At 42.2% G+C, this 72089-nt stretch overlaps 1 protein-coding gene and 1 long non-coding RNA gene across 5 annotated transcripts; one reads left to right on the top strand and one right to left on the bottom strand.

The window, feature by feature from the left end:
* Window positions 1-41854: 41854 nt before the first annotated feature.
* On the bottom strand, window positions 41855-46803 carry SIX3 (SIX homeobox 3). Its single transcript, XM_048842991.2, has 2 exons — window positions 45786-46803; window positions 41855-43244 (listed from the first exon to the last, which is right to left on the bottom strand). The coding sequence occupies exons 1-2, from the start codon at window positions 46535-46537 to the stop codon at window positions 43052-43054; spliced, it is 945 nt and encodes a 314-aa protein (XP_048698948.1). The 5' UTR covers window positions 46538-46803; the 3' UTR covers window positions 41855-43051.
* Window positions 46804-49308: 2505 nt separating this feature from the next.
* LOC125633557 (uncharacterized) lies at window positions 49309-63352 on the top strand. Of its 4 annotated transcripts, none has more exons than XR_007355658.2 (5): window positions 49309-49872; window positions 50202-50261; window positions 53036-53287; window positions 61803-62101; window positions 62339-63352. It is a non-coding gene; the product is annotated as an uncharacterized LOC125633557 (long non-coding RNA). The 4 variants fall into 4 exon arrangements; XR_007355654.2 differs by having other exon boundaries at window positions 49310-49872; window positions 53033-53287; XR_007355657.2 differs by having other exon boundaries at window positions 49312-49872; window positions 53033-53287; window positions 61803-62020.
* Window positions 63353-72089: the final 8737 nt, after the last annotated feature.

Genomic DNA, 72089 nt, shown 5'->3' with positions numbered 1-72089 from the left:
ATAATTATATAGGATATTTCTAGATCACAGTAAAGAAAAGCTCCATTTCTGCAGTTCTTACTGGTGTTGAGCAAAATGGGACTACCCCTGGGTGAAGTTCATCCCTATGCAGAGGCCCATGCACCACTTAAGTCCCCCTTAAGTCCTTACTTAAGTCAAACTAGGTCCATATATTTAAATCACATTATCCACTGAAAATTAAAAGGGAAAGACCACTGAAACAAAGGGCCCTGCTTCTTGAATAAATGGGGACGGAGCTGGGCCCACAGCAGTGTATCTTAGTGGCGCTTAGGACTTGTTCTGGCTCTCTGCAAATTTTGCTCGGTGTAAGTATTACTCAAAGTGAGTGACAGTTGCAGGATATTAGGCCCTAAGGTAAGGGCTGTTATTTTCCTTGCTGAGAGCTCTGGGAATGTCTATAAACAATATGAATAACTAGAGAATGTAGGTGATTACGGTATATAAAATTTCCAAAGCATCTTCCCACATTATACCAGGGATGTACAGCTTTATATATGGAGCATGCACTTCCATTATCCACTTTATCCAGGCAAGGTTCATTATCATTAAAAAGATTCACAAGAAGTAAAATAAAATCAAAGTGTTAATGTTAAGGTTAAGAACTACAAAAGCCAGGAAAATATGCATTAATGCTCATGGATTTCTTCAGACCCTTCAGACTTAGGCATTGCCTCACACACAGTGTGGATTAGCCACTGGACCAATGGTTGCCCATACCCAGAGGCCATGGCCAATTGGGGGCCCCGGAAAAATGGACAGCCCCGACCCTGCTCCCTGTCAGGAGCGCAGTGGGGTGGGAAGGGCCCCCACTTGGTCTGCCCAGGCCCCACAAAAGTTTAATCCACCTCTGCCCACACGTAGTTCCCAGAGCCATCTGGTCAATGTTAGCTACTATTGTGAAATACTGATTTCACCAATATGGGCCAAGCATGTGGGTGGCTATATTTGCTTGACTGTAATGGAGAACTATAAGAAGACACTCTTCTATGTGGAAGATCAGCCCCTCAAGAGTTGCATGCCAAGAGTCCCCTTCATAATGGATCTCCCCTTTTCCAGGCGGAAGCGACAGCCGCAGTACCATTCTCAGTCCTGAATATACCGAGGGCCCCTCCATGTGTCCAGGAATCCATACATGAGGAGGAGGTGGGGATAGGAGCTCTGTGTGCCTCTTCCTTCCCTTGCCCGCTAGCAAGCCGCAATGAATGTGTGGAAAAGTGAACGCATCCAAGGTTCATTAGCTATCACTTGGTTATCCACTGTGCCATTGAAAAAGAAGAGGTCATTGTCAGAGATGGGGATGGGGAATAATTGGCTGACGTTGCACTGCCAGGAAGCCAGAGGGGAGGGGCCTCGGAGCCAGTGTATTATATATTATTATACAATAATAATAATCATGTTTATTACAGGAGGGCCTAAGAGTCAATCAATAATAGGGCTCCACTGTAGAGGTGCAAGGCCTCCCCATCCATGGCTCTGGCCTCCTGTAGATAAACTGAGCTCCATGATGATGATGGGGCAAACTCTTTCCATTGGGGGCAAACTCTTTCTCCCCAGTGGAATGATCTAAGGAAAACTCCATGAAAGGGTTGATTTCCTCTCCCTTGGACTTATTCCCTGGGCTTCCCATGGGAGAGTTGATCTGACCCTATCTAATCTGTCTGTCTAGGTCTTTGTAATGCATTCCTCACAGAAGCCTCTCAGCACCTGCAGGGGGATGTACTAAAGCACTGCGGTGCACTCATGGAATGCTATAATAAATAATTCTGTAAATGCCACAATGCCTTCAACACAAGGAGGCTGAGTTAAAGGAGCTGTAATTGCCTTATGTTACTTTAACATCTGTTCTGTGGGCCCAATTCCATCCTCCCTTACACATTCACTCGAGCTCTCTGTGTTTATTGAGCGCAAACTTTTATTCCATTTTAAAGGACTGCACAGACATGGACCTCATTTGACTCAAGCAATTGCCAGGGTGATTTTTACTTAGCTCCAGCAGGATTTTGTTGTCATCTCTTCATAGTTCTCTCTTCCAAAACAACTGGAAATTAGTAGCTGCAAATTAGGGATGAATGGTAAATGCCCTGGATGGACTCTTTTAATTGACTGAGGTATGGAAAGGAAAGATATGTTTTGCTGGGATCTTAAAATTTTCGTTCAATTATGGCCAAATATTGAGCCAGATTGTGGCCTGGCCATTGTGCTAGTGTGCTCTACTATTGCTTATAGAATGTGGTAAGCAGCAGGTGCTGCCGACCCACTGGGTATGTCTGCTCTGCAAAATGAAGGTGTGATTGTAGCATGGGTAGGCCTACCATGTTAGCCTTAATCTAGCTAATGCTTGAGTACAGGATTGAGTACAGGATTGGGTACATGCTTGTGCATGTGCCCCATACCCAGCCTGAGAGTCCACATATGCTGTGGTGGACACGGGTATAATGCTGTGTACATGTGTATACCTGTCACCGTGCCTCTGTGGGTCACAACTGAGAATACCAGATTCAGGACAAACTGCTGAGAAATAGGGCAGACACACCCCAAAACTGGTGGTTATTCTCCCATAAGATATACCCAACCAGCAACAAAAGTAAACTTCTGTTTTCACCATACTGGCTAACAAGAAGTCAGAAAAATAGTCTCCCTAAGCATTCCAGTCCTGGATTCAACACCCAGACACTAGACTTAAAGATGAGTGGTTCTTTAAAACCAGTTTCATCAAACAAAAGGTTCTTCTGATCCCCAAGGACCAGCCATATACCCAGGTCAATATACAACTCAGATCTTACCCAATAATCATGCTATTTCCAGTCGTTTAGTTTCTAAAATCTAAAGGTTTATTTATAAAAGGAAAGAAAGGTGAGAGTTAAAACTGGTTGAAGGAATCAAATACATACAACAATGGAAAATTTCTTGGATCAGGCTTGTAGCCATGATGGAATAAACTGCTGGCTTGTTAAGTCTCTAGCTGCTTCCAAATCCTTGAAAGGAAACCTCAGCCCCTTGGTTAGAATGCTCCCATTAGAATAAGTTCATAGTCCAGAGGTTTGGGCAGGAAAAAGGCAAAATGGAGGTGTTTCCAGGACCTTTAATTGAAGGGAAACCCATTATTCTCATTGTGGAAAATTACAGGTAACTAGATGGTGTTTGGAGTCACATGGGCAATCACATGTCCGTGCATGATTTTGCTTAATCATAGTAGAGGCCACCACAGGAAAGTCCATTAAGTGTAGATAGGTGTCTCCCATGGTCCATTGTGAGTTAAGTGTTCCTTGATGAGCCATTTAACTTGAATAGTTCCTTCACAATGTGCTGGCTAAATACCTTGTTGGTGTTACCACATGAACAAACATTTGAATACAGATACATAGTTAATATTCATAACTTCAGATACAAAAATGATGCTTGCATACACATAGCATAATCATATTCAGCAAGTCATAACATTTCCATAGACACCTTACTTGACATACTTTGTACAAGATTTGTTGCAATTTTATAACAGTGGTAGCAACAATGATCTATGTGATCATATTTTAATCAGATAATGTCACAGTACCTACATCCACAACTGCTGCTGTTGTTATAAGACTTTAGTGCTTCCTTTTCAGAGATGACATCCCAGGGTTCTTTGAGTCACAGGGAGACACTCTAGGAGCAGCTTTGCTGTGTTTTGCTGGTACTGTCCCCCTCCTTCACACATTTGCTAATGACACTTCCTGATCACATGGTCACTCACTGTTATTCCCTGCAAAACGGGTTGGAAGACACTGAGCAATAGGATGATGATCTGGCTCTGCTCCTGCTCCTGGTTATTCAGTGGAGCAGGCAATTGGAGAGATACTGGATGGAATTTGGGCAGAATGTTCTGACACACTGAAGGTGGTTGACCTTGAGGATCAATGATAATTCATTCAGCTCATGTGATACAGATATGGTGAATGCACTGTTGCTTCTGGTGCAGAAGAACCAGGACAGTGTGGTGGGATTACATTGTTTTGGATACCTGCGTTGACAAGCAGTGGCTTCAGAACTTCTTAATGAGGACGCAGACCTTCATGGATCTTTGTGAAGAACTTGCACCAAACCTCGAGCACTAGAACACTTGATTTAGGGAATCCATATGAGTTCAGAAGCCAGTTGCTATTGCCCTGTGGAAGCTGACTACACTCTCTCTCTCTATATATATATATATAAAGAGAGAGAGAGAGAGGTCCATTGCAAACCACTCTGAGGTTGGAAAGTCTATTGTTGGGGTCATGGTTGTGCAGATTTGAGAGGCAATTAACATTGATTTATCCACAGGTGGTTGCCGTAACAAAAGTTCCAATAATAACAGCTGGATTTCAGAGGATGGGATTTCCAAACTGTCCAGGAGCCATTGATGTACTCATATCCCAGTACTTTGCCCACCACAAGAGGCAAGTGAATGGAAAACTTACTATTCACTCATTCTGCAAGGCTTAATGGATCACAGAGGCAGATTCATGAACACAAAAATGGGAAATACTGGAAAGGTTCATGATATCAGGGTGGTGAGGCAATCATGATATCAGGATTGTACTTGGAGGGAGAAGAAGGGACTTTATGCCCTAGAAATGATATTGTTCTGTATGGTGTGTATGTGCCAACTGTTATTTTCAGGGACCCTACATACCCACTTCTGCCTTGGCTGAAAACCATACCCCAACATCAATGACTCTAAAAAAAGGGAATTCGATTACAAGCTCAGTAGCTGCAAAATGATCTTGGCATGAATGTTTGGTAGGTTGAAAGGTTGTTGGTGCTGCCTGCACACCAATCTGGGTGCCAATGTGGCAAACACTGTTTGTATAATCATCACCTGCTGCATACTCCAGAACGTTTGTGAGGGTAAAACGGAATGCTGTCATCCCAATTAGGCTCAGGAGAAGTCTGGTTTACAAACTCTGCACAGACAGCAGAATTTCATCTACATGTACACTGATCCTGGTTCCCAGCAGGCAAGGGAAATCAGGGATGTCATATGTGCATACATCTTGGCACAGCAGTAGGGCAGAGGATGACATCTGTCTGTGCCAAGGGTCAGCTTCACATCCTGTGCAGCTGCTGAAAATGCGTGAGGGAGCATTGGTACATACTTGTGGGGTGACATAGCTTTGTGAGGCTTTTGTTCCCCTGTAGCTGAAAGTCATTGCACTCATTAAAGATCATTATAATAGGGTATCTCGATTGGGTTATCACCTTGGGGTTGGGTTTATGCACAGCAGCGGACAAGTTGTTTTACAAGCATTGCACTATGTTTTTGGCTTCACTATTCACAGTTGTTTACGCACCTCTGTTATCGAGAGCATTCAATCTTTCTTAACATCCTTATGAAGATTTGCTTGGGAGTGGGTTATACAGCCATTCTGTTTTTTTACCATTCCTTGTCAGTAGTGCTGACTATACTTAGTGGCTGTTATACAGCACTAATTCCTACTAAGACTGAAATTGATTAAGGTTTTGGGGGGTGGGAAGAGGAGTTGTTTATCCACAGGGTAGTGATAGTTGCTGTCATTTGTCTGTATTGTTACTAGAATTGTGTTTTGATTTTCTGCATGTGAACTAAGCTATAAAGATGTTCATCTACCTCCTTTCTGTGTTTTAGATTTATGTTGCATTGAAAACCAGTAGCACATAATACTAACTGCACTATACCAGTCCCTCCTTGGGACACTGGATATTTCTGAACACGGGGGCAAAGAGAACAGCCAGAAAAGTGTTTGCAGTATTGTGACACCAGACAGTTACACACCATTCAATTTCATGAGCTGTGAATTGTGGGTCCCAATCCTGAACCTTAAAGCATCTTCAGTTCCTCATACTTTGGAAGGAAGGGCCACACACAAGTCAAGGAAAGTATAAAATGTATTAAAAATATGAGGTGGAATGTGTAATTGAAATATTTTTAAAAAGACAGGTCAACAGCAAGTCTTTAAAAAATTAAGTGCATGCAACTGAGAACACTGCACAAATGTTAATGTCTCTGCACCCATCTCCTTGCCCTACTCCTGACAAGGGGGGAATGATGGGAAAATGCCTCTGAGGGAAAACTGGGAATGTCTTCTCTAAAAGTTTGGGGGACAGGCATTTGGTGGCATTCTGGGATTCCCACAGGCTCATCATTCCCCTCCTGGTTCCTCGGAGGGGGGTGTCCCCTCGTAAGGGGCTTTAGCTACTGGTGAAGGGTGAGGTCTTGGGCATCCTGTATCCTCCATGTTCTCTTCCCAGTCACTCCGTGAGGTCCTTCAAACAGCAACGTCCTGAGTGGCAGCTGGAAGCGGAGGAAGTAGCAGTGGTTGCTGATGATCAGCTGGTTCTGTAGCCTCAGCATTACAGGGGTGCCATGAACTTGTTTGCCCACCAATTCATTGAGCTTCTCCACTGGGGACTGTTCCCATTTCCTGTGGTGTGCTGCCTGCTCCATGAACCAGTTCCTCAGGGTCTCCTCTTGCTGAAGTAGGGTCGCCAACTTTCTAATTTCTGAAAACTGGATCCTTGCTGCCTTGCCTCTTCCTCCCAAGGTCCTTCCCCTCATGCCACCTCTTCCCTGAGTCTCCGCCCTTGTTCTGCCTCTTCCCTTGAGGCTCCACCCCTGCTCCGCCTCTTCCCCAGGCTTCCCCTTGCTCACTGCTCTCCCCATCCCCCTTCCTTGTCGCTCAATCCTCCCTCTCTCCCCCACCAGCTGGGCTCCATCTGCTCCAGGATTGGGGCAGGAGCTGCAGCCTGACACCAGAGCCTGCCTGCCCACCCACAGGATGCAGGTAGGATGCAGCTCCAGCTGAGCAGGGAGTGGCAAGGGTTGATGACCTGGAGCCTTCCCTGCATCCTGCAGTAACCACATTTTGGTATCCAGTCAGTACATCTGACTAGACACTGTCAGGTCCCCTTTTCAACTGGACTTTCCAGTCAAAAACTGGACACCTGGCAACCCTATGCTGAAGAGCCCACTCCTCCCATGCACTGATGAATTCAAACTGCTCCTGGTTTTTCCTCTCTATCCCTATGAGTAGCTGTTCCAGGGTCCTTCTCTGTCTTTCTCTGCTGTCTCTGAGGTGCTGGTTCTGGGGGAATGGTTTCCTTCCCGGGAATCAAAGATCCTGCCAATTCACAGAGAAGGGTGGTATTATATATATTTTTTCCTTTGGAAGAAGCCAAGAAATCCCCGCATATACCATAACTTTGCTGTAGAAGGCCACAATTTTGATACTTTCAGCATTCCAGAAATTCGACTGTTAGACTATCCTTTGTTCTCAGACAACTTTTGCAGCCCATGAGGAAAGAGCAGAGGATAGTAATGGTAAGAAAATGTTCATACTGTCTCATGAGGGTGAGGTGTGGGGGAGTTCCTTCCAGGGGCTATGTTACCAGTTTAAAACTTCTTCTTTAAAAGCTGGCCAACATTTGGAGAACATAACAGTTTTCAAGGTACCAGAACGGAAAAGAACAGTGGCTTTCCAGTCTTGTGGAGGAGAACCATCAACCTATGCCAGAGAGATGTTTCTGCTAATATTCAGCCCTCTACATTTTGCTGAATGGAGGGGTTTGGTCAGCTATCAAGGTGGACCAAGTAGATTTGCACTGCCTTTGAACCTCAGGACCCAGCTGGAGTTTCTGCTACACCAGAAATTTCCTGAAGACTAAGACTATATTCTTAGCTTGTATACAGAGTTTCTATGCAAAAGGAGATGTAAACCACAAACTCTGCCCACCTCACCCCTTTGGCATTACCAGAAAGTCCTAATCCTGTGCCTGCCTAATAACAATGAAATGGACAGGAAACAAAGAGACACAGTGAAACTTTATTTGGTCCTCTGAAGTTTTAGATCATCACCATAAGCTCCGCACCTCTCCACCACAAAGGGACACTGCACTGTGTTTATCCAACCAGCAGTCTGATCCTTCTCCCTGCCTTGTGCAGCATGGTAAAAATGTTGTAATCTTCCCAGGGGGAAAGGGCTGCTGTGACTAACTTTTCCTTGGACAACTAAAGTGTTCCTTTTCCCTTCCTGATCCTAACTCCCCTCATCCTGCCCACGTTCCACATGCCTTCCTTTTATAAGGGGATGGTAGATCAGGGGTTTGGAGAAGCACTGAAACTAGGGAATCTTGCAAGGGACAAAAGACAGCTCTTGCTAACTTTAGACAACCAGTTAGAAGTTTCTATAACTGTCCCATCCCCAACCGGGACCTTTCCAACCTGCTCACTCCTGACCCCTGGTCCATGGACCCCAGGACCATTGCTGCCCAACTGCTGGCTGAGACATGCACAGAGACAGGGGCAGAATGATTTTTCCTTAATAATCTGTTTTTAAGAAATAGCTTTAACCAAATGCATAATAGTGGTTAATGAGAAACGAATAAAATCATTGATTTATAACTGTGTCTTCCTTGGGACCATTTTGGGGTAGAGTGGAGCTGGGGTTGGATGGAGGTGGGGAAGTTGGAGGAGTTTGGTAAGGGGATGGGCCATGACAATACTGTGGCTTCAGCATTGCAGTTCAAACTCACAGCGACATAGCAATGGCAGCATGTTATTCGGGGTGGGGGGCGGGGTGGAGTCAGTGCATAATACTTCAAATGCCCTTGATCTTAAAATCAGGAATTTAGCACCAGAACAAGAGGGGATATTGGTGGGAAAGTGCTGGTCCATTGTAACTTACAAGCCTTCTGTTCCAGTTCCTGCCACAACTCAGGGGCTTCCTCAACAAGTTCCTCGGGTGCAAAATAACATGCTCCTCTGCCTCCAGTGTCATCCTTCTGGGGCATCCTCCATGGTCCCAGCTGTCTCCTCACCCTGGCTCTCATCAGCATCCCATCAGACAATGAGGTTGGCAGGGTAGAGGAGGGGATTGTGAGCCACATGACAGCACTCAGTCAAGCTCCTCGTAAAAGGGGAATGTACAACAAACCCTCCTGGACTAACTGTTGGAGTCTTTAGCCTTCCTCTATAGGAGCCTCAAGTGCTTGATGCATTCCTGGCACTGGACTGGATTCCACTCAACGCCTGCGTGGTCCAGCCTCCATGAAATTTCCTGGTACAGGTAAATGTTCCTGCCACTTTGGGTGAAGTCGTGGAGGACAGTGTATTCCAACCACATACTGACCAGCACCTGGCTGTGGTTGGCAGGCAAAGCAGCTGCTCTCAGCACCTGTTCCAATGCCATCTGTATTGATCTGCAAAGAGTTCAGCAGAAAACTGTTCTGATGTGGTCAATGCAACGTGCTACTCCTGGTGAAAAAGGGGTGACAGCAACCTTTGTAGATTAGGTGAGGGTCAGGAAGAAAAGGGTTCAATACATTGTGGGGTGGAGTATTGAAACTCGAGCCATGCCCCTTACTCTCATTTACACTGCAAACTGGCATGGATAAAGGGCTGTGACACAGATGAGACATGTATCTATCCACACCCCTCAGGGCGTGCCAGCTTACTCACCCACAGACACATGCTTCTGGGGTTTAAGTGTTGATAACAGGGGGTTATGGCACAGCCATGAGCATGGACATGTGGACATTTCCTAGTCTAGATCAATTGTTCTCAACCAGGAGTACACGGACCCCGTCTTTCAGGGGGTACATCAGCTCATCTAGATATTTATAGGTTTATAACAGGCTACATAAAAAGTACTAGCGAAGTCAGTACAAACTAAAATTTCATACAGACAATGACTTGTGTATAATGCTTTATATGCTATACACTGAAATCTAAGTACTCCTGTTTCAGTCATTGGAAGTTGCAGGTACCATCAGGATTTTACCCAAGTTGTACAGCAATGCTCAGCATAGAGATACAGAGATCTTGAGAGATTCTGGTTTAGTTCTGTCGTGTTACAGTTCAATCTTATTCAGTCTCCATGAATCCGCATGACTAGGCTGCATGACGAGGGTGGAAATGGATGAAAACAGACTTGCTTGTGAGATTTCTGTCTCTTCAACTTCTGGGCTCTCAGAAATACCCTGAGAACGTCCTTTTATGTGAAATGTTGACATTTCTGATTCTGATTACCAGGGAGAAAGCAGAAGTGCATAAATAGTTCTTTCAACACTGCAGAATTTCAGAAAAAAAGTGAGCATGAAACTCGGTTTTAAAGCTGGGCAACAGTTTGGGGTGCCAGGAGCTATTTAAATCAAACAAAATTCGCCCATCCCTTAACTATGTACAGAATTTCTGTTGCAAAGGAATTAGTAGAAATGAAAAATGGGCTTGAACTAACACCCCAGATCTGAACAGCCCATGTCTCAGTCTAGATCTGGATCTGAACTTGATGTCCTTAAATACATTTAGCTCACTTGTAGCAGTAATACATTCACATACCGATGACAACCTAAAGCTATTCTAAGTTGAGTTGTGGAAAGTTGTGGGCTATGGTCATAACCCTATGATATTTTGGAATCAATGGCACTTCAGGGTGGGTGAGTAGCCCATCTCAGAATCAGGCCCTGTCAGCAGAAACAACAGAAACAATGACTTGCTATGGACTAGGTCATATACTTCCTAATAGGCATTATCAGATGCAACCTCAAAAATGCAAATTTGTCATTATTTTCCTGTTAGCAACATTTGGCTTTTGTCTTGGCTGTATTTCTCATTGCTGTAAGCTGTTCTGACAAATGAAAGTCATTCTAAAACTATGTGGCTTTGTAATTATCATCTTTGGTAAATGTTTTGAAAACCCAAGAGTTGCTGTTTGCTCCCCTGTTAAGATGGAAATGCCTGCCAGAAGTTCAATTTAACTGTCAACACCTCTGTTCAAAAACTTAAATGTTTCGGAGTCTGTCTTTATTCTTCCATATATTTGCATGTTCTGTTTTCTGTAGGACAGACAATGGGCTGCTAATAAGAATTTATTCCTGTTTAGTCATGTTCATGTATTTAATAGCTGATGTTGAGCTAGTTTTCATCCCACTGTGATATTATTCTTGTCGGAGACAGGATTATTGAGTTCACCAGAGGGAGCCTGGATAACTTTAAAATGTGACTTAAATATTGCTACCAACCTTTGAAATGTAAATTGGTAATATTTGGAAATATTGACAGATTAATGCTGAGTTAGGCCCCGATTCTGCAAACACTTCCATGAGCACTTGTATTTAAATATGTGAGTAGCTTCATTGAGTTCAGTGGGGGCTTCTCAAGTGCCTGAGTTAAGCATGTGCATAAGCATTTCTAGGATCAGGGCATTGGTGTGGAAATTCCAGAGCTATAGAGCACTCATACTTGTGTCAAATGAGTTCATCATGATGTGTTTTATGACAACAGTTAGCACAACATATTCCTGCCCTGTGGAATTTGGCCTGATTACATTCCTCACATGTTTTAACTCTCACTAGATATTCACTGTAATGTTCTGGTTATATAGCTATTTTTTAGAGCCTTATTCTTCCACAGCAATAAATCTGATTCAAAACTTACAATAAGATTCCTTCTGAGAAATACTGTTGTATTCTGCAATATTTGCCCAGAACACTACAGTACAGCTGTTGCAAGATAGTGTGGTTTGATCCATTGCAGTAAGATATTTATAGTTCTTTTTCACAAGGAAAAGTTTAGAATCGAATTACATGATGTTCCTAGTAAATCTCAGTCACATCAGTAATTAGAAATAAAACCAGGGGAGATGTAGGGACTAGTTCCCATGCATTGTTGTATGTATTCTATAGGGAGAGGGCCAGATTTTATCAGGGACCAAAACACAATAGTCTCCAGAGGACATATATCTGTGTTTTTACAGTGCCTAGCAGAAGGAGGCCCTGGTCCATGAGTGAGATTCCAAGATGCAATGATAATCATAATAATAACGGTGTTTGTGCATAGAATAATTGCTGGGGCCTATAACTATGATGCTCATTCCTTAGAAATGTATGCCTTTCCTTCTAATACCCCACCACAGCTCCTCCTGTGGTGGGCAGACGGAGTAGCCACCTCTCTATTACGATTTGTGGGGCCCAGAATAGCAGTAGACAAGTTCAGTCCCATGTTCTCGCTGCTGTTTTTCTAGTGTGCATCTCGAAGCAGTGCTGGTCAGAATAAGACTCAGAGGCCAAACTTTTCAAACATGGGAGCCTAAAGTTAAGCACAATGGGCAACATTTTAAATATTGAATGCCTAATGTTAGGGGCCTAATTCCATATTTATGCACCTAAACAAACGGCCTGATTTTCAGAGTTGCTGAGTGCCCCACCTACCATTGAATTCCATGGATTTCTGTAGGGGATGCAGGCACTGAGCCCCTCTGAAAATCAGGTCACTTGTGTAGATGCCTAAATATGGACATTGGGGCCTAACTTTAGGACCTCAAATCTGATGATCTTGGCTTCAGTCTTTTTAGGTTTTGAGTGAAAATTCAGTTAAAACATCAACATATTAATTTTTCAAAGATGCTTCACTTGGTTATTTTTCAGGGTTCCACCCACAAATTCTCTAATAAAAGTCACATTGTAGAATTGTATATGCCAATATAGTCCCTGGAATAAGGGGATATTAATTAGGCCACCCATTTAACTGGTTACCACCTAATCTGTAATGCTAAAGCCCTTTACTTTTTCAAATCAAAATATTAGTGATACTGAAATTTGGAAAGCTACTTTGACTTCTTTTTAAAAAATTAAAAAATGGGGGGGATGTGGTGTGGAGGGAGGGATACAGACAACAGTGCATTAATGAGAGCTCTTGTTACAGCATGGTGCATGAGCACAAACTCTGTTTAACATGGAAGGGAAATAATCTCTTATGTAGAACAGAGACATTGAAGCATAAATAGGGCAGATTGCATGATCGTAAGTGCAAGCAGCTGGTCAGAATAGCAACAGCAGATTCATAAACAAAGCAGAGCTATATGGGGATAATAGACAAATTTAGTTGTAAAACTTGTATAATATGCCAACGCAGGCTAAATGATAGGGTTTCCCTATTCACCATGGTGAAATTCATCCTAGTGCTGAGAGCCCACACATGGTCCTATGTTCTATTGAAACCCATGGGCCTAATCCTTGTCCCATTGAAACTGATGGGAATTTGGTTCAAAATGCAATCTTTGTGCAGCCTCTCTTCCCAGGAGTGTATTTCACCCTACATCTGTGTTCATTCCATAATTAATAATGTCTTATTGCAGAAAGGAAAAGGAAGGAAAGAAGGAAAAAGACTTTGAACTTTAGCAAAACGCTTATTTAGGTGCCTAAATATAGGAAAATGGAGTAAATAGTCACACAATTCAGGTGTGTAATAGGACTGATCTTCTGAACATGCACAGGGCTTGACTCATTAGCAATACGTTATGTCTGAGTCGACTTTTTCTCTGAAAGTTTTATAGGACCGTCAAGCAAAATGTCGTGCTGCTGATCCAAAGAGAATATAGCAATGTGCAGCCCTGCAACAGCATGTAGGCTGAGGAAGTGACGTGCAGGCGTGTGTGCTCTGCCAAAATGTAATACAGATGCATCAAGGATCCAGTGATCAGAATATCATTAGATTTGAAATGCCCGTGGGGGAGAGTATTGGAGGAAACAGCAAAGCAGGTTTTGACATTAAGAACAATGATTTGTGAAACACTGTAAGGAATGTTGACTGGAATTTTGCAATGGATGGAAAATCAGCAGTAGATGAACACAAAGTGATTAGGAAATGGTTGGAAAGAGTACAGATAAAATTTTATTTTCATGATGTCCAAATGAATAAAGTGGCAACTGCGGCCAGTGCAGCTGCATGGAGATATGAAAGGCAGTTTAAAAAAACAGTATAAACTATCCTGTAAGGGGAACCAAGCAAGAGGTTTCTGGTGATTAGAATAACTGCCTGGGAATTAGGATCCCTGGGTTCTATTCCTGCCTCTACCACTGATTTACTATATAGTCTGGAGCAACTCACCTAGGGTCAAATGCTGCACCCCTCACCAGCATCGCCCCCAGTCTCACAAACACACACCTTCCTTCCAGTGGGCATGCAAGGCCTGAAATGTGGAGGAACCAGAAGACTTACGGTGCCAGAAATGTGAGCTAGCTTAAGAAAGGGCAGATCATGGGGACTCTACATTGCCTGCACTGTGTGCAGTCATGCTCCATGGTGATTTTCTCTTCAGGTCTGCAGAGGGGACTTGGAAATAGGCCTGGCTAGGGTAGAAGTTGTGACCAACAGTGAATCCATGAATTACATGGATCTACACATGAAAATCCCAGCATAGAGGGCACCCCCAAAGCAGCAGCCACTACTTCAGATCATAGTCAGTAGTTCCTGCCATAGGGCTACTGCACACGTTTCCCACTCCATGCCATGGAGTGTGTATTGTATGTAAGAGAGATGTCTCCTTACATAGGTTCCCCATGCAAAGCCCAGTGACTGAGGCTTTTTGCAGAGGACTTAATAAACTCCACCAACACTTCCCACCAAATAACACAAGGCTCCTTGTTCTAATCTAAAAAATGACTCTGTAAAAATGATTTTGTTTAGCACTAATAGTGTCTCAGTGACTTCATATCAAATGTGCTTATCTCACAAGTTGAAAGACAGTCTTTCTAACTGCCAGCCTGGAAAACTCACTCTGGGAGCTGAGTTTCAAGCTGGGTTCTTTCTTGCTTATGCATCATCACCTGTAATAACGAGTTTGCAGGCCACATTCTGGTCTCAGTTTCACTTGTGCAAACCCCTTGTCTTCAGTGCCTGAAATGTTTTCCAGCTATTCATGGTAGATGAATTTATTGCCTTTTTCACATAATATCGAGCTAGATCCCATAGTGGCACTTCTGCATTAAGGTCTTGACCCTGCCCCCATCATTACTCCAAACAATGGAAGTATTAGACATTAGAGGGGCTAACAGCAAATTCCACACACAACCGTTTTCCACTGGAAAATGCCATCTTCAAAAATATATTTTAGGAAATGCACGTGTGCTCAAGGTAAACGCCAAAGGAGAGTGATCTGACTGAAAGTTGTGCATGAGTATGTGTGTGTTCAGCCCTATACACCAGTTCCTCAACGTATTCCTTTCTGGAATATAATGTTTCAGGAACATGTCTGAGCAGCACTGTACAAGCACCTTATGCTTGTGGTCAGATATCAGCCTCCTCACATGTGTAATCAGTAGGGAGCTGTTTGTTTATACGTGATTTGTCACATTGTTCATCTACCTCTGAGAGCCAAATGTAACAGAAAGCACAGAGAGCCATCACAAATGTTAGTGACTGTTATTGGGAGAGTGGGGGGATGCTTTGGATCCATAAACCAGTAAAACGATTACACTCATCCAGACAAAGCATTTTCCTCTGTGACAGATACCATGCTGATAATATTGTTAATCTCTTTAGAAAACCAAGCATCCTTAAATGTTAGTCAAAAATATACTTTCAAAATACTCTTAATTTTAAATTTAATATTTAACCTTGTTAGAGCTTCCTTGATGCAAGACCACAACAGAATGGAAATTGCCTTACAAAATACTTTCTAAGGAGCTATCTCACAACTTAGGTACAGCATCACAGCTGAAAAGCCAGCTCGAGACATGCCTTTCCAGTTTACTGAGAGGCATACCATGTGCCACATATTGTTGCAACCCTAACTGCAAAATGTTGTAGTACATATTGGTAAGGATATTATTGCTGGGTACATTTAATTATGCTTATAACAATCACGCAAAGGAGATGAAAAAATTGGGGGCAAAGACTTCTTTTATATATTTTACCAACCTATTTGTATATCTATGTAGAGAGCTCTAGATATACAGGGTGATATTTTCAAAAGCAAAAGTCAACCAGACTTGTGCTCCTAAATCACTTGTGTGCTTTGGAAAATCTCACCCACAATGCGTATGTGTGTAGAATAGGTAGGTAGATAGTATTTCCTGTGTGTATATATTGACTGAGTTATTTGTAACCTACAGTTTCAATCAAAGATTGTTTATTTCTCACACAATGATAATCACTGTTATTATGATGATCTTTTATTCCTAGTAAATAAACGGCTAGGAAGCATATGCTGGCCGAGAAACCCCTACTCAGGTACATTGGACCAAATCCTCCAAGACCTCCATGCAGAACTCCACCCAAATTGCTTGAGACCGCCACATGGTAATGTGTGGGTGACCTTCATCCATCCACTTTATTTGTTTTCCTTCTTTAAGTGATACAATAATACCTACCTTACTGAAGTGTTGTGAGGCTTCATGTGTGTAAAATGCTTTGCGACGTCAGTGAAAGTATGCACCCTGTAAGTGCAAAATACTGTTATTAGTATTACTATTAACTCTCGGCTTCTCTTGCTTTGAAATAAGAGTGGAGGATCCCTTTCTATGGCTCTCTCTGTCTCTGTTTCCATTTGTCTCTGTCTAGGATATAGAGGCTGAAATGTCTGCTAACAGATACAGTATACTTACCTATACTGACTCATCTACAGAACTTGTCACTCTCCATTTTTATACACTAGGTGGACTGAGGAACCAGTGAGAGAATACCCGCTGCACTTTGGGTGAGACTTTGTATGCTGGATAAAGGGACCAGAGTGACGTAAAGGGAATCTAAAAGCACCAGATCTGGCCTGGGAAGATTTCTCATCGCCAGAACCGAGGCATACAGCCCTCTCCCCAGAATAGCATATCATCAAGAAGGCACAAAGATTCCTTAAAGCCACATAGGCCCTCCTGGGCTGTGAATTCTATACTGCACCTGTAACAGTTGTTTTTAATACAACTTCATCAACATATCAAAGGATGATACTGCCAGCTATAAACACCTGCCTGGGTTTGCACAACCTTCCCAGCAATAAACTGTTTATTGTACAGTACACTGGGAGCAGCCCACTGCTTGAGCACGATACAGCCAGACAACTAGAAGGATGTGCTCCTTACACAAAGAGCTGCAGGACATATCCTTCTTCTTCTCTTCCTTACTTCCAAATTAAACTTGAAATAGTATCAGGTGGGGCATCTCTCCTTTAATCTCTTCTCAAATCACGCACCCCAAGTTATATTCAAAACCTCAGGTGCCTAATGTTAAGCCACTAAGTCTAGAGGTGCTGGGAAGTGCAGGAATTCTGCTCCCCTGGAAATCATTTTCACTGAGGTGTCTAAATATGGATTTTGGTGCCTAATTTTGTACACCCAAGTTTGAAAATATTGGCTCTAAAGTCCCTGGGCCTCAGTTTCCACATCAGCACCCTGGGGATAATGAGACTTACCTACCTCCTGGGTAGGACTGTGACAGTTATTTAGCTACTGTTTGTAAGTAGGTATATAAGTCTGAAAACTCACCCAAGTGCACTCAAGCCCCTCCAGTTTATTTGGACAAATTGTTCTTTGCCAAACTTTTTCTGAAAGCTGGCAGCTATGCACAGACTCCAGCACAAATGGCCAGTCTGCACTGCAGCTGCCCCATTGCTGGGAAAGGGAGCACAACATTTCCTAAGGCAGACAGGACCATCGATCCCACCTGAAATTAAAATGTCAAAATATGGAAACGATATTAATGGAGTTGAAATGTCTCGGAACCGCTTTCCGAGATGAACAGCTGCCCAAGCCATGTGTTCCAGATGATACTGGTTCCTCATTCTGTATCGATCCAAAGGCGCATCCTTCAGTCAATGTATAGTAATTGAACAGATGATGCATCCAAAATTCAGGGCTGAAAGAAAACATGTGAAGAGTAAAATCAATGCAACAGGACACAGTGTACATGCTGCTTTGAGCTTCTTAACAGTGGGACACGCGAAATGGTAAGAAAAATGTCATCACCTGAAATGACAGTTTCATACCTTTAATATGTCTTCAGACAGCAAGGGGAAGGAGAAAAAGCACCATGGCTGTTTAATAGCAGCCGCGACAGCTATAATGATGCTGACCCTGGCTAGATCTCCTGATATTGTTGCTTCTGCTGGTGATGACACCATGGCGACTTGCCTGTTGACTCCATATCTTTGTCTTGGTGGATATGTTCGGCTGTGCTATTTATAATTGGAAAGTTCTCCCTTCCATCCCAAGTTGAAAGATTAATGCAATGCCTTTATATAATAAATGCACATGATTAAGTTGAACATACATGTTAGCATTTACCACTGAAAGATAATGACGCCTGACATATATGTAGTGCCTTTCACAGCAGAATCTCAAAGGGCTTTCCAATTATTAATTAAATCCCACAACACCCCTCCTCGATAGATGTTCAGGTATTATTATACCCATATTTATGATAGGTACACTGGGAGAAAATTTACGGCCAACAATTTTCAAACCTGGGTGCCTATAATGTCTTGATGTTCAGAGTTGCTAAACACCTGCAGCTCCCATTGACTTCACAGGAGCAGGAATTGCTCAGTACCACTGAAAACCAGACTACTTCTTTGGAGGTGCCTAGATATGGATTTAAATATTTTAGCCTGAGTGACTTGCAGCAGCTTACAGAAAAAGGCAGGAACAGAATTGTCAGTGCCCTCAACTTGTAGCAACTAGACTACGTGATCTGAGGGAAAAGAAAACTTGAAAAATTAAGACAATTTATCGATGTATATTTCTACTTCCTCATGCCTTATGTTTTCTTACATGCACACACAAAAAGTGAGTGGAGGATTGGAGAGGGAAGTGTTCCACTGATAGGAGTGTTCTGCATAGTAGTGCTAATCATGCCTGTTTTTAAGGAAACAGTCACCTTTGGGCTTCCAAGGACCACCCAGATGGAAAGATGAACTCTGTTTAGGGCGGGGGGGGGGGGAGCTTTCAAGCTATTATTTATACATTTGGTTTGTGCATATTGGCCTATCTCCAAAGTAAAGTGTGTGGAAACATATGACCATTATTGAATTCCTGCCTAAATCAAATTCACACTGCGTTTGCTTGCCAAGCACATGCCCTGAATGAGGTCAGATACCATATGGTAGATGGAAACAGGTTGTACTTTTACTAACACCTTTACAGAAGCAGACAGACCTTGCCAAATTAAATGACACCCAACCATAAAGAACTCTGCAGCCTACAGCCTGCTGCTCTTCTCCAGGGCCCAAAGCCAGTCCTGAGACCACTTAACCAAGAGCCCAAAAAGCTTCAATGACCCAAATGACCCAATTCACTGCACCCAACCAAGGCCCTGATCCAAAGCCCATTGAAGATAATGGAAGGACTCCCGTTGACTTCATTGGACATCAGATGGGGCCCAGAGTCTGTCCTTGCACAGACACTGAGTCACCTGCAGGGAAGGCAAATATTTGCCTTAGCTGGTCAAGTTTCTCTTCTGCCAGGTGGACATTACCATCTGGAATTTCTATCCTTTTGGACACCCTACTACCTGCTGCTATTAATCCAGACAATAAATAGGTATATTAACTACAAAATAAAAATAAAAAGGCAACAAAAAGTTGGGACATTCAGGACATTACAGGAAAAGAATAAGGCTGGATTTTCAAAATACAGGAGTTAAAGGAGTTAGGTGTCTAAATCTCCTTGAAAGTCAATGGAAATTGGGTGCCTAATTCCCTTAGCATACTTTGAAAATTCCAGTCTCAATTGTTAGTCAAAGCAGACAATAACTGGAAGGTCAGGGGTGGATGAAAATGAAAGACGCTGGGGAACAAAATAACCTTAATGAAAGCCCTATCCCCCTTCCCCCGCAATCAAAAACCCATCCAGGTTTTGTTCACCTTGGGGGGCAAAGGCTTTGACTTGGTCTTAGTTTATCCTGTTTCACCCCTTGCTATGATTTTGAATATGCTTCCTTTAAAACATGACTGACTTTCCCCTTTGGAAGAGGCCTTTTGATTCTATAGGTATTTTAGGGAAACTCCTCCACAAGATAGCTGGACTTGCAGCTGCCCTCCTCAACCAGGATGTCAGCGGCACAGTCCTGGTTGACAAGGATGAATCAACCCAACAGCATCCATGACTAGGGCTGAGATTGTCAAAGATGCTTAAGGGATTAATTAGAACTGGACAGCCAAATACTTCAGGGAGCTTTGAAAAGCTCAGCCTAAGACATCGAAGTCCTTCTTGCCTCTCCCCAGCCACAGTTCTGGAATCCCAGCGCACAGGAGCTCAGAGGACTGCTGAGTTCCTAGAAAACTACAGCCAGTTCTTTTCACTTGATTGGAGCTGGCTGAAATTTTGGCCCTTTCTAAAAGATGGACATTTTTGAGGAAACTTTTTAATTTTCTCAAAAATGTCAATTTTCAGTAAAATCTTTTCCTTTTGCTTTGTTTTTCAGTTGCTCTTTTACCATTTTCAGTTCTGATTGTTTTGTTTTTTCCTCCCTGCCCACTGGCTCCTTAGAGGGAGCGTATTCAGTGCAGCCCCCCGCAATGGTCCCCACTAATCATGAGAACTGAGCATCCTGATCCCCTTGGCAATTTTACAAATCTCAGCCTTAGTTGCTTACCATAGAAGATAGTCCTGCTCTATTACAGGAAGATGAGCTAATTAAGCCAGGAGAACCTTTCTAGCTCTGTCATCTGTGATGCTCAGAAATCTGAAAGCAAAATCACAAAGGGCAAACCAAGAGAATGCTGGCAGATGACATAAAAGAGAAGAATCAATTATTTCTTTTCTATGATCCACCATGAGTATGAATGCAACTTTCTAATATTTGAGGATGGAAGGAAAATATGTGGTGCACCTAGATCTACTGATTTGTCAGCCTATGAAATACCCCATGCTCCAAAAATTGCAGTAACACTGTCTAAGAAGGAAAGACTTGGTTACTAAAAGCTCATGAATAAAGAAAAATATCCCTTCCACGCCCTCTCCCTGCCAAGATCCACCTGGCTTTTGGTCTCTAGGAGGTAGAGGGGACATTTTGGCTCACAAACACACACAGAGTTGAGAGAGTTAGGCAGCAGTTTGGGGACAGATTGTTCCCAGCTTTGTGCAGGTGAACAAGGGCTCAAGGAACCATGGTCCTGATCGCAGTCCTTGCACTCAAAGGGCACAAGAAATCAATGAGGCTAGTGGTGCCAGTGGGAGGGGAAGTAAGAGGGTAAGGCTATTGTCCTTTCCTCCATCTGCACCCACCAGCTGAACTGGCCCTGTGGTGGTTGCTTCATGCTTCCAGAGGATTACTGCATTGCTCCCAGAGGCACTGTGCACACTAGAAACACAAGGCCTCCTGGAGCTCCTTCTGGGGCAGCAGGACTCTGCCCTGCAGGCTGTGCCTTAATGCCACAGTTCAGCCCTTTGACTTTTGAGCCAACAGCCATATGCACACATAAGTGCAATAACTGCAAGGGCAAACTACACATGCAAATGTAGGCATTTGAGGGCAGCCAAAATTTATTCCCAAAATTAACAGCATGCTAAGGATGTTTTCTGTTGATGTACACCAAGTCAGGCTAAGATTTCTTTAATGCAGTAACCTTGAATTATAAAAGGATATCTTTCACTGGATACCATCAGAATTGATGGAAACAACTACAGAAAATACAGAGGAATCAGGTATCACTTGTAAGAGAGCAGCTAGGGATGCAGTATTCCATTACACAGGATGCATTTGTACCATTTTAGCTTGCACAGATGGAAATATAGTTCAATGTTTCAACATCATTTGACTTTCACATGTTAAAATATTGATAAGTGCTGCACAGGATAATGCCCCTATGGTTTGAAGTAGTAACTGGAGCATGATGTTTATTGAAGTGAGATACAGAAGAGCCTTTAACGAGCATTTAAAATTCTGGGAATAATTCTCAACACTAGCATAGCTTATTTCTTTATTTATCTTCTCCTAATCCTTTTTCTATATTTCACAATTTGCGAGAGCATTAAAATGGATTTTATGCTGGTGATTAGCTCTAGATGTCTGCGATACAAGAACATGATAGAGGAAGATAAATGTTTCTCTTTGAGAACTAGAAATGCTGCAGTGATAGGTGAAATAACAAAGTTCAGTGGAAGGAAAGCGATGTTACATGAAATAGGCATAAATAGGCCGTATAGACTCTGTATTCTAAATATTTATGGGCCTTTTATGCTGAAACAAGAACATTTGGAAACTGGAAAACACTTGATCATCCAGATTGCTCAAAACCATCTGTTTTGCATGATGCCAAAACTCCAGTTCTAAAATGCACAATAGTCTGTATACTACTTATGATTTCTAAAATAAATTAGCCCAAACAGAAGGCAAAGAAGGCCAGAAACAGTGTAACTAATGTTAATGCCACTTGAATATATTTGAAAGCCTGGGATGGGGTGCAGGGAAGGGAGTTTGAATATTTTCTAAAAATGCATATTAGAGTGCTAAGATTGGCAGCCACTCAGAATCCATCTATCCAGATTGAAGCATTCAATTTAGGACAGATGTACTCTGGTCCCTTATGAAACTGTGGATTCATTTTCTGTTTCACTCTATATTTTCGTCCCAAGTGGTACATGCTTTGAAAAATCAGGAGAAATGGGTAGCTTACCAGAAATTATGCAGGTGAACAGTCTGAATATATTAAAAATCTTCAGAAGACAACCCCATGGAGAGAAAGAAACATTTTCAGGAGTGTGGACATCTACATCCTAATATGTAGCCCTACAAGGGGTCTGCTGGCCTGGTTTTCACTTAGGTGCTAGCCCCAGGGAGGTTGGTCCAATGAAAGATATGACCTCACCCACCTTGTCTCACTAATATCCTGGAACCAACAAGGCTACAGCAACACTGCATAGAACACCAGGGAGATTCATTTTAACTACATCTTCTTTGGATTAGTCAGAGATAGATTGTGCAGCCCATTCCCCACGTGGGGAGCACTTACTCACATGAGTAGTCCCATTGATTTAAATGCTCACTATCATGAGTAAGGGTCTGCACAACCTAACCTTCAGGGTGTGCTACAAAGCTTTTCCCTTTTATGTGATTGCATGGTATTAAGATGCAGGTGACGTAATCCCCTTGTAAATTCTCATTACCCAGGGTTAACCGTCTTCCTCCCCTCCCCCCTCCTCCTCCCCCCCCCCACCACAGTAACAATAAATGAATAAACAACCAAAAGCTACTGAGTGAAAAATGATATTGATTAAACAGTGTTTCTATTTGACTACAAGTGCCCTGGACTCAGATTCCAGCTCCCCTTCATTTCTGTATAGTATTTAAATAGATGTTTAAGTTCTCACAGGAATTGTTCTATGTCATCTAGATCTGTGGTGCTCTATACATGATTTTGATACAGAACTCATAATAACAGGACTGAACAATTTAGGTTGGAATGATTATATTGCAGAGCTATCAGTTTCTTTATTCTGCTAGCCACATCTCTTACATTGTAACCAGAGCTGGTCCAAAACATTGTGATTTATTGATCTGCCGATTTTGACAAATTTTTGACATAAAATTATTGAAAAGCTTTGTTTCAATCAAGCTGAAGCACTTCATTTGACTTTTCTTGTTTTGATTAATTAATATAATAGTACATAATATTTGAAATGATAACGCTGAGACCAAGCCCTTGACTTTACGGAAATGAAGCATTTCAACAAGATTGTTTTGAATTTCTGAAATGATTTTTTTTTTTCAGAAATATCGTTGGGTGGGAAGTTTCAACTTTTAGTTCCAGTTCAGGAGAAAAGGACATTTTGAAATGTCAGAATTTCTCGCAAAACAAAATTCCAAGTTTTAACCAGTTCTAATTGTGATGAACCCTGGACTTTTGCTGACTGAAAGGCAGCACTTGTATGTTAGGATCAGAAGTACCATGAACCATCTTGAAAAAAAAATGTATTACTGTGAATTTGTGCTGCAGCAAAATGTTCAAGCTCGTGGTTATCTTTCACAGTGTCACATGCTGAACAGCACCGCTGAGCCTTTCAGGATCCCATAGACCACTCTCATCCTTTCAACATCCTTGAGTTATGGCCTCCCCTACTCCAGGTCCAACTGGGTAGTGTTAGTCATTCTCTTAAGTAAGGAGAGCTGGCTGTGGTTCCCAACACAAAGCTCATCACTACCACTCCTGACTCATCCAGATGTATAATTGGAAAATGACATAAGACACTCACACCCACCTCCTCTAAGACTGGGAGGCTGCCTCAACCGCGCTTCCTGTGCGGAGACCAAGCTTGCATCTCAGGTCCTGATCCCACCCACCCATCCATCCATTGTGTTACCCAGCAGTAACTTTCTCATATGCAGGAAGCCAATGATTCTCTCGCCCTCTGTTCAGCCTGTGAAGCACAGGTATTTTAGATTTCAGAGTAGCAGCTGTGTTAGTCTGTATTTGCAAAAAGAAAAGGAGGACCTGTGGCACCTTAGAGACTAACCAATTTATTTGAGCATCAACTTTTTTTAGAGCTACTCACAGGTTAAATGCACAGAGCAAATATTCCCTGCAGCATATATCTGTATTGTATCATAATGCATTAGTACATTTTGCAAGTCTAAGTGAAAGTGACGATCGGGTTACAAAATGAATGTTTATGTGTCACTGCAGACTTTTATGCATTGTATTGTTAAAGCTATGTGTATAAAACAACAAATACATTCCACTGATTTTTAGACAATGATGTTAAATGCATGTAAATGAATTATACTGTCTTACAATTTGCTGGTTGAAATATGCTGGAGACAGAAGATATTTGACATTCAAATTCAAACTGTTAACAATAAAAATAAGAAGTGAAGACACTGAGATAGTGGGGTGATCAGCACATCTCCGCCTAATCCATGTAGGCCCCAGTTTGCAAACCCTTGCTCATACTGAATAAAATTCACTCCTGTGTATTGGGCCCAGCACAAGGTCTATGCATCACTTAAATTTTAAGTCCTCGAACAAGGGCATAAGTGGCACAGAGGCCTCATGTGGGGTATGTGAATAGAAGGAGAATTTCATGAGATTCCCAGGCAATGTGTCTCAGTGAAGCTACCTGCCACAGTAGGCATGACTCACGTGAGTAAAGTATTGCCACAGGGGTATGTGTTATGACATACTGTGAATAGGTATCGCTTACAGATTTCCTTTAAAAAACAACTAACATTTGTAAAGACATAAATTCAAGCACATTGTTTGTCTTAACACATCTTTAAAGAGAATTGGGGAAGGTATACAGGGGAAAGAAAGGCAGGGTAGGAGTCATCTGTACAATGTAGATTTTACTCACCTTTGTAAAGCACTTTGGAAATGCTAAGTATTACCATATCTATGTTCTCTCTCTATATATATATTCTCTCAGAACATCATATATGGTGCATGTATATACAGTGTCTCTTTCATGTCACAAAATAATTTGTATATATTGGTGTAAATTTCAAAATAGCAGTTTTAAATGAGAGACAATAATATGAGACAATATCCCATGGAAAATGCTTCTGCTATAAATACAGCACATTAAAGAGAAAATATTCATATAACAACAATTTATGCTGCTCTTACAAAAGAAATATGCCATCTCAGGTATTTTGGGGGTGAGGTCCAGATAGATAAAGAGATATAGGGATAGGAAATATCTATAAATATTGACAAATCTGGGGTAGAAATTGGTATTGAACATTAATAACATCTTTTTCGAGGGACCAGTTGGTCCAATTCTTAGGATATTTTGTTGGTATCAGTGGGTAACAAAAGTATAATTATTTCAACATCTACCTATCCCTATTTTGGCATCTTTGCATATTTAGGCCTCAGTTCTTCAACAATTTATGTATGTGCTTAACTTTAAGCATTGTTAGTATTCCAGTGAAGAAAATTAGACTATCTTCACTTCTTACAACTAAACACATGTATTAGTCTTTTCAGGACTGTGACCTTAACGTTCTTTCAATATGATGACCGAGACCATCATATGACATGGGCACCTACTGGCAGGTCAGATACAGCAATCTATAAAACTGTTGGTTCTTACCAGTCTTAAACACTAGCCATTGTATCAGAACAAAAATCTCTAGGGAACAAATGTCGACAGTAAACAAACTGAGATATGAATTTAAATATGAATCAAATATCACAAATGTATGCTTTGTATAGGTCACTTAGGGCATGGACAGGACAGCAGCAGCATCCCAGGAGGAAACAGGCATTCACACTTCTGTAGCCTGTGTTTAGTTCTATCGCTGGTGTTATATAGGAGGTCAGACGAGATGATCACAATGGTCCCTTCTGGCCTTGAATTCTATAAATGGATAATATTGAAGGCTTGAATCTCCGAGAATGTGTGTGTGTAAAAGTAAGATAGCTCACTTGCTCCACAAGCAGACATTTCTAGTTACCTCTTTCACACTACAAGTGAGTACACAATACACTCCCATATAATTAGCTACAGCATATCAAACTAGATCTGTTTATTGTGAAATATATTTTCTCAAAATTTTGCCTATCGTAGAAAAAATATTTCATTCCATCTTGGAGTTTTTCTCTTTGAGAAGATTCTGTGAATCTCACTGTGAAAAAATCTCACTAAAAAAATATAAACTCTTGACAAATGGGAAGCACAAGTTTTAAATTGAAATCTTATCCATCAAAAAGAAACAACTCTTACATTGACTATTCTGAGCCAGTAGCTTGGATAGAGAGAACAGTTATGAAGCAATAGTTATTGGTTAAGGCTAATAGGGACATTACGCTTTATTTAAAAAGTAGATTGATGTCTCTTTGTTCGCATTTTCTGTTTGCAAGGGACGTTTTCTTCTACCCTGTGGGGAAATGGAAAATGTTTCTTTGAAGAAATAACTCAATACTATATGACCAGTAGATGGCAGCATAAACACACTGAAAATGTTTTATTGACCATCCATTTAGTCTGATAAGTGGTCCAACTTTAGATAGGTTCAATATTTGTCTTTCATATTTGGAGAGTGAAAAGTATATGCGGCAATTAGAGGGTAATGCAATATTACAGTGTAAACAAAAGAGTAAAATGACTGTGTAACCACTGAACAGTTCCACGTTTTAATTTGTTTGTCTGTCCAAACTTCTTTTGCAATTGCAAACTCATCTCTGAGGAATTTGAGCAGAGGGATGGAGCTTTGATTCCTTTGACTCCTAATGGATCATTTTTAATTTTCCCCAGTTTCCCTTCGATGTTTGTTTTTTTCACTGCTGCCTTCTATGGTAAATGGAGAAGAACGATTATTCCCCTTAGCCTCAAAACTCACAGCAATTCTCGAATGAAACAAGTGGCATTTACCTGGTCATCAAACTTCCGCAGTGTAAGGGATTCTGCCCGTTGTTATCTGGGCAACTGGAAGCCTGGGCCGATTCAAAGTCATTAAAACAAGACATGCACTCACAAGGATAGAAAAGTCAAAAAGAAGTTTGGATCTGGATTGAGTTGCAATGTGTTTCAATAATTAAGAATGTGAGACACAACAGTTACCGGAAACTGCCAAAAACATATTCACATTCTCAAAATCAGTGACTCAAGGGGGCAGCTGAGTGTCTGTCTACTGGCAAATGTATTGACATAGAAATATTTTGCCAAGCTTGACTTGGAAGAAAAGTTCGTGTGAAGTGACCTTTGCTTTCCTTTGTTTTGTGTCTCTGCACATGTTCATGATAGATAGATAGATAGATAGATAGATAGATAGATAGATAGATAGATAGATAGATAGATAGATAGATGATAACACACAGTCTAGCCAAAACCCAAACGGTCCCTGAATAAAACGGAGATGAATATGAAACGAGACCTGAATGCGGGCACAGATTTCAGAACTGTGAAAATATGTCACCAGAGCATCGTTTTTGGTTCAGACTGATAATCACTCCCTGCTCTCATTATAAGATCAGAAGGGCCATCTGTCCTCTCTGGATAATTTGGAGCTCAGATACAGTGAGCCCCCCTGTTAGAAAATGACCCCTCTAGCCTCTGTAATAACAATCACTTCAAGTGCCGGGCTCCGAAGGCAGCCGGGGAGGAAGGGACTGGCTCCAGATCAGTGTTGAATATATATTTGAAAACATCCAGATTAGCTTCACTTCTCAGGAGTTTTCTCTCCCCCGTCCAAGAAGTGCCTCGTGTACAGTACACGAGCCTAACGGGTGGCTTTCTTTTGCTGTGGGAGAAGTCGGCATCATATGAACAATACAACCCGGGGAGCTGTTCCTAGGAAGGATCCATATTTGCCGCCAATGAGCCATTTTCCTCTGATACACGTTAATTTTCTAAGTGAGTGACTGATTGACTCATACATAATCCGCAGCGGACAGGTGGAAGGTCCAGTGTCTTTGGAACAGGTTCTGGACCTGCAGATAAAATCCAGAGTCTCCTCGACTACAGTGACATAAGGACATAAAAGTCCGTAGCCGAGGGAAAGGCTGCATTTGCCAGGGGAGTGTCGGCTACATGTCTCCTCGAACTTTTCCCAGTGTCACACTTTCGTAGCTAGCCCCCCGTGGAGACAAATCTCGACTATTTTACGGGCAGAAGCAGACTGACTGTGCCCTTGCGAATGGGGGAAGAAGAAGAAGAAGAAGAAGAAGAAGAAGAAGAAGAAGAAGAAGAAATCCTTGTAGAACGAATCCAGAGGGGATGGTTCTACTGCAGATCAATCTGTATTGTATTGCTAACAGGGAAACAATGATTACAAATCGGACCGACACTTCCAGGACATTAGCTGGGGATGGGATACCGAAAATTCACCCAATCCGTCTGCTGCCGGGGGAGGAATCCGATTTGAGCGTTGCTTCTACAGAGCCCTGAGCTTTTTGGAAGGGGGTTTTATCATTCTTTGATGGTAGCGGTTTCTCCTCGTCGGCGCGACAGCGCTGTTTACATTCACTGGAGGGTTCGGTGGCATTTGGAATACATTCTGTACCATACCAGACAGGAATCCTCGTTTGTTAGGGCTAAGGGCTCGCACGCCAGAACGCCCCCGGCCCTGAAGATGCAATCAGCCTGTATCTGGTTTGAATAGCGATCCCCTGAACGCGAGGAATTCGCTGTCTCTCACTCTGCCTGAGCCCCAGAGAAGGCTCTCGTGGCACTCCCAGATGCTGGGCATCGTCCCAACCAGCTGCGAAACCAGCCCATTCATACTGCGGTACAAGAGATCAAACACATTTCCAAACCCCTCTGCCGCCGGCACCTACTCGAGCTGAGCAGGCTGCAAACAGCAAAACAAAACAAACCCCCACTGAACGGGTCATCTCGTTACACTTTTCTGTCCCCTTTCCCCAGCTAGTGACCCAGTGGGCTCAATAACCTCCAGGGCTGAAGTGTGGAAAACACTAGGGATCTTGGTGGTTTAATTAGCAGGAATCCCAAATTGGCTCCGTTTTTATTTTGCCACTAATAAAACATCCCACGTTTACCAAAACAAGCCAGCCACAGTCTGGTAACTGACCGAGGAGTGTAGTTTGCACACATTAAGAACGGTTACCCTTTCGGATGACCACGGTAATGTCGCACTTTATACCAAGCAGGTCTTTTTATTCAGTAGCAAAATCATTCCAAGTGTCGTGTTAAAAAGACAACAAAGCTATCTAATCTGATGCCTTTCTGTAATATCTCTGGATAGATAAATCCTGTGTATTTATGTGTGTGATATCTTGAGAGACAGAGAGAGATTATGTGAGTGAAATATACATAAACTAAAATACACCTAAGACTAATATATATGTATGTGAGAGCGCGCCTTTAAATCGTCTATCTAATCTAATCTATCTATCTATATGGGGGTCTATAGCTAGCTAGGTATTTTGATATATATACATACATATATACATACATATCAAAACAGATAGATAGGTAGATAGATAGATAGATAGATGTCCCCCCCTTTTAAATTGGTATATAGATATATATAGATATAGATAGATAGATATAGATATAATCATTCACATAATTTTCTCTGTATTTTCCTAGCTAGTGATCTATTTTCGTGTGTGCCCGCATGCCTGCCTGCAAACGAATATATATGAATTAGTCGTACATATGTATATGTTTTTGCACTCACATAATCTTCCTGCGTCTATCTAGCTGGGAGGATTAGCTCTCTCTTACCTATTGAGAGTTAGAAAGAGAGAGGGATTGTAAATCTATCTCCAGACAGACAGCTGATCTGAATATGAAAACCTAGGTACCTATGTAAGGCTAATTCAGGCAGCCAGTCGGCTGTAAAGCTCTTCTTTATGGCTGTTTAGTCTCATCAACCCCAAAGTCTTTAGACAGTTTGCTCTGAGTGTCTCCATCAGGGTAAAAGCAGGAGATGACTGTGCCGCACACCCCTGCTTTTCACATCCGAAGTCTACACAGAATGACATATGTCACTGCCATTCCGGTACTTCGCTGGGAATTGGCAGCTTCCCCAACCCCGGCGCGCACACACCTTTTGTTCCAAGCAAAATAAACATTTCAGAGGAGCTGCTGAACAGTGTCATGTAAAGGGGAGCAGAAATGTGAGGCCAGGCCCCCGCCTTGCCCTGCACCTCTACTGCGCTGATAGGTGTCCCAGGGAGCGAATTAGCCCTTCCCTTTGCATCGGATGCGAGGGGACCAGTGAGACAGAGAGGGGTCCCTGGGTGCAGGCGGTAGAGAGGGAGTGGAGGGGAAAGGAGAAGGGGCCCCCAGGTGCAGAAAGTGAAGAATGCCTCCGCTGACAGAGAAGAGGGGAAGAGGCCCCAGAGCGCAGGGGAATGGGAGGTAACCATCGACGCTGGGGAATTGTGGAAGGGCCCCAGGGCTCGGGAGAGTGGAGATGGGCCCCCAGGGTGCAGGGAAGTTGGGGAAGGGCTCGAGGGAGCCCGAGAATGGGGGTTGGCTCCGGGGTGCAGGACAGTGTGACAGGGCCTAGGGGCAGCGAGGAGGCTGTGGACGGATCCCAGGATTGAGGAAAGTCGGGGAGGGGAAGGGGGGAAGGCAGTCCATAGGAGCACAAAAGAAGTGAGGGCCCCAGACGCGAGCAAGGCGCAGAGAAGTGGGGAGAGGCTCTTGGGCGAGAGGAAGTGGAGACGGGCTCCTGGCGGGGGAGAGGAGGCTCCAAGGAGCCGGACAGAAGAGGCAGGGTTCGGGGCGCCGAGAGTAAGGAGAGGAGGCTCCCGGTGCAGACACCTCGGGGGCGTGGGGGTGGAGGAATCCCCCCGAGTGCAGGGAGGACCTGGCCAGGCGCTGGGCTGGGCTCCCAAGGCAAGGCCCCCTGAGCGCAGGGCGAAGGGGCCGAGGAAAAGGCCGCAGCGCTGAGCTGCGGATGGTTCACACATGCCTGCAAGGGACCTTATTTTGTGGCAGAAACTCTCTTGAGCGCAGACAATGGAGCGCGGGGAAGACAATTAGCGATTCATTGGGAGAGATGTGTCACCCAAATGTCACAGGGAAGCTAACATGACATCTGTTTTAATGGCTCCTTGCTAATAAACTCCTCTCGAAGGGCGTCTTTGTGGGGACGTCAAAGATTATTTACAGAATGAGTCAATTTCTAAATGGTTTCCTGATCGCTGGGCTGAGTCGCTGTAGGTGGTGGCGAGGACCAGAGTGGATTTAGGGGGCCAAGTCTCCCTCCTTCCGGCGAGGGGGGGTCGCTAGGGGGAGGGGGAGGAGACAGGAGGAGCCCTCGCTGTGCAGAGCAACAGAGAGAGGGGGATTAGACCTGCTCGCCGCAGAGCAATTCATCATCTCCAGGAGCAAGTGACCTTCTCGCACAGCTCCCAAAATCCTGACCCGAACATGGAGGCAGGCAAGCAAGGCAGCGCAGAACACAGGGGGCTTGGCTTCCTCATGCTCAGTCTCTCACCCTTTCCCCCTCCCCAGCCCCACATTAGAGCTGTGAGTGGTACAGGAGGCGAGTCCCCATGTGCGCAGCTCAGGGGTGCTCGTCCCAGTGCCTCTGTGCCCGTAGGCCGAGCTCTCTGAGCTCCCGACTCTCCGCAGCGATCCGACCGCCCATGGGCCCCCAGCAGCCTCCTCCGGCGGTTCCCCATTTGCTTTTTTGGAGGGCGTCTCGCTGCGGGTTTCTTAATTCCCCCCTTCTCTGTCTGCTTTCTCTCTCCTCCTCCAGCAGACCCGGGGCTCGGACCCTGCTCCTCTCTAACCCGCTCCGAAATGGTTGTGGGGAGCGGCCCAACTGCTCAAGGGGGTTTTCCAAGACCCTGCTGGAGCCCAGGATCACGCTCACTAGTCCCTCCTTTTTCGCCTGTTTGGACCCTGTTTGGCTCACTCCCACCCAGCTCCAATGTTCCCTTTTCATTTCTTCCCCCTCTTCCTTTGCCTAACCGCCTAACCCCTCTGCTCTACTATGTTTGCCAACTGGCATCAGGTTCATTCTCCTGGGCACCTACTAGCCCCCCGCCCCCCAGCCCGTCCGCCCAATTCCCTTCTTCTCCTTATTGGCAGTCACCATTTGGTGGAGCCTCTTGAGGGAATTTTCTTTAACTCTTTAGCTCTGCTCATTCTGCTCCTTTGGCAGCATCTAGTTCTGCTCAGCCCCTTCATCCCCCTCCTCCAGCAGCCCTCAGTCCCATGTCCTGCACTTCAAATACCTCCAATGACGATGCGGCGGGGGAAATTTCCCTTTTTTATTGGCTCACTGAGCCCACTACAGAGGGTCAGGACCTGCAGAGAAGAATCCCCCCCCTCCCTTTTGAATCTAGGCCTTCACAATCTCAACACAAGCTTAATGGGGGACCCAAGCCGGGGACTGATTTTTTTAAGAGGGCTTAAATGGGCTTTTTCAACAGAGTACAAATCACTAGTAAACAGCTCCCTGTAGCTCCAGCGCTGACCTTCCAGATAAATTCCAACTAATATAATCATAGTCAATTTCTAAACACTCAGGGACACACAGGGGGGAAGGAAGTGGGGAACTCGATAAGTAAAGCAAACGGTGAAGACGTCGCTGGATTTTACATCTGTTTAGATACTAATTCCCGTTTTAAACCCTTGTCCATTTTTTTATAGCTAAGTGGGACACAAAAGGGAGGCAGCATCCTCCAAGTGGGGTTAAAAGAAGTTCAAGAACTCTAAGAGATTTCTATGTCTGCATGAAATAAACGACATTTTCTAACCTGTTTTCTAACCAGGAAAGTCAGATCTAGGAACAAGAAGAGCAGATTGCAGAGCTGTAACCGTCGCAGTGGGCCTATGAGAAAATGTTATTCCCTTAATGGAACGATAAGATTTGGATAAACTACACAATTCCTTCTTGTGAGATGACTTGCTTTCCCTGTGAATTTAGTGGAGCGAGTCTCTGCCTGTGAAAGGAACATATAGGAAGAGTCTCTGGTTCATTGTCTATACCGTGTGTATAGAGTAAACACACATCTTTATATTGTGTTGTTTCACTAGGGAATTTTGGGAGCCATAGTCTCAGGCAAACACTCGGTTTACCTAACGCCCAAGTGCTCACTGCCCTAACAGGGAGCGCACTTTCCTTTCCTGCTCCTTCTCTTCACACTGCAAACAGGTTGGTAGCAAACGCAAACACACACTGGCAAGATGAAATGCCATTTTTTAGAAGTAAAAGGCCCCAGAACACCGAGCAGATTTCCACCAAATGCCACATTCCGTGTTATTTGACAAGACATGCTACAGTAAAACACATAAGTAGACAAACCGAGAGAATCCATTTGGAACAGTTAACACAGCCTGACTCGCTCACAAGCACACAGTAGGGGAAGACAATTTAATTTCACTCAAATCCATCAGGAGGATCTAATGTTCAGATTATTGCTTAGTTGGCATTAAGGGTTGCTTTTTTTAAAAAAAAAAAAAAACCCTTGAAGCCCCTGGTCATTGGTCTATATCTTCATACTTATTTGATTTTCCTACTCTGTAATGGATGGATGGAAAATATCACTATAGGTAGCTGGCGCTTGTCAATAAATACATAGTTTAAACAGAATTGAAGCCTAAACTTGAGAGGATAGGTGGACAGATGAATAGAGCCAATCCTGTAGTCTTTACTCCTTCAAAGCTCCCATTGACTTTAATAGCAAGATAAAACAAAACCATTTTCAGGGCTTCTTAATCTTCTTATCGAATCATATCATCCCATAGTATAATTTATAGAGAGAATGAGAATAAGTTACATAAATGCAAGTATCCCAGGTGTCTAATACTTTCATGAACAACGAAACCACATGGTAGTGGTAGGTCTGAAAATAACACTGCCATCATAACTTAAAGAGACAGTGGGAATGGAGGTTGGGAGGGGGGAGTTTGCAGGGAAATTCCCATTGTCCGTAAAAGTAAGTATGAATTCAGGGGACCCACTATATATATATATTGCATTTATGTAACTTATTCTCATATATATTTAACTTCCTTTCCCTTTACAAAAGCTGCGTTCTCTCTTCCCCAACATATTGTGTGAATCTATGTAGCTGGTAATTCTGTTCCGGCCACTGTAGGAAGACAGGATGCGGGGCTAGATGGACCATTGGTCTGACCCAGTATGGCCGTTCTTATGTTCTTATGCCCATGGCTATTGCATTTCAACATAAACGTTCAGGGCAAATGAGTGTCAACTGTGCATGTGCAAAATGACCTAGGGGACAAAGACAGCAAAGACAGGGTAGGCTGCTAGACGTTAGAATTCTGAAGTTGTAACTAACTCTACACTAAGTAACTCCTTAGGTCTCAAGCCAATGTGAAAAAGACAGACACCTCTGTCTTGGCTCCTTGCTTAAAAGAGAATGCGTTACAGAAGGCGATATACACGTCCCTCTCCCACACACCCATCCCATTTTAAAGAACAACTCAGTGGTGAGGATCCACTTCCGTTGGCTTTGACTGAGCATAACAATTTCTCCAGAATGGCTTGAGGAGTAGGCGAAGCTAGCTCACAGAGTGGAAAATGAAATTGGTATTTTTCAGAAGCAAAACATTATCCCCTGCGCCTTTTGACCTTTGGGTGGGCAGGAAAAGTATAAATGACACCCCGTATTTCTATAAATAATATAAGAGTTACTCTCCAGTCTTTAGCGTATGCTGATCAAACACCTTTGCTGTCTGTGTTTTCATATATACCTACACTAGTCAGGTTCAGCCTGGCTGATACACTTTGTAGCAGGGAAGCTAAGGAAGCTAACATCACTAACCTGAGAACAAAGGTGTACTCTGCGGAACAACCACAAATTGTTCAGCTTTCCTGAGCTATAGAGTGAATGTGGACAGATATCACAGCACCGCTAGTGTAGGGCTGTAACAGGTCAAGAGCACAGTGGAAACAAAAAATCCCATTCAGTATTTTATTTCTTTCCACTTGTTGGGAATCTGGTAAACAAAATGCGTGTGTTATCTAAATGCACAGATAAGGCAGGAATGGCTTTCTTTAATGGTATGATTGCAATGTGAGGGGTCTGACGCTCCTCGTTAGTAATATTGGCTTTGCATGCAAAGCACAATCCCATCCCTCTAGACTGCTTAGCCAAAACAGAGCGTAAACTCTGTAATTAGTAACGTGTTCCATCATTAAAGAGCCCTGCTGAGAATTTCTATTTAATAATGGTCTTAAATGAGTTATGATGGTAAATACTCATCTGAAAATTCAACATCTAAAACCATCTACAATCTGGAAGTGCTCCAATACTGCTGTAATCTCCTGTAACACAGAAATGACTATCACATGCAACCATCGCATTAGAAAGTCTCTGTACTCTTTGGTCCACGAATATACGGTATGGATGTGTTAATTAGGTTAACTCATAAATTGTCTGCTTTACAAATATTTAGAACTAAACAATGAGGGGGGTTTACATAGGACACCAACAAGAGGCGGAGAAAACCTGCTAGTGAGATTTGATTCTTGCAACTGGAAAATCTTTTGTTTTCAGATAAGGTGGCACGACACGATCTTGAGGCCTAAGAGTTCACCAACACAATACAATACCCCCCAACACACTACTCCACTGGACCTGTACCGGATAACAGACAACGAAGATTTTACATAGCAACACGCTTGATTTTCATTTAAGAATTTTGTATTTATTTTTACCTTCCGAGTCAGAGAGATCTATTCCTAACGCAGTTTTTAGAAACCAAAAAACAAAAACAAAACCCACACACACACAGTGCATTCCTTTTCTGTAAAGTCCGCAAACATTCAACACTGCTTTGTTTCGCGAGACCTTTGGAGAAGACAATTATATTTAATAAGTAGTGAAACAAGATGCATGTGGCAGATAGCGAAGGAAAAAAGATTTCTGTTTCCTCATGTGAAAGTTATTCCCTCCGTCCTCTTAAAAAAGACCAAACCAGACAAAAATCTTTCAAGCCATTAGCAAACAATGTGGAATGAAAGTTTCAAAGATAAAATGCGATTCCAGGTATAAATAAATAATTCAGAGATAGTTCATCCCCGTTGGGGATATAAACAAAAGTTATTTACAATAACAATAGAAAATCAGTAACTGAGGTAGTTGGGGGGTTAAGGGGAAGGGAAGACGGGGACAGAATATTTCTGTATTTACCTAAACGTCTAAACGTTTATCTTCTCTCGCACTAACCTTTCATGTTTAATGAATGAATCTGCATTGCAGGTTTTTTTCCCCTCCCTGTGCCGGCTAGTTTTAAATCTGCAAGCATCACAAAGAGGCCGTGATCCCATCTGCCTATGATTCCAAATTAAAGTTCAAACGGACGGCTTACACACTGCTGATCCTGTATCATAGCCTCTCGCGACCCTTCAATTACTATTTAATAGAATTACAGTTTTAAATCCCAATAGTCTTAAAGAATGTTTTATCACAGACTGAAGAGAGAATATACAGGCACCTTCAATGTTATTGAACTATATTGCTGACCTATTTAGATATTAAAGGGCATGTTTAATGTTCTACAAGATATTACAAGAGCTATTTTAATCTTCAGATGAGAAAGAATACATACGTGTGTGTGTGCGCGTGCATATATACACACATATATGTATTATATATGCAAATACACACACGTGTGTATACACACGCAGACACACTGAGAGAGAGGTCAGAAATCAATACATCTACTGAACTATTAAACTATTGTATTGTTGACAAATATTGCTAGATAGATTATTCCAGGGGGAAACCATTTTTTCCCCCAGTCATTGAAAGATACACTTTAATGGTCCTTATTAAACGAACTTCTCGTGATGTTTCTGTGCGGAGAAAAGGCAAATATTTGCAGTAGAGCTAAGCCTCCCTCTAATAGCTAAATTTGAAATTAAAGTCAATCGAAATCCGGCTGTGGATATTGTAAATCTTGACTTCCAGTGTAGTTTCCCCCGATCTTCAGACCTGTTCAACCAAGGACCTGCCATCCGGAGGGATGCTGCTGCCACTCCATCTCCATTACAGGATAGCGATTCTAACCACACACTTCCCGATATTTACACCTAACCTTTACTTATTAATTACTCTTTTGCATTCTTCTTCTCCTGCACGTCCCTAGATGCTGGACTGCTTTGGCGCCTGCTGTCTCACAAACGTCTTAAAATAAAACTAAACAACCCCCCCCCCCACACACACACACACATTCACAGCTTCAAAATCCACCTTAGCGTTATTTAATCACCAATGTGAGCCATCGCTCTAGTCGTATGGCTTGTGATTACCTTGCCAGAATGTAATATTTATCCGTATCACTGGTAATATTCCTAATGCCTTTTTCCCACCACCTTCTCTCATCCCCCCCTCCCCCTCCCCCCCCCATCATCTGTCCTGATTTTGCAACTGGGTATTTTGTTCATTTCTTTTACCATTTGCAAACTTCTTTCTAATTGGTCTTTCTATAGGGCTGGGGGACTGCAGCTTCCCACTCCAGGCCGCGTGTCCTTTTACAAACAGGACTCCGTGGCTGTGAGGGGGGGAGGGTGCGCGCGCGCGCTCACAGAGGCAGTGTTTGTCTGTCCTTTCCCTGCACGCCGAATCCGGGCCAGTGCAATGTGGAGCTCAATAAGAAACTGCATGAATAAACACGAATAGAAAGTTGTGCTCAGCTAACCGGAGAAATCAGAGCAATACCAGGGCACCAACGTCCACAATTCTTTTCACGTTGGGCCGGGGCTATAACCTCATCTGGGTATGCTAAAGATTAAGGGCAACGGGCAAGCAGATTCAGCTTCTTCTAAAAGCCAGCTGTAACTGATCAGGGAGGGGGATCTATAGATTATCGAAAACCCGTCGTAGCCGGGAAAGGACTACGGTCAACGATGGTATCGCAGGCACACAAAGGACACGCAACAACGTTACAGGCCCCTGGCAGACATTTAGGTAGCTTTTAAAACAGGGAGGGTTTTCAGGTGACTTTATTGGCTTTTCAGACAAAGACGCTGCAGACAGAGAGAGAGAGAGAGAGAGAGAGAGAGAGAGATTGTGGTCGCCCTCTGATGAACGTGCACACTTTATTTCACAGGACTCTCGGAAAGGTGGAGCTCACCGCAAGTCGAGATCTCTATGTATGGACACAGAAGCACATAAATAACGCGTGGATATGTCTGTCACAAAATCTAAGAATTCTTGTCACAACTAAACTGTAACCTTGTGTCTAACTTAATGCTTTTTTTTAAAAAAAAATCTTGCAATGCAAGACTGCCTGTGTGCGTATAATCTTTGCAAGGCGTGAGACAGAGGATTTCAATGTATAAATCTATGTTTACAAAACTCACTTTCCGTTCCCCTTTTGACTCATCCCAATAAGCTCTGGTTAACGGGAGTTCCGCCTGTCTCTCCTACGGAAGATCATATCCCCTGTGCCATGAACTGAAAGTTCCGATGAGGCACCGGTGGGCTCTGGATCTGTGAGGTCTCTGCCATCTGTCTCCTATCCTATGGCTTGCGCTTAAACGTAGATGAAAATGCACTTCAGCTTCCGAGTAATTTCATTTTAACCAACAGTCAAGCTTGTCACGGATAATAAACTAATACTGTAGAGGGCTTGTCGATAATGATCGTCCAGAGGAAGTGAAGAGGTAAGTTCCCCTCCTCCCCCCACCCCCAGTTTGGAGTTTCCGATAGGCCCTATCTTACCAGGGCAGATGGATTTAGTGGGTGAGAAGGCTTAAATGCAGATTTTCATAGATTTACACCTCAATCAACCATTCAGGTTTTTAATGCAAATCCCAAAACAACATCATTTATCTATTATGGGGGCCAGGTTTGAAACAGGGTATCATAAGTGGTAACATTTTCAGATATAATACAAATAAACACAAATATATGGTTTATGTGCGTGTACGGATGCATACGTTATATAGTATATCACACGCACACACACACACACACACACACTGCCCGAGGGAAATACTGGAGACAAATACTTTACAAATCTGTATATTTGGGCCTGCAGCCCTATTATGAAAACGAGCTGGGTTTCATGGACTCATTCCACATTACCAAGCGTCACTGTTCCCTACATTAAAAGAGGGATATTAACTTTATGGACTGAAAAAATAAAACAAAAGGAAAGAAATTGAAAATCACTCTCAGAAGTTTTAGGGAAGAAAGTTGCTGATGGAGGGAAGAAAAGTTATAAAACGTTAGCTCTGTTTTATAAACGGCCGGGAAAATATTCCTATTTAAAGGAGTAGCTGGGGGTATTCCAGGAAAACAAATGACAAACTATTGTTATGATGTTGAGCATGAAAATGAAGATTAAGACCTAGAGAAATTTGCCAAATTCATGCGTGATATTACTGTGAGTTGACGCCTAAAAATGCAGTTTCTAGGTTCTAAAACGATGAAGAAGAAACTTTCACATCTCTGAATCTTTCCAGGTATTTAATTCTGTTACAAATAGCAGAGGCATAATGAGGCTCATCAAAAAGAGAAATTAAAATATTGCACTTTTAAAAATTCACAAATAATGTCGATAGCTGCCCTGGCAATGATCTTGAGTAACTCCTAGGTGCTGTGATTTTCTCTACAAGGGCCTTTGCTCCTTGTTAACACGTATTGGGGTTGACGAAGAAAACAGTTATAAATGACTCAATTCAAACGCCAGCTGCCTGCGAAGATGCAGAGACTTTGGAGTATGGTTGCCCCATGTTAGTATTTGTCCTGCTCTTTGCATCTACAGGGGGAAGATGAAGGACTAAGAATATAATTTAATTTCCCCATGAGATATAATACGATTCTCTTTTCCCACTTATCTTCAAATCAAGGCTAGTTTTGCATACGTCACGTTATTTAAAAAATCCTTCTATGCTGCTAAATATGCAATGAATTTAGCAAAACTAATTTTCAGCATATTATGGTATGTGCCACGTTAACAGAACGCTGGTATTATTTTATGTATGCCTGAATATTAAATATGGTGTATCTACAAAATGAGGCATATTTCAAATTATGTAAAATTCAAATGCACTTTTCATTTGAATAAAAACGGGAATGCATGTGTAAGTGTAAATGCTGAATCCATTTGAGAATTATTTGTATTATTTTTCCTTAGTAGGGGTTTGCTTTCTCAGGGAGCTGGACAGAGAAAGGGTACAGATGGGATTTTAAATTTAGGTGAGCAAATTCACTGATTTTCACTATTTGGGGGCAATTCCTAAACGCGTCTAAACAGATTCTAGCCCACTTTACGCCCTGACGTGTATGATAACAGAGCAGCAAAGTAAAGACCTTCTGATTGGAAGCCTTCCAGGTAACAAGGTACAGCTTAACAAGGATGACCATAAATGATAAAGATAAACATTCTACACACTCTTTTTCTCGCTTTCTTTCCCTATAGTATTTCAAGTGATTACACATCAGTTATTGTTGCTTAGCTATTCCTTCTTTTAAAGCTTTTGGGCAACCTTCCCTAAAAATATCGATGGTAATAAACACGTTCCCAACAACTGCTTGTGCTGAAAGGAAGCTGAGTAAATATACATAGGATTTTCTGAAGGATATAAAAGATCTATAAATATATTTGCATTTCAGCTTTTTTTTTGAGAAAATCATCAGTAATGTTCTTTGAATTAAATTCCAAACTATAGGGCATGGGCTTTTCTTTCTCCCCGTAAAACTTCCTTTTGGAATGTCTATAGTTTTCCCTAAAATTTCAGGAGCTTCCCATTCAACTAGCCCGGACCTTCAAATAGAGGAAAAAATGCAGCCAAAACAAAGTCAAATCGGAAGTCAAAATTAGTTCTGATATGGTCAAGAAATTCCAGGCACGTTTCTCACTAATCCTAATAAGTTTCAAAATTGTATTTTCAAGTAAAAACAAGTTTAGAATTCACCTCTTGTTAATTCACGGTTGAATAATCTGCCGAGGGCTAAGCAAAACTTTAATGCAAAAGGTGATGCTGGAATACTGTTAGTCATGCAAATAAAGGCTTCTTTCAGCACATTACAATATACTTAGGATTCAAGGGGAGGAGCTGAAACCTGATTAGGGAGAGTAGTTTATAGTTTTTGTTTTCATTTAAAGCTACAAACAAATACTAAAACATCTTAAACGCTCTCTGGAGAAACCTGCTAATCCCAATAGATGGGCAAAGTGATCATTTAGGCTCAGAGTTTTTTGAAAAAATGAAAAAATGCTTGAGCCAGTGGTGTGAAAGCAGGATTGAAAGGACATCACTGTGTCTTGGAAACAGATTCGGAGCAGTGGTTATATCAGCCCAAGGGGGCAAAGTTTGCCTATCCAAACGTGAAGTTTTCTTTTCCTTCCCCTTTACAGACACTGTTCATTTCACTAAGGCAGACATTTAATGAAAAGTGATTTTATATTATTTTTAAAATTAATTTTAAATGGGCGACAAACACAGCACTTTACTTCAAAACACATAGAAATTAAAACGAAAACCAGACAAAAAAGCCAAACGCGCCTCGCTGCTATATACACACGAGTAAATTCCAGATTCCACTGGCGTGCATTGCTAACCAGCCTGAGCGCTTCAGTAGATATAAACTTGAATAATTCATCGTGGCTCACCTAACCAAGCAAAGATTAAAAAATAATTTCTCCATTAGGACGTGGGGAGTAATATATAGATACAGATATATAATTTGCAATAGACAAAAACACCAACATCGCTGAATAGATAAGAAAATGGAATACTGTATTTGATTTAGAAAGTTTGTACATATAGATAAACACGCAGTGAAGGAAACAATAGTATAAGCGTCCTACGTGGAGTTTAAGAAGAGACCCCATAGCGGCTATGAAATACTCAAAATAGCTTTTGCATAAGATAACTACAGTTGCACTCTAAGCTGTTTTCTATCGCTGAGGTCCCTTTTTAAAACCTAGCAGGTCAGATCGTGACAGCTAAGTTTGTGCAAGGAACACCGAGTCAAGGAAAATAGAAAGGAGAGGAGCGAAAGAGAGATGGAGACAGAGAGAGAGAGGAAAAAAAGAAAGAAAAGAGCAAATATCATATACAGGCATTTCTACACATATATTACAAACTGGGGGAATGACCGCATCATTAAGATATACATAATTCATATAAAATTTTGAAATAAAAATAAAAATCTGTTACAGTCATAACTATTCTTTTTCCCACATTTATAACCAGCACCCACACAGGCAGTGACAGAAGGGGAGAAAAAAAGGTGCTTACGAATAAAATGATTGTCTGCTGAACAAAAAAACAGAAGATTGCATCTTGGTTGGACCATCACTTGGACTTAAAAACAGAGAGAGAGAGCGAGAGGGAGAGAGAGAGAGAGAGAGAGGGAGAGAACCAACAAAAAGGCGATAAACATTTGTTATTTCCCTCTTCAAGGAGTTCCTTTTTATTTTTTTTTTAATTTTTATTGTTTTTATACAAATTCGATCGGAGTTTTTGTTTGTTTGTTTGTTTGTTTTTTGTTTTTGTTTCTTTACTATAGAGAATATTTTTCCCAGATACAAATTTAATCATCAGCATCATCATTATCATGCAAGTGGGTGAAATGCGTCCATGGAAAAGCGCAAAGGAGAAATCGTGCTTGTCCTAAAAAGAATGCAATTGTCATTTTTTTTAATATAATTATTATTATTCCCCCCGCTGCAGCATCAGTGTCAGTGACTGTCTGTTGAAGTTTTAGCTCCATCTCTTGGTGGCGGCGGTGGCTGTCGATGGTGTCGATGGATTCTCTTTTTGTTTGTTTGTTTGCTATTGTTTATTTGTTTGCTTGGCGTTTCTCTTGCTGAGTGTGGGTCTGTGTGTCCTGATTCTGGGGCCGTTGGTCTGTTTGGTCTGGGTCGGGGAGAGGGTGCTCGGCTGGTTGGTTTGGATTGTTTGCCGGTATCATACATCACATTCCGAGTCGCTGGAGGTTACCGAAAGGATGGAGGTCCCCGTCTCGGCTCTTTCTGTCAAACTGGAGACGCTGGTGGTAGGACTGGCCGCCGTGGACGGAGACTCGGCCGAGTTGTGTGTAGGGCAGCCGGGCTCTGCCAGCGATCGCATGCCGCTCTGTCCTATGGCCTGGTGCTGGAGCCTGCATCGCACGGGGAGACAAAACAACGACACAGTCCTTCTGAGAGAGGAAGAGCGAGCCACAGGCGGCAGCAGGCAGCAGCTCCCCGCTTCCCCCAGCCCTTGCAAACACACCTCCCCAAACAAACAACTCCCCAAACAAACAGCCTCCCTCCGCAACGGGCTCCAGCCGCATCCTCCCGCTTCCCTCTCGGGCTCGGAGCCCCACGCTTGGTCACCTTCTCATCTCAGCCTGCCTGGCTTTTTCATAGCGATCTGCAACCTACAGAGCGCTATCTGCCCGGGCACCGTGTACACACATACATATGCATGCCTGTGTACATAGGCCATCAAGGTTCAATGGGTGAAACCCCCCCCCCTTCTCTCAGTCTTGTTTTGGTAAAGCTGTCGGCCGTGAACTGCATTGCCTCGGCTTCCTGTCACCGCAGCTGCAGACAGCCTCTTGCAAGTGTTTCAAAACAGATCGGAGAAAGCCCACTTCAGATATGATCGGCTGAAGCTCAGATATAAAGAGAGGTCCCAACTTTAGAAAAGCATGGAGATGGGGAACTAATTTATTGCGCCTGAGATTTCGTTTAAAATATCTCTCTTTGTCCCCCGCCCCCCCTCCACCGCCACTAGTCCATTTTTCCACCAGACACCAGGGTACTGTGGGCCTAATCTAAACTAAGACAATATGTGTGCGTTTATCAAACGCACAGTGGATATGGAAAGCTACAAAGAGTGCTCTGGAGCAGAAAAGAATTGCAGGTGAAACTGACCTATCTTGTCTGCTTATATCTAGATACAGAACATTTTTTAAAACGTGTAAAGAAATACACTGGTGCTCTGGAGAAGGGGTGAGGGAAGCAACATCTCCCAAGTATTTAGCGACAAATCTAGAATGCATTTTTTCTATCCCTCTAAAAGGGAGAACGCTTTAATTTAAAGTCTGCTTCCGTTTTGAAAAAACAAGAAACTAAACAAAAGACTCCAAACTGCTGTCCCTCGCAATGTCACCGCACGGGAAGGCATTTGATTTCACACAGACAAAATAAATACAAAACCAAATACAAATCTTCAATTGCATCATCCTATTCTGACCATTCTCCTGCGCTTGGTTATTCGGTTCTAAATATAGAGGAAATCTAATTCAAGAATAAGGGGAAAGAAGCTAAAAGTCCTGAGCTGACCAGTCATTCACAACGCATAACAAACACTCCCAGTGTTGATCAAAACGCACCCCTCAGTCACCTGATTCCCCCCCCCCCGAGCATTTCTTCATTTCAATGCCCGCAAAGAGCAGAGAAATGCATATCGTTCTAAAATTTCCAGTCATTTTAAAATTGTTTAATTTTGGCGTGTTTGGTTATTTTCTCCCATTACAATTCCTGGTGTATTCTTTCCGCTGTCAACAGCGTTCAGTCAACAAAAGCATCCGTATGCAACTTCTGTTTATTTACAGTACTTAGCTGCTCTGCCTTCCAGTTGATGGAAATCAAATAGTGAAGCAGTTGCCCTTTGTATTTTTTTCAGGACTCGGAATCACCAGTACCAATAGTACAATTCAAAGGAATTGGGGGGAAGGGGGGAGGGGGAGGCAATATAAAAAAGAACAGTAAGTTCTATTTACACACTTCCAGCCATAACTCTATGTATTTTTTTAAAATCTATCTTTAAAGCCGACTGAAAGGTCTATTTTAAATTTTAAAATAACGTATAAAAACTACGTTGAGACAAAACAGGAAATAGTTGAATTTAAGGTTGGCTTTAAGTGGACACTTTAAACACAAACACACACACACACACACTATACTATCCGCACACAAATAGCGAATCATCCCGTGTACACCTATAAATATAAAAGCGAAAGAAAATGCGTTTCAGTGCCTCCTTGCTTTCCCCTATTTTTCCTTCCTAGGCAAATTAGTTTGTTTGTTTTTTTATAATTAATAGGAACAATAGGAGAGCAGCTGCCTTCTTTGCAGAAGCGCACTTTGAGTTATGATGTTTGTTTAAACTGTTTAGTGTGTGTGCGTGTAGGGGGAGGGGGGAGATTCCACTAAAATGTGCCAACACAAGTGACATTTTAAAAAAAACACACACACACCACGCTCAGCACCGGGTGGCTCCCCGTCACTTTTACCAATCCACAAGGAAAGGAGAGAACCTTCGCTGCAATCTGGGGAGGCCGTTTGTCAACCGAACAACACACACACGGGTTTGGAAAGAAGGAAAGTCTTTTTTAAAAAGAATAGACTCTTGGACACCCCGGGTACGAGTGTGTGCGTGCGAATAAACTTTGTTCGGGCAAGCGGCGAAGGCTTCCCGGTGCTGGGCTTCATAACAACTCCTTTGCCGGCTGCAGCTTTGCAGCTGGAGCAAGCAGATTGGTACGCAGGACTCGGCTTGATTCTTTATGAATTATTATTCAAGATAAACAAACAAACTCCCCCGCCGCTGGGGCCCAAATAAAGAACTCCGGGAGCACTACCAAGCCTAGCAATCAGCCCAGCCCTGCCTCTCGCTCTCCTCCCAGGGTGGGGGTGCCGTGTGCACTGACCTGTTTTTAGCAGCGGCTGCTCTGTCTCTTTGCCTTCGGTTTTTGAACCAGTTGCCTACTTGCGTGGGGGTGAGGCCGGTGGCCTGCGCCAGTTCCCTTTTCTTGCTGGGGTTGGGGTAGGGGTCTTGCAGGTACCACTCCCTGAGGAGGCTGCGAGTCCTCTCCTTGAAGCAGTGCGTCTTCTGCTCTCCATCCCAGATGGTCCTGGGCAGCGGGAACTTCTTTCTCACCCTGTATTTATCAACCGGCCCTAGCGGGCGACCCCTCAGCTTCTCGGCCTCCTGGTAATGCGCTTCGAGCCACATGGCCTGCAACTTGCCGTGGGACTCCTTGGTGAATTTGTGGTTCTCCAGGATGTGATAGAGGTCTCGGAAGTTGCCGGTGTGGAAGGCCACCACCGCCCGGGCTCTGAGGATCGACTCGTGCTTGTTGATGGCCTCGCATGCCCCTGGCGCCACGGGCAGCGACCAGAGGAACCGCCCCAGCCGCTCTATGTCTCCGGTCTCCTCCAGCGTCTCGCAGACGCTGGCCACTTGTTCCGGGGAGAAGTTGAGTGTGGGCAGCTGAAACATTGACAACTCTTCTTGGGGTGCCCTGGAGCTGCCTCCGCCGCCGGGGCTGCAGCCCGTGCCGCCGCTGCCGCTGCCGCCGCCGCTGCTGGCGAGAAGTAAGGAGCGGTGATGCGGGTCGGTGGTGAAGTTTGGCAAGAAGAAATGGGTGGGATAAAGCTCTAAAGGGGACCGGAAAACCATGGGATGACCTGAGAGAGGGGGAAATAAATCAAGGAGAAAAGGAAGCAAGGCAGGCAGAAGGGAGAGAAGGACACACACACCCCGCACGCATCCACACACACACACAGCCACATAGAGACACACACACACACACGCACGCACGCACGCACACACACACACACACACACACACACACACACCCCAACCCAGCACCGCCACCGAGTCAAGATTCAATGATTCAACAGCAATCGCCCTAATGACAACAGCCTCATAATATCTCCCCTAAATCCACAGTGAGTGCAGCATTGAAACATTTTGTTTCGCTTTTCTATTGGTCTTCTGAGTGTCGTTGTGGCGTTGCCATAGCACCCCCTGCCAATCACTGTCAGCCCTGCCAATCATTAGTGAGTACGTAAGAAAGGTTTTTACCACTTCGCGCAAATGCACGGGGGGAAGGGAGGCAGGGTGGTTAGTGGAAAAGGTTTTTTTGGTTTTTTTTTTTTATCTTTTCAACTCTTAATCTCGGCACTTCCCCTTCTCTCCGTCTCTCCCCCTCCACACCCCTCCTAAATAAGGGATCAAATAATGCGAAAAGCAGTGTGCACATATTTGTTGAATGGGATGAGCAATTAGAGGGTGGAATATTATTGTGATCCTAACGAGCCTCGTTAAAGCTAAAGGAGATATGGGGGGAAAGTAAATGGGCCAGGCTGGGATACACGTTCGGATAAAGGGCTCCTAACTGAGACAATTTACACATGATTTGCACGTAGTTTCACTTCATTCTGCCTATCTGAACACTAATAGTGCCGAGGAAGAAAAGAAAGATGAGATCATTAGACCCATCCTCATGCCGGTGACCCTCCCAGAAGCGGCACACACAGTACGTTCTGGGTTTAGCTCTGGTTCCCTCCAGAATGTCTCCCCCGCCCTTCACTTAACAGGGTACCTGCTAAAATTCAAGTTTAACGGGATCTGCAGAGTCCCCTGCAGGGATGCAGTGCTGCCGGGAGCATCCGTGCTCTCAACGGGCCCTGTCTGCGGGCTTTAACTTAGAGAAAAGCATTTCGAATAACTGGCATGTTCAACCCTCTTCTGCCTTTCTTTTCCCAGCTAAATGCCTCTCTTTCCCTTAATGCCTTCTCTTCCTCTGCTTTCTTCTCCTTTTCGCTTTTCTCTCTGGTTTTTCTTTCATTCCGTCTTTTCCCATATCCCTCTTTTTTACCCTCTCATTTGTTTCTTTCTTCTCAGCTAGCCTCTCGCGTACGTGCCAGCCACCCTTTTAACATCTGTTTCCTCCTTTACATACCGTTTCTGCCCCAAACTTTGGGGAAAAGAAAGAAACAAGTTTGACGATTAAATTAAATGTGTTGATTTTTTAAAGTGTGGGCAAAGAAAGTCTACTTGCAGTTTTAACTCCATAGTATTCCAACGGCTAGCGAGGCTCCTGGATCTTGCTCCCTTGCATCTATATTTACTATTAGGTATGTTGCTTTTAAGAAGATTTAATCAGCATCTTGAGCTGGTAACTCTTTTGTTTAGTTTCTGTAGCTATGGAAGTGTGATTTACAGAGATTTGTACGGGTCATGGACGTCTTTCCAGACTTACTGTGTATATTTAGACAGGACTTTGCTTGGTGTTAAAAAGTGTATATTTTGAATAGGTTCACACACAGTAGCAAACAATACCGACATTGTAAAGGCATGTACAACGAGTATTGAAACGCAGCATCCAGACTTCAACTAATCTGCCCTCAATAAAGCTGAAATAATTATCCTAAGCCGCCTTTCTAGAAGAAAAATCATTGAGGAATTCAAAACTTTTTTAAAGATCTTTTCTGCATTCCGATGCAGATCTAGGGGTGAGGAATGGAGCCCAAACTACTTTCAGACATCAATGGAGGGAAGAGAGGGGGAAGAGATATTACAATTAAAATGTGAAAACATAGCGTGACTTGGCCTATCCGAAGGATAATAATAATGCTGCTATGGGTGGTAGAAGTTCTTTAGCTGGACTCCGAACTGGTGGTGATCCCTTTCACAGCGCACTCCTCATGAAATAATTCCAAGTGGCAGATGAATAGGTCCAGTTGGAAGAGCTGCTGGACTGGAAGAACCTCGCTGTATTACACATTCATCACATTTTCACTAAACTGGCATCGGTGTGCTATGTTATTCATAATGAAAATAACTGGCCCTCTTAATTTTTAGTGATCTGCTTACACACTTCTGTTAACATACTTGGGGGAAACTTTTCCCCCCTCTCCCTTCCCTTTCTGGCTCATATTTCCAGTGATACAGCTAAGGAAGCAAAGAGGCGACTCAGCCCCTCTACCAATCGACTTGAAAGTATGAATTGTACAACAATATGTTTAGCCAAAGATTTTAATACAGAAAAAAATCTTTTCTTTGTAATCCTTTCCTTTTATGTAAAGGATTACAAAAAAAGGGGGGGGGGCGATTCCTGCGAGGGGTTTCTTAATATTTGATTCAATTTTCTTAAAGCTGAAAATTAAACTACCCCAAAACTTCATTTCAAGGATCATACCAAAAAGGCCCTTCTTGTTTTCTAGTCTTTCACACAATCATATTCTGTGCACATGCTTAGACGATCCTCCTGGTACTAGGATTCCCGCTGAACTTTGCAAAGCTACAAAAACTCACACCAGAATCTGCTTTAGCTTGTTTCAGGTATAATCCGAGACCAGCAAACTGCTTTTCTACTGAGAATTCTGTTTGCAAAAGATGTGTTCTGGAGTGAATCTCAAACCATGATCAGATTAAAAAAAAAAACAAACCGGACGTGCCCATTAGCTAATACGAAGGTCTTAACAGAGCTCTGCATGTCTTACAGCATAAGCGATATTTCAGCCCGTGAGGTATTGCACAGTTGGATCCAACATCCTAAAATGTTTGAGGATACTGAAGCAGCTAACTCATCAAAGCGAGTTACTATGGCACGATATACATTAGACAAATCTTGGGAATGGGACTCTGTTTTCTTAGCGTAGCCGGTGATTCAGTTCTCCCCTAAGCCTGTTAGGGACACATTCTCATGTCCTTAAATGTACAAGCAGATAATTGTTGGCGCTCTATCTTTGTGTGAGGAGGCCAGGGTGTAAATGGCTTTTAATGACTGCAGCTGCTGGCTGAAAACTGTCAATGGAATTGGCTAATTCAGAGCCCCCGAATCTTGCGAGCTCTCTGCATATTGCCGCTGAATCCGGACGAGCTGAACTAGTGAGTTACTGTCGAGGGGAAGAGATACGAAGCCATGATCGCCAGCAGCAGGGAAAGCAAACAAGAGGACTGGGAAAGCAAACCCCTCTCGACTCGGAAAATCCTTTCCGGATCCTGTAAGTTTCTTATTCACACACTCAAGACCCGCAGGGAAGACTCTTGGTTTTGTTCTGACCCCCCCACCCCCAATTCCCTACTCACTTTGTGGCTTAGGCGTCCGTGGAAATGATCAGAGTGTTCTCCTTACTGATAGACATCTTTACAGTGCTGGGGAAAGCTTGGGAACTAAACTCCATTTCAACTTAATCTTATTTTATCCCGCATGATTCATTGTTTTAGCTCATATAATGACATGTGGCTTTGAAGGGAAGAGCTGGAGAGAAATTTGTTTTCTTTTCTGATGCACCAAGAAATTAATGTCAAGTTGTGTGTGTCTCTGTTTAAGGCGCTGATGTTTCCAGCCTGCCGTGTTTCGGGGGGACCTTCTGTGGGAGAGAAAGGAGAGGTGGGCTCTTTACTTTACTGCTTGCTTTGATATGTAGTTCCCACTAGGTTCTGATTTTCTGCTGCCCAGTAAATGCCCCCCAAGCCTGACTCGAGAATGACTCATTCGGCACTCCGGAGTGTTTTGGTTCAAACAGGGGTTCGGTGCCCTATCTGTGTCTGGTCACCTTCTAGCTAGAAGGGAAGCTCTTAAATACAGTATCACGGGGCCGAGGCGGGTGAAATTAAGAGAGGGAGGGAGAGAATCAGGCAGGTAAAGGAGAAATGATCACATCCATCTACTTTTTATGAGGATTTAATTGAATTTTTGTCATTCGTAAGTGGCAAGTGCCGACAATATTGTACAGCCGCATTATTTGGAATTATCCCCCCTTTTTAAAGCCACGATTTCCCAAGATAAATGACCGCGTATTTGGTGTCTGTGTCAGGGCTGGCCCGTTCGGCTCCTGTAATTCAATCCTGTTGATGTAATGAGTGCGGTATATGTTGTGTAAAAATGTGGGCAAATCATTTTTAACGGTTTTGGAGGGTGTGAGAGGCAGGCCGGGTATTTTATTACTTGCCCGAAACAATACCAAAGCTACGAAATTAACCTCTCCCCTTCCTTTGGGTAAACACGTCCATTGGTGGAAAATATGAAATATTTATTTGGGAAGGGAATTAAGGAATGAAATTTGTTGCCGTTCCAAAGTCCAGAGTTCTTTAAGCAGCAAACTTTTTCGATTAGGCGTTTAGCTCAAAAGTGAACGTCCGTGCAGTATGTCTCCTAACGACAAACTCACATTCCTCATTTTGAAAGTGTCTGGTTAGCAGCATAAGCATATATACATCATCTGGCTTCTGTATTAAATACAACTCTTAATGATGCAGCATTATCATCAAGGGACACTTGATTGATTGATCTAGGTATGATATATGTGCTGTACATCTAAATTAAATATTAAGTGAAATACTTAGCTCTAATTAGACAATGTAACCTAGCAATGAGAAGTAGTAGAAATAAATTACAGAGGGAGAAAAAAGCCCTCCAGCCTGTAAAATGTTACACTGATGAAAGTAGCATGTTTAATAGTCATGTGTACAGATGCTGACATATTAACAACAACCAGCAGCACTGAAATGATTGACATGTCATTAAGCCATCAGGCGGATTTTAATAATTCTGTCAAAACCAGAACATTTTAGTCAAGTTTTTTCTTTCTTTCTTATTTTTCAGTACAGTAACCCCAGGAAAACATAATTAGGTTGGGGGAGGGGGGGGGAAGGAGATAGGAAACCATTAAGGGTTTACCAAAAACAAACAAACAAACAAACAAACAAAAAACACCATAAAAACCCAATCCTCTCTTGGAGATAAGGTTTTCGAAGAGATCTGGGTTTCTTCTTATGCGGTTGTGCCTTCAAAAGGTAAACAACGACACAGTTGCCTCAACTTTCCCCTTTAATAAAAAGTTCCTGGTGTGACAGAAAATCTGAATATTTTATCAATCTCTTTTAGTGACCCTCATTAGGTGGGCATCCTGCAAAGGCCCTGGCGTTATAAGAAAGCTGCCCAATCAGAGCATTTGCACGCCTTGTTAGCGATGGTTAATGAAGCTTCCCCATACACTGAAAGAAAGGCCCCCTCAATGTAGATTTACCTTATGTCAACTCGTTACTTCTAATGAATCGCATCAAAATTCTTCTTTGAATGGGACTGAAGCACATAGAACCTGCAGCCCCCTGGATTCCGCCCCCCCCCACCCCCTTTCTCTTTCTTAAAGAAGAGTTTACACATGCCAGACAGCAGAGCTTCTGAGAGCTAGATGACAACGTGCATTTATTGGAATGGAAAAATATCTACTAGCCAATGTAATATCAAAGCAAAGTCCACAGGGCTCAATGGATGTGGCCCCTTTAAACTAGTGCAATCAAACATTCCTTAAGAAAACATTTATTGAAATGATTCGGACACACTCTTCCTTCGCCTTCTGAAGTGCACACACGCACTGCAGAATGAGGTGTATCAAATTATGGACGCTTCGCTGCTGTCAGGTATACATTTGCTCTTTGCCTGTGATTTGGAGTCCCTGCGCCCTTCCTCCCTCTGGACTAGCATTTTAAAATCAATTAGTATGTTCAATTCTTGAGGTAAATTATTCAAACAAATGTTTGGAAGACCCCAAGGGAGAATTTGGCCATGACAAAAGGTTTGATTAGCTTTATTTTCCCCAAAAGCAACAAAGGCACAGGGCTGGGAGAACAATCCACTACATCAGGGCCTGGCCAATTAAATGAAAGTCATTAGCTTCTTCCTGAAAATCCTACCTTTAAAATGAAATGGGGAGGAAGAGAATCGGGTGTGTTGTGATATTTGTAGCACCAGGACTTTTTTTAAACCTTTACCCACTTGAAATTTTTGCTCGATCTGAACAACAGAAAACCCATCATACAAATTATGACATTCACTCATTCTAATCCATTATCTGCCCGCCACACTGTCTATATATTGATTCCCATATGCTTTCCATAGCTCTCAGTGATTGAGCAAAGCTACAACAGTGCAAGACACTGCTTGAACTATACCTAACGATTGCAAGACTGTGCCTGTTGTAAACATGAAGTGTTCCCAGCTTTACCATTCAGCTGTGAACAAACAAAAAAGTAAATAAATTGGGCTAATTGTAACTCTAAAAAATGAGTTTGCAATCTGCGAAAAAAACATAGATAGATTCTCGAGAAAGATCTATTTGGAGCCCTTTCCTTTTTGTCCCCCTACTTATGTACTTCTAGCAGATTTCAAGATCCTCACCGAACTCAGCATAGATCTACAAGGAAAGATCCTTCTTCTCTCTTGTCCTAACTGTGGTGAGCAGAGCTAGCGAGCATTAGCTCACCAGTTTGTGGCCCGGTGCCTGCAGGAGGCTTTCTTCCCAGGAAGAGCCTGCCGGACCCAGGCTGTTGACGAGGGACGAGCTAAAAATGTTGTTTCTTAACTCTGCACCCCAGAAGACAAGAGTTCAAACTTTTTCGAGGATCCTCGGGAAGGTAAGGTATATATGGAACAAGATCACCCTCTGATGGTCTCATCTATAATATAATGTGCATGTGTGTGTATGTGTGGTATCACCTCAACTGAAAATGACTGAAGAAGAGAGAGAAGAAATAGGGACATCAACAGCATTAACCTGATTTTTAAAAATTGTTCTTAAAGGAATGCAATAGAAACGAAGACAGGTGGCTCTGAGCCCCAAGAGAGCACCTTGGCTTGTCCCTTTCCTTTTTAACTTTTCTGTCCTGAACACTGCTCCACCTTGCCAACCAATGGGTCATAGGCATCTACATGGTTAAATAGGTTAAAAAAAGGAGAGAAGCCAGAGGATATGCAGGAGATAAACCTAATTCCTTTTATATACAACCCGGAAATAATCCATTCCGAGTTTGGACTGGGTTGGTGTGGTCCATAATAATGGCTTAATTTTTTAGATTTCATTTGCTTTAATTAAGACTGCCTTTAAACTCGAAATAAATAAACGATCTACTGGCCTGGTAAGACCTTCTCAAGCTAATATGTGAAACTTTAAATAACAGCAGGTACAAATTTGCCCTCCTTAAGGCTATAAATGATACAGAAATTCAAGAGCCTAAGAAGTTGGCCTTTATACAGTAACTCGAATAGGGAAACTGCACTATACATAACCAATGATTTATCTTTTTTACTAAAAGTGTCAAATTCTCCTTAATGATGGCATAGGTGAAGTTGTTTCAAACTGGCCAAAACAGGCATTATTCTTTATAATATAAATTATATCCACTTGACCCCAAGTTAGTGGAAATGCTTATTGGTGGATCACACTGAAACTTATTTAAACCACAGAATAAAACAAATATTTGGCAAAATCCGAGGCAGCAAATTAAGATAAATAGAATTCTTCAGTTAAAAAGTGGAAGGTTTTAGGAACGTTATATAAATCTTTGATCATTGTGACAAACTTTAAGAATCAGGAATTTTAAAAAATATTAAACATGCTTTCTAGATGTCAAAAGAAATTAGTGTATGTAATCTCCCGGCACAAGAATAAAAGAACAAAAAACGTATGAACCATAGGAGTGTTAGATGCATAAAAGACCTCCAAGTAACAATTACTCTGATACATATTTTAAAATAGTAAAAGAAATGAAAAGATATTTAACACTCGTGTACAACAAAAATGAAGGTTTGATAAAGAAGATGCCGCTTGCAGTTGCCATTTGACTGGATAAATATACTTTTGGCATGGAGTGACATGATGTTATTTTGACACAGAATGAAAGACTTACTGGAGATATAAAGACATAGATACAGATAAATACAGATATATACACTCATTCATAAATTAGTGGGTACATGTGGTATGAAATCAGAGAGTCAATGGCGTACAAATGCAGGAAAATACACCATGGGTACAACGCTGATCTGAGGTAAGTTTAATTTTTAACTGCTAGAGATTATTGGAAATCAAATAAAAATTCGACCTGCATTGACCCATTAGAGGATTTAGCAGTGAGGAGTGAGAGATTTTCCAGGGCTTTTGTCACTAATGTTTCAATGCTCTGCACTAACTTTAAGAAAGTGTCAGTAGAATAACAAATTGAGGGCATGAAAGGCCATAGAGAGAAAGCAAGCAAGGATGCTCTTGACTTCTTAGCAGTCGCTTAGAAAGGAACTCGAGCTTAATATGAGGACTCAATCAGTGGATAGCACAAAGCTGGGAAAAGGGGAAGAGAAAAGTTGGACTCAGCACGTGCAGTTTGGTCAAGTCGCTTGATTAAGCAGTGAATAAAAACTCCAAGGCTCAGAGCTTTCAGTGCAAAATCACCTTCTGCCTTCAACTTTTCTAAACCGACACGAAGCCGCCACTGACAAAAACTGTATTCAAGCAATAAACCTGGGGACTTGGGAGTGGCAGGGCAAGTCTTTAAAAAGAAATGTGTATTTCATTGAAGGAATAGGTGTTCTAATATCACACACACACACACACACGTGTGTGTGTGTGTGGTTTGTATGTCTTATAAATTATGCTATATTTATGTAGCTATATCGATATATTTGCGGGTATGTATAAAAATCTATATATCTATGCATCCATATGTACACTTGTTATATACACACACAGAGAGATCCATATACTATGTGTATGATAGATAGATAGATAGATATGGTATAATTTAGCCATTTAATAGACCTAGAGAAGTAGATTTTCTTAGAAGATTCTGTTATCAGACTCACTCCTTCCTTAAGAAACAGCTGGTTTTAAAGCCAAGCTGTAAAGATTTTTAACAGCTTAGCGAATATCACAGATAAGAAAAATCTGGAAGATGCTACTAGGACATCAGATTTTAATGGGCTTCTTCACTGGTGAAGGGAAACTTCATTCTGTTCCCTGTACGTATAATGATGTAGACAGACTTCGATATATACTCTATTTAATCTTTCTGTGTGACAGAGCTGTTTAAGTGTATACCATGCCTACATGCTTTGTATCCAGACCAAAGGGATGCATTGTTGAAAGAAAACTATTCAAAATCTTTCATCTGATAGAAACGATCCAGCAACTGTGAGGCAGCTACAGTACAATGCTGCTGTCTACATAATAGTATCTGATAAAAATACAGCGTGTCAGTGCAACAAAAAGTTAAAAGTCTTAAACGTTTCCATCTTATATATTGTATGCAGTCAATAACATTGCAACCCTGCCTGTCCCCCCACCATTATCTGGTATATAGCACTTTAAAATCGAGGACATTGTGTTTGAAATCCCGGGTTCTAGGCACAGAGAGAGAGGGGAGCAATAGCTTTCTTACCTGCCGCAAGGTAAGGTAAGCGAGGGCTATTAAAGGTGTAATGACCATAGGGTAAATATTCCTTAGGAAGAGGAGATTCCTCTTCTAAGACCTTGTTTATTTTATTTGGAATGTAGTATCATGTAGCCTAATCTATTACCAAGACCAGAGAGTTAGAGGGAGATTATATCTACCTAATATTTTCTTTTTTTTTCAGACACTTTCTTCAGTGGGATCAAAAAAAAAAAATCAATCATATGCACGTTATTCTCCTTTGCTGCAAGAGAAGAGTGCTAATTGCCAAACCCCAAAATGTGAAGCAGAGAACATTTGACTAATGTAGTTAGCAGCCCTGCTTTGGGTAGAAGCATTTAGCTAGCTGACGGGGTTTAGTTTTGCTGCTCAGTCAATCCAGGGAGATGGAGTTTTCCTCCTAAACTACTCTCCCCGAAGAATAGTAACTCTTTTCCCTAGAGCAGCCACGAGCAGCTGAGGATGGCGCTCATGAGTCTTAATAGGGTCACAAAGGAGGTTTTAGTCTTTTTAATTTCCAGCCACAAGAACCAACGCAGAATTCTTGTTTTGTCTCATATACATAAATAAATGCAACAATTAAAAACAATGGCACATCTGGCTTGTGAGATCTGCCCCAGTGTTTCTGTCCAGTTTATTTTTATCAGTAGGATGGCTGCTTGGTTATGAAATTTCCTTTTGGACTGGGTTACACCCTGACAGCCAAGCGTGCGTAGGGCGCACCAAGCTACCTCCTAGCCCCCCTGACACGCAAATGCATAGCCCTGAAGATCTGAGGCAGGAAACGGACAAATTGCCTGATGTGACCTTCAGGGAGTACTTTTCAACTGCTAAACATCAAGAAAGTGCTTCTCTCCCTTGCAGGCGCCATATTAAGGCAGGGAGCTGCTGAGCTGGGGAGGGGTCGGGGGAAGACGGCGGGGAGGGAAGGCAGTTGGACAGTTGATCTAGTTTTACACAGTTGTTAATTCAGACTGGGCGAACTCTGGACGGCTGCACGGGAACAGCAGGGCTTTCTGAGCTCTCTCTCCACCCGAGAGGATGGGCTTTATAATAGTCATCTCTGCCTGGGGACTCCACATTGCAAAACAGCCCTACCGCTCTTTTTTAAAAAATGCCTTAAAGCACACCCTGAAACTGGAAGCCCTGAGATAGCATGTACTCCTGTGAGACAACGTCTGGCTCTGCAGGATTAGCCTCTCTTTTTTTATTAATCACTTTTCAGAAATTCTAACCGATCCTCACTCAGGCAGTAGTCCAAAGTCATTCATAAAACAACTACTGTGCTAATTAAACCGATCAACACCGCCCCCCCCCACACACACACCCTATCCCGATTTTGCTAAAATCTTTGCCTTGTTGAGACAGACACGATGAGGCTGGGTCCTTATTTTAAGGAAAAGGGAACTCCCCCCCCCATGCCGATGAAGTTTCCAAAACTTGTAAAATTATTTCCGAAATGTATGTGGAGTTGCTTTGTGCTGCATTCTTCACCCTCCTAGTTTTTAAAACGACGATAGCATTAAACCTAATACTTAACCGAGACTTATAACCGAGAAAAATAAGTTCTACTGATATCCCTTAGCTGGTAAATTAACATCACGTACAATCATAAGTCCTGCAAATGCCATTTAGAATCTATACACTCCATATTTGAAAACTGGATGCAATTCTAGGAATCAAATACACTCTAAATAATTCATAACAAAGCACCCACGCCCATTTCTCTTTCTTTCTTTCTCACACACACGTTCATTGTATGCTTTCCCATAGTTTTGTCCTTTTTCCAGACTGCAGTTACTGAAGGTCAGATGAAGAGGTCATGGCTCTGCATCCCCTATAAATAGATTTTGATATTTAGACAGCTATTGCTACTCAATATTAACTTACAGGATAATGGCGAGAGATACCGCATGCACTGAACCTGTTATTCACGAGTGAGCAGCATCTGTCGAATACAATTCTCGTCTTTTGCCCTGTTTGGACATAGCGCAATCAATAGGGAGAAGGAAGTCTTGAAGCTGGGGGGAGGGTGGGAGCACTGTGCAGCAACAGAGACGCAGGTACAATACTGAACTACACAGGGGCTGACGAGAGCGCTTTAGCTTAGCCCAGCAGTCAGGTACAGGCCGGTGGCACGTGGTTAAACAGATGGGGGTAATTGAAAGTTTCCAGGCAGACTTGGAGTGGACTTTTAAAAGCGTAGGACGGTCTCGCGTGAAAAGATGGCAAACTTTGTCTAATTTAATGTGAACACACAGAGACACCCGATCTCCCCTTATTACTTTATCATGCGTTGATTCAAACCATATAAAGAAGCAGAGATTCAGAGTTCACCGTTTAACTCATTTATTAGTACAGACGATTCAAAGAAAGGGAAGGTCTTCAGCTGTAGGTAGTATCTTGAGGATCAAAAACAGGTGGGACTGAGCTTTCTGTATTCCGTTTTACCAAAATGCCCCGTTACTTCTAAATGCCTGCCGTGTTTCTTTTTTTCGCAGGATGGCCTCTATTTTTATTTGGTGATTAAAATGAAATGAACTCCCTGTAACTTCCGTTGTGTGGAACAAAATCCAAAAACAAACAGACAAGCCAAGCTCAGGAACAACCTCTGGCTGCCGTTAGCGAAGGTGGCGCATTAGTATTGTTATTATTTTTACTCATTCTATAAAGATGTCAACTACATTTCATTTGATAACCCGGATTTGAAGCTGTGAAGCAATATTTGGGTGTGGTTTGTTTATGCAGAGGTCTGTGGGGACAAGAGCGTGTCTGAGTGTCACATTCGCAAAACCCTCTATGGAATGTGAATCTGAGGTTTAGCTTGAGAACCGCATTCTTCTCCTAATGTACAGTTTTGCTATTTAAAACATGATTTCTAAGCCTTTTACAAAGCAAGTCCCTATTTTACTGGCAAGATTGCAGCTCTCAGGCTAGCTTTAATTAAGTTCCTTTGTGGGAGAAAAAATGCACGTCTTTCTATATTTACATCGTATTTATCTGGAAATGTGATGCAGGTTCCAGTTTCTTTCTGTATGTGAACTTTATCAGATAAAAACTATGGAGGGCAGTGAAGACTTGCATTTAATAAACAGTTTCTGAAAAGAGAGTTGGAAAGACTTTTTTTTTATCCCTGCATTCGTTTGACTCAATCTTTAATGGGTAGGAGCAACATCTGGTTGTTTAGGGAAAGTTCTTATTTTAAGAAAAGGGATTATCGCCAGGAAATAGGCACAAAAGAACAAGTTTTAGTAGATTCAGACTCCATACAGCCAGGGTTTTTTTCCGGACATACTTTCCCAAAGAATATAGAGGACCAGATCACTTACTTTTCTGATCGGGGACTTGTGCATTTCATTCCCAGAATAAAATCAAGCCACATCAAACTACACGAATCCTCCTTATTAACTGTACTTGTATTCACTTCTGCCAGGCTGGTTTCATAAATGTGCTTTAATGGGTTGTATATTGTTGGGGAGGGGGGCCCGGACTGGAAAGAGGCGGCAAACGCAGTGGAATTCTTGTGAACATTAAAGTCGGTAAGTGTAATACTGCCAGGACAAAGAGAACGAGGAGACTCTTAGAGACTAACAAATTTATCTGAGCATAGGCTTTAGTGGGCTAAAACCCACTTCATCAGATGCATGCAGTGGAAAATACAGTAGGAAGATATATAGATATGTATATATATATACACACAGAGCTGCATGCATCCGATGAAGTGGGTTTTAGCCCAGGAGAGCTTATGCTCAAATAAATTTGTTAGTCTCTAAGGTGCCACAAGTCCTCCTTTTCTTTTTGCTGATACAGACTAACACAGCTGCTACCCTGAAACTTCCAGGACAGTTATTCAGACAGTTCTATGGCGCGTTGTTTGTTACTGCGCTCACATAGTTATGATCTTCAGCTTTCAGAGACGAAAAGTAGAAGCAATTCTGTAAACAACTGGGGACCAAATTGACGAGTGCAACTTTTTCAACCTTCCTTGCCAGACTGTAAAGGGGCAGCAGCCTTCCCACCGGTTATACGTTATTTCATCTGCCAGCCACCCTTCCTCCGAAGCTTGACGCAAGGTCTGAAAGGGCGGCGTGCTCGGTGCAGCTCTCTCTAAAAATATCGTCTTGGATTAAATGTCTCTGAGCATTCAGCTCCCCAAGAGCAGTTTGGGATCAAGGAGCGCAATTGTGCCTAAAGGATGCAATGATGCAGTAATAACCCGCCCTCGCCACTTCTCTGTGTACAGCAGAGTACCACAGCAATGACAGCGTGCAAATAGTCGCTTCGCTCAGTGTTGTCTTAGGCTGGTAACAATCGGGAGACGCCCTCAAAACGAATGCCAGGGCCACAAGGAAAGAATTTCACCCTTTGAGGGGCTTTTGTGGGGGGCGAATATTATATGTCTCGTGTTCGTAAATCAAATAGGAGAGTTTGCGAGGCGCAGTCCCATACACCTTTAACTACAGTGATTACTAAATTAATAACAGGCACTAAGACTGGTGTCAAAACGTCTTGAAAATGTTTATCTGTGAATAATTGAGAAGGTGGTAGGACGTATTCTCTGATCATAGAATGAAATATGTATGAGGAACAGCTGTTGGCAATAGTCACGTCCCGTCGTTTCATGAGTTTAGAGTCCTCCTCATGTAAACAAGCGCTTTGATGAAGTTGGTCATTTACTTATGTCCACTTTTATTCGTCATCAGAGATTGATGGCATTCGTGCCCCCACGAAAATATACACGAAGGAGCAAAATGCTTTCCACTGACTCATCTCTATCTTTCTTCTGCCTGGCTCGGAGTTCTGGGGCATTTGACTCCTGCACTTGCCACTAGATGATTTGGTCCTAGAGACAGACGCACATATTGGATTCGCGCGTGGGTGTATCTATATATTCGAATCCAATACGAATCCATATGGCTCGATCAAGATCAAACTGCTCAGGATTCCCTGAGAGGACGGATCTGAGATGCTCACCTAAGAACCACCAGCTAATAGTCATTTATTAAGATTTCAGGCTGAACAGCAGCAGACTCCTGAACTGCTTATTGTTGACATAAACTTCCAGACGTTAAGCGTCTGCTGTTGCACATCATGGTTAATGTGTAGTACCAGATGTTGCTTTGCAACCTATTGTCTGGAGACACTGTTTAGTTCAGGTTAAAATATCTTGACTCGCACTGCTCAGTTGGCTATTGTGTGAGCATTAGTGAAGTGTCATGAAAAGGTAATGGGAAGTCCTGGGAGGTTAGCGCTCTGAGTGTGTCCAGGAGGTCCTTGGTTCATGGTGGGGTTACAGTGACTATTGACGGCTTTTGTTTTCTCTCTTCAGAGAACCCTTTTCCTTCCTCTAAAAGGATGTGCCCCGTTTTCTTTCCCTTAGTAGCTTTCTCCACCTATGTCATTAGACGGACCAATGTTTGTTTTTCTAGTTCCCCTAAATCGCCCCAAAGAGGAAAACAAATCGCTTTGTTGCGTCACCACCACCCGCAAGGCCCAGGGCTGGCTGGGGGGGTGGGGGGGGTGTTTCTAATTTTGGTCAGGGATTGTTTGCCGAGGAAGGGGGGAAACTAGGCTCTCAAGTTCATCTCAAACTGGCTGAGCCCGAGCTCCGAAGAGAAAATACACCAGGGCTCCAAAAGGTCACGGCCAAACCACCCCGGCCCTCGCCTCCCCTCTCTGACCTCTTCACCATCTTCTCTGTCTTTAGGCTTTTCTCCTCCGGCTCAGCCGCCCCAGTGGAAGAGAGGGCAGACAGGGAGCGGAGCGGCACGGCCCCCTGGGACGAGCAGTAACACTGGGCTCCAAACAGGAAGGCGAGATACTTGCTAACAAACTTCGATCCTGCTCTTTTCCTGACCAGAACCGGTTCGTTTTTATTCCTTTCGTGGCTTGCACCCCCGAGCCTTGCCAGCTACAGTCGCGGAGGTATGCGAAGACTTATGCTCCGGGGTGGGGTGGGGGCTGAGCTATGGACATAAATCGGATTCCCCCCGCCAAATACTTCGGGTACGTTGCTGTTGTACATCTATATGGAGGTAACTATGTATAAATGGGAGCGTGCAATTAGTTACAAAGACTTTAATACTTCGCATTTGTTTCACTAAATTGAGGGCACAATACAGCGATTGAGCCTCAGCCTGTCGGACTGGGATCTGGGTGTTGGTGGGGAAGGCTTGTCGATGACCTTTAGAATAGCCAAAGTTCTCTAATATTTCGATTTCTCTTTTACACTCTTTCCTTCAGGCTGGTGTTTCTCCCACTCTCACAGGAGACAAAATAAATCGGAGTCAGTTTCACGGTCCCTGAGATTCATCTACTCCAGATTTACACCTGTGTAGCCTCATTGACTTCAGTGATATCGCAGTATTACTGCCAGTAGACTCGGGCCAATAGCTCTGGGACTAGTTCCGTTGAGCATTATATGACTCTATTTTCTGTCACGGTAGCTCAACGCCACATCATGGGAGCATATTTCCTCATCAGCTAGATAATTCACCAATAGTGGAGACTGTGAAAACATCTTTCCGCGGTAGCACATTTATACATCGAGAGAAACCATGTTTCCCCTTCCCTCTCTGAAGTTTGCAAAGCCACTACAGGATGCAGTTAGCATGTTTAACTATGCATCCCCATAAACGCCCAAGTGATAAAAAAGCCACATTTTGTTTTTCAGCCTTGAGAGTGCAGCTTTTGTAGACCAATGCACTCCATAAAGTAGATGTATTTGTGTTATTACTAACATTTTTTCCTTGTGCATAATCCCTTATGCCTTTTATTATAATCCTACATATTACAGTTAATCTGTAATGATACTGCTTCAGAGGGACCTGTTGCACACAGTGATGGTAATTTGTAACCTTGGTAACAGTTTTAAATAAAGATTATAACAATGATGTCAACTGTATTTATTCACCATACAGTAGGAGAGGTCTAAGGATTACTACTATGGAGGACCGAGTTTAAGAAGCAGTCGAGAGATTCTATGCTATTATAATTTGATGTATCACTTTTTAGTTTGTCTTGAGAAAACACAGTCATTGTTTTGAATAGTGAAAAGATTTGCAAACCGCTGAGAACTCTGTAAACTTTAATTTTCTGAATGACAGATGTATTATTATGAATTAGGTTTATCAGGGGCCAAGTACCCTTAGGTAGAACATTTTACTCCGCCAGAGAAATATTCCAGAATAAGTACTACTTAGAGACCCTGATGAATAATGCTAACACGGAATCTACCATTAGCTTTCTGCATGAGCTTTCTCCCCTATTAAAGCTAACAATAAATTGATCACTAGCTGAAAGCAAAATTAAATGTAATTCCTTTTATTTATCTATTGCTTTTATATCATTAAAATATTGTTAGTTACATTTTATAAAATAGCATTCACTTTGATTATTACCTGACATATCTGTTGATCCACTTCGTGTATATGCAGTACCACAACATTAACAATTAAGAAAAAAGCATATTTTATATATTGTATCTGTCAAGATATATTACAGTTCCCATTAACAAAAATACATTATTCTTGTTGAAGAAGCTATGAAGCATATCTTTCATGAACACTTTATTAGTAATCATAGTTGTCAAAAATTAGATATGCACAGATTGCAGATGCAAAGGAAATATTAGATGCAAAATGAAATATACCATAGAATTGAGGCATAACTATTTTTCCTCTTTAAAATAAAAATTTTACAGAGTGAAAAACTGAGCTATTAAGCTTACTTAAAAGATGGCTTTGTTGGTTTAATTATACTGTAGTTATTTTATAAATATGTTTCAAAGGAAGCTTGCCATATTGAATGTCAATGAGGCCTTAAAGAAAAGACTTACAAAAGCTAATGCATACCAAATACCAAATTTTAGTCATTAGCATTCCTATTTATTACAAACTAAAGGAACCTATTAGCAGACAAGAATGTCTGTTTAGCTAGCATTACAATGTTTGGCCATTAAAATAAAAAAGGGCAAAGTATGATTTTTTTCCATTTAGAACTATATGTTCCTTTTTACCTAGAAGGCCCCATGTACCAAAAAAATATTTAGAGCGGAAACTATGATTCTTCATTATTGTGGGGCAATACAGATCCAAATCCTGCAGTCTTTACTGAGAGAAAACTTCCATGTTTCCAAATGGAGATGATTTTGATTGAGTAAGAACTGCAGATTTTTGTCCCACATGTTAACAGTGAAGTTTTAATGATCTTCAGTTAGAATATAACATGGCTTTGTAAATCAAGTTTTGATGATGGAAGGCCTGCAGGCTCAAGCCCTTGGGATTTAGGGCCTGATCAAAAGCCCCTTAAACCAGTGGGACTCTTTCTGGTGACTTCAGTAGCTATTGGATCAGGCCCACAATATGCAGAGTGGCCTACCTGCTTAGGGTAGGAGAAATAGGAACTGGAACCTGAATTAGCTGATGCAGGCTTCTAAGCAGCATTTTCTTTTCTGTGCCTGTCACAAAACAAGCACATTTATTAAATGTGTTGGTCTGTTCTGGGAACTGGGTCAATACATTTTCAGTCTGGCAATGAATATTTCTTAAAACCTTTGAAGAACCTATACTCTTCCCTCTGTTGATGTACATCCAAAAGATGAATGTGTGTAGCGTGCTGCTTCTTTAAAAAAAGTTATGCATGAAGAGAGAGACTTTTTGTGCACAAAAAGAGGTAAGTTTTATTGTGTTTTTACTGAACACATGCTTTTGATGTTGACCATTCCAGTTATAAAAAATTTCTTTAGATCAGGCATCTGGAGATGCCTGATGACAAGGCAACAAATTAATATCCACTTTTTTCCTTTGTTGCAATGTATATTTGCTATGTTCTTCGGTCTTATCATAATTGGTTAAGATTGTGGTATCTCTTTTAATTTGATAATGAAATTCTGAATGAAAGCAGAGAAGTTTCACAATTGCTACAGAATGACATTATTGATGTCGCCTAATGTCTATTTTGTTTCAGAACCAACTTCTGTTCCCAAAAGAAACCGTAAAAAAAAGAAAAGTAGGGAGTCATAGCCCCCAATCCAGTAAAGTTCACAAAGTGATGCCCGAATTGCAAAATTTGAGTTTCTACTTTTCATTGGTCATTTATAGATCTAACTTTTAAAGTGTAAGATAAGGTTTAATTTGACTAATAAAGCTCACCCTTGATTTTGATTTCGCAAGAACAGGGTGAAGAAACTTGCAATGAAGTCTTGTTTTCCATGAAACAAAATCACTGTATAAGTGCTGTAAATATACGACACCAAAGAATGAAGGTTTCCCCCTCAATCCATCTGCAAGATCTGTAAGTATAGCAAATTTACTTTACACAGATTTAACTCCTAAATTCTTATGATGTCATTATAAAATAGGCTATTTATACATTCACAAGAACATAGGGAGAGAAGTTTAATTGAAGTATTTCCATTATCACCTTTGAGAGCCTCAGTATGTATGAGATACATTCAACAAAGAAGGCCTTGTATGACCCTATGCATGTATGCTATATGTCCCTGTATTTCATTGATGAAAACGGAATTGGCCTTAATTTCTGTGGGCAGGGATATTTAGGGGCTTATCTCAAAATGATCTAGTCTCCTCATGACTGCTAAAATAACTTGGAATGAAGGAGAATTTTAGGAGGAAAACAATGTTGAAAAATTCATTATAAAAGCAATCAGACTTTTTGAAATTTTAAGAACTCTCTTATTTCCATGGAGGTATTTTCTGAGTCAAAGATCTTCACTTCCATTTATTATCATGAAAGGCAGAGGTTCAAGAAGCTGCAGACAATCTAAATTAATAATAAATCTGAAGGAATCTTGATGTCTTCTCTCAAGAATTGTAATTTTCACAATGAGCATTTTTCCAGGTCATCATGTCTGTAAAACAAATGGAGCTGATCCATTGATCTACAAATCAGATGCTCCTGGGAAGATAGGAGATATCTGGAGGGTCTTTCACTTACATTTGGATGATTTAGATAACTACTGTTAGAATATTTTCAACATAGGAGTCTTTTTTTTTGCAGTGATGTTACTATCTCCCATCAACTAATTGGTGTAACTATAAATCTTTTTGTTAGAGTGGTAAATAGGGTCGATACTTAAAGGAGGAAAGACTAATAATCTAATAGAATGAGTGTCAGAAGACGTTCAGACAAAAAGACCAGCCCTTATTGGGGGGGAAATGTTGTGATGAAGAATTCTTTTGTTAAAACCATCCTATTAATACAAAGTCAAATACAAGAGTTTGAACAAAAATGCTTAAATCACATCATTCTGAGCAATGATGTCTCTTCATTCTAAACCATCCATAGTCTTTTATAGCCAGATACAGTACACAACAAGGTGTTTTGAAAAGCTTCATCTATCAAGTTTAACAACTTTCTGGTGTAACTTCTGAGAGTGCTTATTGCTTATTCATGTGGAAGTGAGTACGCCCAACTCATTTTGCCTGGTTTTGCTACTCTTTGTTGGTTTGTGAAGCTGTTAGGGTAGCTGCAAATGGCTTCTCGAGTGACATTTGCAGACATTCAGTGAAGTATATTTATCAGCATTCTTCACTTCACCTCTGTACATGTAAACCATTTTATTTTGTTCTTCATAGCAACCTCCTTTTCTCTATCCATGCTCTGAAAATAATAAATGGCAAGGTGGCATATTTTTCCAGCTGCACTAAAATGTCACTGTGAAAAATCTTTAATGGTCTAAGTGTAGCTTTTCAGGTTGTAACTTGTCAAGTAACTGAGAAATTCTAGAGTTTCTCTTTAATCCACAGTTCTTTGGAACCATATAACTCCAGGCAGAGACTAATTATAAGTTACACCAGTCAGAGCTGGACAAGCATAAACCAAGTAGAATACACTTGATAAAGGCTAATTTTACATCTGCATTCTCTCTTTATGCTTTGTTACTGCATTTTCTGTATTCACAAATGCTAAATGTGCCTTACTGTATTCTCATTAATATGTGTGTGTGTGTGGATTTATGTTTGTTTTAATTACTTTGCTCATAATTATCATTGAACACCCTTCCCCAGCTATCATTAATTATTATTTATATTATGGTAGCATCTAGGCGCCACAAAAGAAATTGGGCCCATATTGTGCTAGGAAATGTACCAACGTCTAATTAGAGCTCTGCAAATCCACGGATATCCACTTTAAATCCGCGGACCATGTTCGCAGATTACGGATCAGATGCAGATACAAATTTTGTATCCACGCAGGGCTCGACACATAATAGGAATTAGTCCATGAGGAGTTTACAATCTAAATAGACTAGATAGAACAAGGGTAGGAGAAAGGAAATATTATACCCATTTTGCAAGTTTATAAATTCTTTAATCTCTGTAATAATCTGGGGATCTTTTTCCACCTAATACTGAAGAGAGCAAAAGGAATAAAATACTAATGCTGACAATGAGAAATGTTTACGAATAAGGGATGTGTTTCCTGTCTGAGCCACCATTTTGTTGATGCTGTTAGAATGAAATATGTTTCCCCATGTACAAAAAGTGGCTAAAAGTCATTTTATTTGATTTCACCATTACCTGTGGGTCCATCATATTTCCTTTACCAATGAGAAAAAGGCTTCATAAAGCATAAACTGTTGTATTTGTACCTACCATGCAATATTTATCCAACTTCTCATAAATGAGCCAAGATAAAAATCAGTAAGGGTAAAATTCACCACTGCCCATGAAGAGGGCCAATACAAGACCTGTGCACCATTTATGCCCATAGAGAGTTTTGCCACTGACTTCAGTGGGACCAAGATTTCATTTTTAGGAGTTAAGTGGTACATAAGCTTTGTGCTGGTCCTCTGCATAGTGGTGAATTTAATCCATAAGGTCTACAAAATATTTATTTTTAGGAAGAATACCTTTGCTAACTTTCTTTAATGTCACTGTCAACCTTAAGAAAAAATATATTATGCACTTGATACATTTTCCACTCAGTATTTTCAAGGGTTTTTTAATCTTCTGGTAGTTTGCATCAGAACATGGCATTTGTGTCCTGGATTTCACTGTATATTCTTTCCTGGGTGTCAAAAAGGTGCGTCCTCCATGCAGAGTACGTATTTGCTGAGCTAAAGCAAACTCACAGCTTTCGAGGTTTATTTCAGGCTGGGTTACAAGAACACTTGAGTTAACTAATACATTTCTAGACCTTGCACTGCTGTTTATCTGCATGTGCAATTCCCATTGAGGTCAATGAAAGCTGTGTGCATGGATGGAAGTCAATACATGACCTAAAGGCCAAATTCTACTCTCAGATCCACACTTCAGGTCTGGAGTTAAGTATATACATTTGTTATCTATCATGGTGAAAGCTAGATAAATAAATACAACTATTACTTAAGTTGACTGTTTGAAGAGCTTAGAGCAGCCTTTGGGCCTCATTCTGCCTTTGAGTCACAAACAGAGCTCTCCCAAGATCAGTGTAAATTCTGCTGCTCATTGAAGTCAGTACATGGCCCTGAGTGCTTTGCTTTTGATGCTTTGGCATTATGCTACCCTTCAGAAAGTGCAGATCACTGTATCTATATCATGATGACAGGATCCTCAAAGGAGGAGTGGTATTGCCAAAACTCAGGATTTTGAGCAAGATACTTATGCAGAGACACACTTATGGACAGTAGGTAGCTCTGTACTCTCTGTCATGTGTAGCTCTCCGTAGACAGAAGAGCATACATCATTCCAACTGAAGTTGCCAGTTACTTATACTCAAGTGATTTATGTTCCTCTTATTTCAGAATATAGCATTAGAACAGCTAGCTAATCTAATCTGTTTATTTAATCTGTCTATGGAATTTTGAATGCACCTGTCTTCTTGGTATCCAGGTCCCAGTGCAGAAAGATTTGGCCTTGGTGAAGGCAGGGAACCAATAGAAGCAAGGCAGCCTCCCGAAAGGATGATTTGAAAGAAACTCAGCCAGTTGTGGGTTTCCCCCCAATGGAGAACATGACATGGCCCATTCTTTGGCATGTGTGCAGGTATGACCTTCTGCCCTTCACCACCATCTGAGAGTAAACTATATCCTTGGTCCTACAACCCAAGTTGCATGCACAGCTCTCCTAAGTGTTTCAAGCTAAGCACTTTTATCTTCAACCACGCACAGCTGGGCCTTGCATTAACATCTGGTTTATCTAAGATTTGCATATAGTATAGAATATGTTGGGCTGGAAAGAACCTTGAGAAGTTAGCTGGTCCATCCCCCTGGGCTCAGGTGGGACCATGTATGTCTAGACCAGGGGCGGGCAAACTTTTTGGCCTGAGGGCCACATCGGGTTTCCAAAATGGTATGGAGTGCTGGTTAGGGGAGGTTGTGTTTCCCCAAACAGCCAGGCCTGGCCCAGCCTCTGCCTCCTATCCGACCCCCCCAGCTTCTTGCCCCCTGACGGCTCCCCAGGGACCCCTGCCCCATCCAACCCCCACTGTCCCCTGTCCCCTGATGGCTCCCCCGGGACTCCTGCCCCATCCACCACCCCATGACCACACCTGGACCCTCCACCCCCTGACCCCTGACCAGACTCCCGAACTCCCCTGCCCTCTATCCAGCTCCCCCACCCCCTTACCGCACTGCCTGGAGCACCGGTGGCTGGCAGCACTACAGTCACGCTGCCCAGAGCACCAGGTCAGGCTGTGGTTCTGCAACTGCGCTGCCCGGCCGCCCAGAGCGTTGTGCCGGCGGCGCGGTGAGCTGAGGCTGCGGAAGAGGGAGAACAGTGGGGGAGGGGCCGGGGGCTAGCCTCCCGGGCCAGGAGCTCAGGGGCTGGGCAGGACTGTCCTGCGGGCTGGATGTGGCCCGCGAGCTGTAGTTTGCCCATCTCTGGTCTAGACCATCCACGACAGGTGTTTATCTGACCTGTTCTTAAAAACCTCCACAACCTCCCTTGGAAGCCTAGTCCCATACTTAATTATTTTTATAGTTCACAAGTGTGTATGGTAACACCCATTGTTTCATGTTCTCTGTGTATATAAAATCTCCCCACTGTATTTTCCACTGAACGCATCCGATGAAGTGAGCTGTAGCTCACGAAAGCTTATGGTCAAATAAATGTTAGTCTCTAAGGTGCTACAAGTCCACCTGTTCTTTGTGCAGATACAGACTAACACGGCTGCTACTCTGAAAGCCCTCAGTCTTCTTTTCTCAAAACTCAGCACGCCCGGCATTTTTAACCTTTCCCATAGGTCAGATATTCTACACCTGTTCTCATTTTTGTTGCCCTCCTCTGGGCTCTCTCCAGTTTGTCCACATGGTTCTCAAAGTGTGGCACCTAAACCTGGAGACAGTACTCCATGGCAGGCCTCATCAGTATGGGTAGTTTGCTTGCAAAAACAAACAAACAAACAACAAAATCCCCAAACATGCATTTTTCTACATAAATTATGTATTTTTTTGAAAATGTTAAAACTCTCTTTCTACTGGCATGGGAAAAGGTTCAAAATTATAAAAGGGAGAGAAAAAGATACAGGTTGGGATTTTCAAGAGTATTCAACATTGGCCTAACTTTGCTCCACCTATGTTAATTGTAAAACTCCCAATGGCTTCTGTAAGGATGTTTTCAGGACCATCGACCAGGGCCACAGGTTACCTTTCAAACCTAGCAAAGCAGACAACTACTGCTTGCTGTAGCAGACAAAACCATGGCTAACTCCAGAGCTCAGATCTAAGGAGTATACGTGGAAAGTGCCACACCCCAGTGATCTGTATAAACTCAGCCAGTGATCTGTACACAAAGGCAAAGATTTAAGTCTCTGTACGCTATTTTATACTCAAGGTGACACCCTAATTTCTATCAAAACCCCTCGTCTCTGATTTGTTATATACTAATGATTAGCAAAATCTATGACCAAATATAAGATTCTGCATTACATACTAGGTTATATAATGTGCTTATCTACATATTAGCAATAATGACAAATCTGAATATCTAACAGGGACTTTAGGGACTTTCCTTGTTCATCTTGATTATATGTGGCTGGGTCATCATGACTACTCATTGTAACCTCATCCTTGTCCTGTACCCAAATCCAAGGACATTTCAAGAGTTGAACAGGATATCTTACTTACACAGATGGCTTTGTTTTGCATTCCTTCCGAAGAAGTTATGTGAAGCCCTCCTTAAAAACTAGTCCACCCATTGTATTAGTTATATTGATTATGCAAAAAGAAAAGGAGGACTTGTGGCACCTCAGAGACTAACACATTTATTTCAGCATAAGCTTTCGTGAGCTACAGCTCACTAACACAGCAGCTACTCTGAAACCGTTGATTATGCACTTGCTTATATATTTTACTAACTAGTATGTGATGTATAAAATACATGATTAAATACACTTAGTCCCTTACTATTTGATGTGAGGTAAGTTCACCTAATCGCTGGTTTACCTCCTTACTTCAAAGGGAGCATACTTAGGCTAACACTGAGTGCTTCTGAAAATCCCATCCATAACAGCCCCCCCCCCCGCAGGTCAAAGGCAACATAGTATCACTTATTAAGTAAAACTATGGCTTATAAGAAATTACCCACAAAAAAGGTACATAAATTGCTGCTGCTCCAGGGCATCCTTAAGTCACACTTCAGCAAGTCATGAAGTTATCTTTGGCTAGAAATCACACCATGTTGTCAACCATATAGGAGTAGGTGTATGTGTCTGTGACGTGTCAGTTGTCTTCTTTGTCACTTCATTGCTGTCATGACATCTAAGTAAAAGGCAACCACTGCTATTTTCAACACTACGAATCCACAGAAATGTAATCTGTAAACATTTGTTCAGTGCTTACCTGAGTATTTCTCCACCACAAATTGGATTTCTGAAGGCTTTACTCTCACTCACAGGTCAGTACTTGTCTGTATGTCTCCAATTTTATTCTTTCTAACCTGACTTTACAAAGCAGAGGATTCATGGGAAAACCTTTTGCCCACTAAATGCTTAATACTTGCTTTGTTTTTATATTAACCACATTCTTGAAAAGAATACAAGGATTTACTGT

Source organism: Caretta caretta, chromosome 3 (genome assembly GCF_965140235.1).
Source record: "Caretta caretta isolate rCarCar2 chromosome 3, rCarCar1.hap1, whole genome shotgun sequence".
Taxonomy (NCBI): Eukaryota; Metazoa; Chordata; order Testudines; family Cheloniidae; genus Caretta; species Caretta caretta.
This window is presented reverse-complemented; position numbering and strand designations above follow the sequence as displayed.

What these genes read in the sequence shown, in the direction of transcription:
- SIX3 (XM_048842991.2), bottom strand. Translation starts at nt 46,537, where the DNA reads ATGGTTTTCCGGTCCCCTTTAGAGCTTTATCCCACCCATTTCTTCTTG. An exon ending in GCAGCCGCTGCTAAAAACAG is followed by an intron (nt 43,245 to 45,785) that starts GTCAGTGCACAC and finishes CGTGCGATGCAG; the next exon opens with GCTCCAGCACCAGGCCATAG.